Here is a 60,948-nt window from a genome sequence, read left to right as displayed (position 1 = left end):
ATGCGAAATATGGGGGGCTAGTGTTTTTAGGGAGAAGTGAATTTAGTAACGCGATGCAAGATTTTGGTGAACTCATGCTATGATCCTTCACAATGCCAAACGACGCCATCTGTCCTCCTTATCATGAATGTTGTTTTGACTAAACGATGATTTTTTTTTCTGTGGGCTGCCTAACCTTACAGCTATCGTGTTAAAGATTAGATAGCAGTATTTCTGTAGAATTATGGAGCCGTTTGCTATTTTCAGCAGCTAGCTCACTGAGTGAAGCAACGACTGGGTGACACAGCATTGTGTTCGAGCAAGGCGCCTTCCAAAGAAGCTCGCCCGGTCCTCTCTGTTTTATTTCACTTTTACTCTACTGTTCTTTTTTTAGTACACACAGTACACACACTATATATATATATACATGGCAAAACTTTCAGTACAATGTTCAAACAACTATGTACCATCACACACACACCCCCACATGCAGATCTTCTGGCTTGACCAGGAATTTGTACATCATTCACTGCTATGTACCATGTGCAGTGACCACTCTATGTCAGGCTGGAGTAGTGTCTCTGACTCTGAGTCTGAGAAGAGGGGAGCATCAGTGATCTCAGGTATGCCTTAGGCAATGCCATCAGCTTCTTCGCCTTTGGAACGTAGGCTCTCTTGGTGAAGTTGTTGTAGTCGTTCGTCTCGATCTCGTCGAGGATCTGCTGGTACAGAAGCAGAGAAGCCCACACCTGAAAGAGTAATAATTCAGTTGTCTGCTGGACATTATAGGTTGTTAATCTGAAACAATCTTGTGTAACACTGAAGAAATGGTCAGGCAAAGATTTTGGTGTCTCACCGGCCATCGGCTCTCCTGATTGAGCTCGGTTGCGGCTTCCTCGGCCTGTCTGAAGAACGATCTCGCCCTCGTGATCTGACCTCTCATGAAGCTTCTCCACTCGTCAGTGACACGGCCGTTGAAGATGTCGACTTCGGAGAGGCCGGCCATCTCCAGCTCGTCCTGTGGGAGATAGATCCTTCCCCTTCTTGCACTGTTGACACGTGAAACACACATGTAAATACGGAAACCGACATCAGAGCTGACTGCAAGATTAGACATCTGAAAATGGCACAGCCGATGAGACGTACTCCTCCCCGACGTCCCTGAGGATGTTGGTGAGCTGGTTCGCCAGGCCCAGGGCCAGCGCCCCCTTGTAGACGGTCTCGGTCGCCGCCCTGGAGTCCGGCGAGATGCCCATCACCGGCACCGTCATCAGCCCGACGGTGCCGGCGACGTAGTAGCAGTAGAGGTAGAGCTCGTCGAAGCTCCGGTACCGGGACTTCTTCAGATCCATGCGCATCCCCTCGATCATGTCCCTGAACGGCTGCAGCGCACGCAGAAATCAAGTCAGGTCCCTCGTGTAAATCAATTAATTTCAAGATGTCATTTTGACGTGTTCGTTCATGGAGATATGACGTGCCTGGATGTCGACGGGGAAGTTGGCGACGGTGTCGGAGAGGGCGGCGTCGAGCATGTCGTACGGGCGGCCGGCGAAGATGTCCTCCAGCCGCGACTCCCACCGGTCCAGCGCCAAGGCCGAGATGTGGGACGCGTTCGGGCCGTCGACGAGTTCGTCCGTTCTCCTGCACCACACTGAGCACGCAGAAATGGAGCCACGTCAGTGACCAGTGTCATCCACTGTCTAATCAAACTAAATTAGTGACCAAACATAATTTGACAGACTACTTGGTCATGAAGAGATTTACACGTCATCATGTTATATGCACAATGGATTCGAATGACAACCGCAGCGGACCGGCGTCCTTTCTACATGTCTTTAATTTGCTGCAAGGTCTCAAGAACAACGCTCGTTGCCCTGCCGTTTACCACTCTGAAAACGAGAGTGTGAGTAAACCGTTTGCATGTAACTCTGATTGTGTACTAGATATTAGGCACGATCCTGCTTGTTAGCTGAGGTTGTTAGCTCGTCGGTTACGGGGCCCTCGCCCTTTGTACATGTATATAACCTGTACTCGGTGATCAATACAACGTGGTGTCAATTCTCTCACTCTCTCCTACTCCTACATGGTATCCGCTTTCTTTAGATCCTAATCTTTCGTTGCCTGTCTTCGTGGTGTTGTTAGTTTGTCTTCCACCTCATTTGATGCTGGCTCTATGACGCCGCCCAGTCCGCGCTCCCCTTCTCCCCTTCTGCCCGCGCCTCGCGTGTCGTCACCAACCCACCACCCTCTGCTCAGATTCAACTAATCAACATCAAGACCCATGTTCCTATGGTTCTTGATCTACATGATTCCAACTAGATTCCAACTATGGACCCTGGAGCCAAAACTTTTGTGTGATCTTCAGCAAGTTTGGTCTCACCGACCATATCGACAACTCCCCTCCGGCACACGATGACTCCGACTGGCTATAGAATGACTTCTCCATCGTATCATGGATGTACTCCACTATCTCCACTGAGGTACTGCAGATTGTCCAAACTGATGAAGATACGATCTATCCATTCCCTATTCCACGACAACAAAGCCGCCCAATCCATCTATGTGGGCGCTGAGTTCCGCGGTCTCTTTCAAGGTGACATGACAGTTCTTGCGTGCTGCACCAGGATGAGGACACTGGCAGATCGCCTTCGTGATCTCGGCTCGTCGGTCGACGAGTCCGATCTCGTCCTCAACATTATGTGCTGACTCAATCCACATGTCCATTCCTTCGTTCCCTTCATCACCATGCACTACAATCTGCCGTCGTTCCTCAAGGTGCATTCCAAACTTCTCCTTGAAGAACTTCGTCTTGAGCAGTCTGCCAAGGCCGCGCATGCCGCGACTCTAGCGGCGCATGCCACTGGCGCCACCTCTTCGTCAAGCTTTCTCTGTGCCCTAGCCACCATTGGCCTTGAGCTCCCTGGGATCTACGGCTTCGCGACTCAGCCCCAATAGAACCAGGTCACTTCTTTGGAAGGCTGCAATGTAGGCTGAATATGGCGCTCTAATGGCTAACCGTACGTGGCAGCTTGTGCCTCGTCCACTGAATTCTCACATTATCACAGGAAATTAAATGGATATTTAAACACAAGATGCGAGCTGACGGAACCTTGGAGCAGTACAAGGTGAGGTGGGTCGTCGACGGGTTCACTCAGCGCCTGGGGATCGACTTCAACTAAACGTTTAGCCCTGTGGTTAGGCCGTCCATGATCCCCGTTGTACTCACCTTGGCAGCTTCTCATGATTGGCCGGTTCACCACTTGGACGTGCGCAATGCCTTTCTTCACGGTGTCCTCGACGAGCAAGTACATTGTCTCTAGCTAGCTGGATTCGTCAACGTGTTGCAACCCCACCATGTCTACCGCCTATCCAAGTCCCTTTACGGACTTAAACAGGCACCCAGGACCTAGTTTCACCGCTTCACCGCCGTCGCCACGAAAATTGGGTTCTTTGCAACACACTCTGACACCTCGCTCTTCATCCTCAAGCACGGTTCCTCTATGGCGTTGTTACTTCTCTATCTCGACAACAGTGTTGACGGCTTCCGATGGCACGGTTCTTCGCGACATCATCCAACAACTTCATGACGCGTTCACCATTAAAGACCTGGGCCAACTTCACTATTTCCTGGGCATCAAGGTTTGACACACCTCCGTTGGCTTCTTTCTGTCACAACAAAAGTATACGAAGGAAGTCCTTGAGCGCACGAGCATGACAACGTGCAAGGCGGTGTCTACTCCAGTGGACACATCCTCCAAGCTTGCTACCGATGAAGGACAACCTATCAACGACCTGCCTGAATATCGTAGACTCGTTAGCGCGTTACAAAACCTCACCATGACGTGGTCGGATCTAGCTTATGCCATGCAGAAGGCATGTCTACACATGCATGATCCACGTGACACGCATCTGGCACTCCTCAAGTGAATTCTTTGCTATGTTTGCGGGACTACATCTTTCGGTCTGCAGATACATGCCTCGCCATCGCTCGACGTCCATGCGTACTCTGACACCGACTAGGCAGGATGCCCGGACACGCGACGATCCACCTCGGGCTATTGCATTTATCTCGATGAGTCTCTTGTCTCGTGGTCATCAAAGCGGCAACCGATGGTGCCAAGATCCAGCGCCGAAGCAAAGTATAGAGCCATCGCCAACGCAATGGCAGAATGTTGTTGGCTTGGACACTTCATGCATGAACTCGACAGTGACGTCAAGCGAGCGTCCATCATCTACTGTGACAATATGTGCGCGGTGTACATGACGGAGAATCCAGTACATCACAAGCGCACCAAACATATCGAATTGGACATCCAATTCGTTCGTGAGAAGGTTGCACTAGGAGAATACCGAGTCTTGCATGTTCCCACCGACCTGCAATTTGCTGATGTTATGACAAAGGGTCTACCCACCTCGACGTTCACAACATTCAGGTCGAGCCTGTGCATCGTCGACGGCACCGACGCTAAGTCTGCACGGGGTGTTAGTAAACCGTTTGCATGTAAATGATTGCCTACTAGATATTAGGCACGATCTTGCTTGAGGTTGTTAGCTCGTCGGTTACGGGGCCCTCGCCCTTTCTAAATGTATATAACCTGTACTCGGTGATCAATACAACGTGGTGTTGATTCTCTCACTCTCTCCTACTAATACAGAAAGGAGCCTGTGCAACGACTGCGAAGTGCGAACTGCAAAGGATAGAAGAAACACGCCACATGCGGGGCTTGCTTTGCTTACCGTATATGGCCCAGATTGCCCTCCTCCTCTCCGGGGTCATCAGCTGCGTCGCTGCAACAGAAGAACAACACAGATCAGACACATACATGTGCAGAGGAATGGTTATTGATTATGGAAGCTGATCGCTGCTCGGTATGTGGTGCTCATAACTTCTGACAAAATAGCGTGGTCTACTGCTGCATGATTACATCTCAATGCATCCATGATCGAGTTCAAACTCATGTGAAGTCAGGTTAAATGGACATGCTGTCAGCTTACGGTCGTGGCCATCAAACACTGACTGGCCCTGCAAGTAAATTAGTACTCCGATCCTAGTGTGGGAAGTTGGTAAGAAAAAAAAAACAGTTGCAATGCACACTTGTTCACATGTACCTCGAGCATTGCTAAATTTTCTGACAGAAGTTATCAAAACTCTAAGCTGATGGAGTATTGAAAGCAAGAAGAGAAGGTCAACAATTTTTTTTATCTCGCTTACCCAGGTAGAATGTCTTGGCGTACTCCTTGCAGACCTCCCCGCTGCGATCGAAGGCCGCCTTCAGCTCGCCGGCCATCGGCTCCGGCTTGGCCATCCGCGCCGTCCTCGGCGCCGCAGCCGCGAGCGCCGCCTGCTTCAGCACGACCTCGTGCACCCTCTGCTCGGACGGCACGGCGAGCGCGTCCCCCGGCGCCGGCGCCGCGACCTGCGGGCACGGAAGCGCGGGCGCGACGCCACCCCACGGTTCGGCCTCCAGGCAGCCAATGGTGTTGGAACCCGCGGCGCGCACGGAGCACGGCGCTGGGCTACGTCGCCTCCCGTAACTGGCCAAGAACTTCGCCGTGCGGCTCGGCGCGTCCGGGGACCACCGGCTGTGCTGCTGCCGCCGAGCGCACGCCGGCGGCGACTTCACCGCGCGGCTGGTGGAGATCATTCTGACGTGCAGCAAGAACGTGGATGGAGAGACCGATTGGTCGATCGATCGCAATGGACAGATGGATGGAGCTGAAGCCGAAGCTGGTGAGCTATATAGAGAGTGATCGACAGAGCAGAGGCGAGAGGAGACTGGAGAGGACAGAGTGAAGCAAGCGAGAGAAGTTGCCTGCAGGTGAGGTGAGTACGAGACACTGGTTTCGGTCGCTCTCCTGTGGCAGGTGACCGGCCACTGGTTTCGGTCTGACAAAACAGGAGGCTCCAAATCGCGAGTTCCGACGCGGCGATTGAGCTAAGCTATAGTGCTATCCTAGTGTGTGTGTCTAGTGGCGGCTCCTCTGGCCGTGCATGCAAGGCGGATGCGGATGTGGATGCCGATGTAGTAAACTGTACCATGTCCATGGCAAATTCATCCTGCTAAAGTAGTAAGCTATAGATGCACCACAATCTATAGCAAGAGCAAATATTCAGAGTGAGCAGTCCCAATCCGTTCATCTGAAAAGCACTATCTCGATCCTGGGTATTAGATCACTGCAAATCCTTTTCTAACATCGGGTTTGGCCAACGATGATGCACGATGCATGCAGGTAGAACCTTTTTACCGTCCTAGGGAGGTACCAAGAATTACAATTATAGAGATACTACAAGTATCCGAAGGTATAATTTGATGGTGGCTCTCCAAGATGTATCCCCTCATACTCGGCATAAATAAACATGAAGCCGTGCATTCTCTTTGGTCAATGCAAGGATGGATTGAAGCATCCCGCCGACCACGGGTCCCTGGGGCCCCGCCTGTCACCGACCCACGTCGGGGCTGGTCACACTAGCCAGTCGACATCCGCCGCGCGCACATGGAGGGACGCGTGGTGGGCGCGGCGATCGTGGCCTGTCGGCATGTGAGAACGGGCCGAGAGACAGGACGAGCGCCCGGCGGGCCCTGCGGCCTCGCGCTTGCCTGCACCTGGTGATGATGGTGCCCGTCGTTGTTTCGTTCCAATTGCCGCGCGCTGCTGTGCGTGCTGGCGTCGAGGCACCACCGCCGGCCAGCCGGCCGCGAGGACGCGGTGCGTGAGGGGCCAGTTGTTAGGGCGCGCTCTCTTCCACGTATCGGTCTGCCCACTTGGACGGCGGGACGGGACGGCGACGCATGTCGGGCCCCGGCCGGTCGCCGTCGGTGTCTGCCTCGCTTCTCGGTCAGCAACGAGTGGGACTGCAACTTCGCCATGCACGGGCAGGCAAGGCATGGTGGCCACTGGCTTTGCGCCGTGCGAGTGTTCGGTCGTACGCGGGATGGATGGGCCACGAGACCATGCTTCAAAAAGGCAGCTCCATTTTGATTTTTCAAGCGACCACTCCAATGGCGAGGGAGCTTTCTATCCATCCATCCACACGGGAAAGCTGCACGCGTCGAGAATGTATTGGCTCTCGTCGTTGTGGTGCGCCACTCACGCGCCGCCGTTGAATTTGTTCAAGCGAGAACACGGCAGACCGGTGCGCTGTGCTGAAGCAACCACCATGGCCCTGACCTCTGAGCCTCTGACTGCTTGGAACTGCAAAGTCGAACAGAGCAAGTTCTGGTCGGGTACACAGCAGCAGAGCAGTACAACACTACCGGATACACTAGCGTCAAGAAGCAGTAGCACGCAAGAGAACGATACAACAGCTCGAGACGTGTCCAAGCATGTCTGTGGAAGTCGGCGAGGACCTGACCTTCTTTTGCTTACTCAGAGTTCGAAACAGCAAGGCAAATGAATGGAATCTGGCAGATGCTGATACCATCCAGATCAAGAGGTCCATTCCCGGAATAATTGAATATATATACTTGAATATCCTTCAAAAGTTATGTTTCTTCGTACCAAAGGGACGCGGTGTCATTTTCTGCACAGATTTCCCTCTAGCTGATCACCTGAGCTCACTCAACTACTCAACCACACAAATTTCTAAACTCCGTCAGGTATAAGCTGATTTCATTCATCGAAAGCAAGCATAAGTTAACCAGCAGAAAAAAAAAACTCAAAATCTTCTATACAAATGAAGAGATCTTCACATTTCCACAGCATTCATCTGATTCCGGTCACCCAAGCCCTGAACCAACTACAAGCCCAAACTGAAAGAAAAACAATAGCACTCTATCAACACAATGGATATACTCTCTTTGACCTTTTGTTGTACCATATCTTCGTGATAATTTCTACAAAAAACTTCAAGTCATTGGGCACCTACTGATTGATCCATGTGAAACAAGTAAACTTGACTAAGATTGCATACCATTATTGAAACATGATGGATAGGTGATACCGATGGAAACATAAAGAAAGGGAAAGGGTCAGATTTGATTCACATTTGTGGTTAGTCAATATTCAACTGAAATGAGTAAGGCCATGAGAGCTTGTTAATCCATGTACAGACCACCCTAACCAGAGAAGAAAATATCTAGTGGTTAGCAATGAAATAAATCAAACACACTTCATGAATGGGTGCAGTTGAGCGGCTGTTCCCAGCTTGGTACATCAGCGGGAAGGATGCCATCTCCCATAATTCCAGTGGTATATACAGAAATGACGACAGTCCACAGCTTTGAAAAGTTAGGCATCAACACTTCAACGGTGCTTCCAACAGGCACCTATTTACGACTTTCAAGACTGAATACAGAACCACGTCGTGTATAATGAAGAGGCTCATACCAGAGTGCCTTGCAGCATCTGAGATTTGAAAACATAGCCCTATACCATCTGAGGAGCGAAGTGTTGTCAACAACATCTGGACAATTTAGTTAGATGCAACCCTATTTCTCCATTTTAGCTCTGCCAATAAGTACACCCTCATCCCAAACTTCAATCCACCTGTACCAATAATCAATATTAAAGTTAAGTTCCTCTTTTGTTCAAAAGAATATGCAGATGTATTATTTCTGGAACACATTCAAACAAAATAAACGAGAACAACCTTGATCCATTTGCATCTACCAAAAGGCTCTCCCCATGGCGCCATCCATTTTGGAAATGGCCAAAGAAGATACTCCCATCCTTGGCATAAAATCTACCCTCGCCATTAGCCTTCCCTTTCCAAAAATTCGCAAACCAACGGTCACCACTGTGAAAATAGTACCAGCCCTAGATAAAAGTGGGAACTCAGTGAGTCACATGAAGTGTCAGGAGGGTTGCATTATTCAATCCGATATAAAAATACATGTTCAGAATTTGCAGCTTGAATAAATAAAGGTGCTTGGATATTTCACGGATGAATATTTTACAATCAAGAATTCAAGATCAATGGTATTTGCATAAAAGATGCTCCAAATAAATCCTGAAGTAATAGCTCTAAGCATATGGTAATAAATAATGATTAACAAGCATATTAATTAACTGCCAACTGTGCATGAACCACATTTTGCTAGTTCATATTTCCTTTTCACAATTGCCATGTATACGATGCATGCGAGTGAAACGTATTGCCATACCTTTCCATGAATAAGGTCATCCCTCCATGTTCCATGGTAGACATCACCATTACTGTGAAAGAGAGTCCCCAAACCAGATCTCTTACCATACCTCCAGAATCCATCATAAACGCTCCCATCACTGAAGGTTAAACGCCCCTGTAACGGTTAACAAGGTAAGATTGTTGGATCTGTCAAACCAGCTGGAAATAGCATGTAGCACCAATTTCACCTTTCCTTCAGGGGCACCTTCTTGGCATCTCCCTATATAAGTTCCCCCTCCATACCGTATTTCAACAATGGGGCTCCATGTCTTTTCTGGTTCTCTTTCTGCATTCTACAAGGAAAATAATAGATTACAGATGCTAAGGCTCTCACCTAACATCCAGCAAAATGTTAGGACATGCACAATCCTAACAAAGAGACACGTGTTCTTCAAACTGACTGAAATGACACATTGTTTCCTCTAGAAAAGTAGAAACAGAAAACAGCACCAGAGATAAGATAAATATTTAGCTAGCTGTATTTGCTTAGGCGTAACATTAGGATTTTATCACCAAAAAACATGTGTGGGCGAAAAGACAACAGGCTGTTCAACATGAGTGGATGAGATGACAACAGGCTATTCTCTTTGTGTCAAAACAAGGAATGGTGTTTATAACAAACTATGCCAGCATTCCCATGCAAGACAAGTCTCTGCAATTGAAAAATGACAGACCAATATGCAGGAAATAGAAAGATAGAGAGAGAAACTAACGAGCATCTGTGCAGCCCGGCTGGCAATTGAGCCACGCTTTCGAGACCTATCCATTCTACCACTCAGGAATGTAACTGCAGAACTACACATGTCCATTACTTTATCCAAACGAACATCAGAAAGTGATACTCCAAAGGCAGCATGTCCAGTAGCTACAGAGGTGCCAGAATTAGGAGTTTCAGGCTGAGTATTTGGAGAACGATCATTCTGAACTTCACTAGATTTTACACCAACAGGAAGAGTGACAATATGAAGCTCATCGTTTTGACTGCCTCTGTTTTCTGTGATACGCTCTTTAGCCCACAATTGTGCAATGCCAAAACCAGGGGAGTTGCTCCAGAAATTATGCTCCTGCTGTGAACCTAAATGATCTGCAATTGAAGCTTAAGTTAGAAAAGCCCACCCAAACAAAGAAGAGTTCATGGTGTGTGCATGCAATTTTACCTCTGTTCTCATCTTTGCTCATTTCTTCAGCAGCTAAAAAATCAGCTTCTAGAGATTCTGGTTGTATTCTCCCATTCCTGTTATTAATCTCTCTAAGACAGAATTGCAATCAACATGCTTGGTTCATAATAATCAAAAGTGAAACTAAAAGGGAACTAGTTTTCCTGGGACAAAAAGAAAGAGCCAACTCTGTACGTTACCTCTCAGATTTCAAAACTTCAATTTCTTCAGGAAACATTTTAGAAACAGTAGCATCAGTAAAACCATTAGAAGATTGTGAGAATTCACGTTCTGCAGAATTTGATCCGTTGTCAGGCAATTGATTAATTGAACGGTTCGACCAAGCTTGTTTCTGTTCAGAAATATCTCCTCCCATAAGAGAGGATATAAAAGGAAAATGCACGGCCAAACTTGAAAGAAAGCCCTCCTTCACTGAAGCAATATTTTCATCATGGCAGTTTCTGCAAAAAAAATGTTGCACATTATCAACCACTAATGCCAACAGCCATCACCGACTAGCGAGCAAAGCAAACCTACAGTAGTATAAGTTGTAGTGTATTCTAACTTTCTACGCATAACAGTCTAATATGACCTAGCGTAAACTGAAAATCCAATCCAATAACTACAATGCTTAAACACCGTGACTTTCTTTAGACTACATATGCTGCTATAGTGCTATTTATTAACATGACCATCATATAAACAAGTGAAATTCATACCATTATGAGACCATATAGAAGTCAAGTGTAGAAAGAAATGATAATCACACTCAAATTTCGCACATCAGTCTAAAAACAAATTTGGAAATTGAAGATTCTTCTCCAATAAAATATGGCAGGGAATCTCTTAACCACCAAAACTGGAACAGATACTACACACTTAGGACTTAACTGATGGCAATAAAGACTGGACCAAAAAAGTTATGTGAATCGCGAAAAAGTAGAGGCATTTGTCTGCTAAAAACTAAAATAATTCACCGCTCTCTGTTTACTTCAAGCTCACAGGTTCAGTTTTCTTGTTCATATTTTGATCAGATGGTTAACACATGTAGTATAATTCAAGCATTCAACAATAGTTGCATAACAAAAGTACAAAACACATTTGACTTGGAAGTACTTAAAAAATACAAGATGATATAATGTACACACTAAGTCGTGGGACTATGATTAGGTATGATGAATAAAAAGGGCACTAAAATCCAGATAAATCATTTAAATTTTCTCCATCGGGTGCCATGCAATGACTTACCGAATAGTTAGTAGAGAAACCACTATCAGTTTTGGCTCTAAATCAGGTTCAGAATTTCTAGAAAAAATAATATCTTTGGTGAACCCGGTAACACGACGAAAGATGTGCAAGGTGGAGATCATGTCACTTTCAGACAATACCCGAGCAGTTGTAAGGGAGAGAAAAACCACATTGTTCAAGTCCTACACAAAATAATATATACATAAATCGGTGCAGTAAAAACATAGCAGAGTTGCGCCTAGAGAAATTGCGAGTAAGAATGGATTTTGTACTATAAGAACCCATTAAAATTATAAGGAGCACAACAAATACAAAAAAAATGCATGGTTGTTAGTAATATAAAGTAAGAGTACTCAAGTAACAGGACTCTGCCTGCTTCAGATCAACTAAAGATTGCAAAGTAAGGTCCAGTTTGGAAGAGGAGGATTGCCCCCAGGAACTTTTGGTAGTTAAATTTTTAACTAAATCCCAAGGATTTGGATCCCAATCCTGGAGCCCCTTAAAAAGTAAAGTATAACTTGAGGTATAGCAGTAATTTTGGTCTACAAGCATTAGACATGCCAATATGAACGAGTTTCTTTTTTCCTTTTAACATTTAATTATGGAATATAGAGTAGAATCACTAATAATATAAAAAGACAACCAAGTCCACCTTTATGCAACCACGAAGAAATGGACAGTGGAAGACGGCCTGCTTAATTGCTGACTGGATGTTATAACCAGCACCAAATCCAACTCTAGCTTCACCATAGCTTCTGAGTAGCTGTTACAGATGTAGACTGTAAGAATCATTTATGAAAAACTCATGTCCAGATCATACAACTAAGTAGCACAGTAATATAGTAGGTTACTTTGGCTACTTCCTCAGGATCAACTTCCTTAATTTGTGCGTTAAGGGAACTCCAGAACATCTGATTATAGCCCTGATATTTCAAGAAGAATAGGATTAGAACAGTGAAGTGCAATATTTCATATCAAAGCAATCATAAAGGATTTAAAACTCACAGACATCATGATAGATATCATGCTAATAGTTGACAGGACAGCATTATTGGCACTTTCCAAAGCTTCAGCAAGGGTTTCCACTTCTGTCTCAAGCAGTGAATCAGCTTCAATAACTGCACCAAAAGAGATGAAATATTAATTCTTTAAACTATGTCACTGTTCTGGGCTGTGGCTAATGAAAGTAATATGTGTTGCTAAAATTGTGTCAAGAACAAACAGAACTACACCGGAGGACTCCAGAATAGATTAGTACAATTAAATAATACCAATCATCAATATCCAGACTACCAAAAGAATCAAGCATTATATTACTGAACGCACAAAAAAAATCACAATGCTTGTGATAACTAGCAAAATGATTTCATCCTCTGATTGTAAATACTTATAGATTAGCAAGTCAAGCAGTATCATTATTCTTCCTATTAATACTACATCAAGGTTCTTAGATCATGATGAAGCAACAATGTAAGACCAAACAGAACAAAATGAGAAAAGCTTCCACATCATCTTTTTTATTACTTTATTGCGCTGTAGTGCAAAAATGTTAATGTATGGTGCAAAAGGCAGGGTGGGAATGGGTTACCAATGTGAAAGTTTGAGCAAGTTTGAAGTTTGCCAATCAAATCAGATGCCTGCAGGACAGCACAAATTAATAAAAAAAAACTTTAAATTATGCATTGTTTATGCAAGCTTTACGCACAAGTTCACTGTTAGGCAGGAAGAATTACTAAAGAAGTTTTTTACCTCTACTTGCCGTCTTTGTCCCTCAAAACAGAAGGGCTTCAAAAATATTGATGCAGCCAGTTTACCAGCAGATTTGACAGCACTAAGAAGCTCCATTGCAGTGATATGATCAGCATCCTGTCCTGCACTCGAAACCTAAAAAACATAATCATTGTGAGATAGACGATGAGATCTCAGTCTCAGGCTCTCAGCTGATAAAAAAAGTCAAAAGTAAGAGAGATAGCCCAATATCTATAGAGCAACGGAACTGACGCATACTCGACTCCTACTGTCTACAATATGGATACAACAAATGATATCAACCAGAAAGATAAGAAGTGTACATACAAGAATAACAGCAGGTGGGCAGGGACGAAGAAATAAGGGAGGTTCCAAGTCTCTGAATACTGCATCTGAAAAAATACAGAGATGTCAGCTTCATGCAAAAGACAGTATAGAGATAATGAGTGAAAAATATGTACATGTGAATAACATTGAATCAACTCAAAAAGTTTAGATTATGAAAGGTTCGGTACCATTTCCATGACCCTTTTGTTTTAACTGTACTTTAGAACTATCCGTCGCATGTACTGTCCTGAAACCAGATTCCGAGGCAATCAAGATTTCTAAAGAAGAATGTATGGAGGGAAAGGCAAAAACTACTAAAAGAATAGCACATAAGTAAAAGAATAACAAGCATATATTCAACAAAACAAGTAAAGGATTTGTTTTAAGAAGCCATATCGATGTATGTAGTCCTGGAGATAGCAAATAATTTAATTAAGATATATTGCTACAGAGAAAAGGACAAATGTTCCACCTTGATGATTCGCCACAAAACAATATTTTAATTTGTACTAAAATAGATGGATCACAAATTGGAAGTTAATGTTACATACAGTTGCGAACTGAGCAGCAGCTCAGTTGGTTAGTGCCTCCAGTAGAGGGGGCAGTCACCCGGGCTCGAACCCGGGGCGCACCAACTTGTGGGTAGCTCTGTGAGAAACTAGTTTCAACGAGTTTACTGGCCAACCAGGGTTTGGTACTCCCCTACCTTAAAATTAAAAAAATGCCCAGGGGAGTCTCTCCTTGTGGTCGAGAAAAAAAAATGTTACAAACAGTTTGCTAAGAAAAGTATTTTCAAGGAAAAACTCAGATACAATTCCTTTCAGCATTCTTTATATTGGGTTAGGAATGCAAGTACATCAATCCAAAAGGTACAGAATGCAGAGCTGAAGTAGCTCAGGACCTGGATTAGGGTTAGCGTACAAATAAGCCAGGCTCCATGTATCGAATTCAGAAGTGTTTAGCAGTACATTAGCACACCGGGGATTACTGTACCTCCTACCACAGAATTTTAAAGGAAACAACAGGCCGCCAAACTAACCTAAATAGTGTTTATCAATGTTATAGCAAATGGACCTCAGGATAGTCCACTAAGATATTCTACTTATCATTACTATAAAGAGAAAAATGTAGCATATGCTGCAAAATGTTTCTTATAAATAAACGCAAAGGAAACAAATTGTAACCAATTCAATCTCACAAACGGTCTCTCCTTCCATGAACATTAATCTGGTATGCAGAAAATCTTCAATCTACAACGCCAAATAACTTACGTATTAGATTAATGCAAGGTTATGCACACTATATACATGGAAAAACTAATGAATATGACCAAAAAACTACCATTATAACACATTCATATTATGCCACGGAACCAGAGCATCAAACCGAAAGCAACTAATAAACTGGATGTTCTGCACAATTACAGCATCATGGGGGTAAGACTTGTAGTGTTGTCAACTCAACGATTCCACACTTAAAATTTCACTAGTGGCAACCAAAGTCATACACTAACTTAACTTCGGCTCTCCTTAAATTCTTCCACTCTGGATTCCGATTCGTACCAATCACGACTCCCCTGAACTACATTGCGCACACGAAGGCCCAAACCAGTTCGATGCAGCGCATACGGTGAGGATTTGGATGTCGGTGCCATACCAAAAGCGGATGGGGGTGGAGGAGAGCGTGCGGGAGCCCAAGCAGAAATCGATGACGGCGTCCTTCCGGCTCCCGACGCCGACCACCTCCACGGGCTCCGGCGCTCGCGAGGTACCTCCCACCCCCGCCGCTGCCGCGCGGACTCCAGCGACGCGGCGCTGGCTGCGGCTGCGCCCCCGCGGGACCGGGGCGAGGCAGCGCGAGGACGTGCGGGGGGAGGCGAGGGGCGGCGGGAGCGCGAGGCCCCGGACGGAAGCCGCCATGGGCGACGAGGATGTGCGGGTGGCACTGGCAACGAGTGAGACTGAAGAAGCCGCGGTTTAACGGCGTTTCGCCGTCAACTGCTGCCGGTGGAACGATATTGGGCCCATCTGACATCCCGCCATTGGCCCATTTAGCTTGCGGGGCCCACACTTGTCGAACGATATGATGAGCCAATTATTTAACGGAGTAATCGGACGTCTATGATTTTATCCAGCGCGGGCATGAGCTGGGATAATTATTTAATTGTCACTTTAAATAAGTAATAATTAGAGAATGGTATACGAACCGTATTGAGTTTATAGGAAAAAAAAAATGCCAGCCCGCTGTTGGCTTCCATCCAAACATGCGCTGGGACGGGGTCAACGTCATTTTATTTTTTTTGCAGGGCGAGGGCCTCAGACCCTAAGATGCATTTGATGCAAGCATTCTGCGTAAACTTACCAACCTACCAAAAACGTAGCCACTCTTTTCCCTATCGGAGGAAACTGATGTCGTGATCCCATCAGATCAAAGGTTCATCATGGATCACAAGCATTACACATATTTAGACATTTTTTGCCTGCAGGAGTTACTAGCAGTCTGCAGCAAAACCAAGAATTCAGAAGAAGCGGTATATCAGTACAACAAAGCCCATTCATTATCCGTTGTCTGCGGGGTCTGATTGATTTTCGACGTTGTATTATTGTCAAAGTTTAACAACTGACAGCCCCACATTATTCTGTCCAATCTTCCATCAATTCATGCTGAGCAATCAAGGGAGAGAAAAAAAAAAAGAAAAGGCAAATGGTATATGTGAAATCTAGCAACAGGTGAGGCGGGCGCACACCCTGCGCTGGATGGGGGTCCGGCACGAAGGGCACTCCTTCATCCCTTGCTTCTCATGGAGGTCGCTGCATTTGGCGCAGACGACCTGGTGGGTGCAAGGAAGGAACACCACGGACATCTCCTCACTCAAGCACATGACGCACTCCCGGTCACGCTGTATATCATCAAAATCGAAATCTTGGGGTACTGCTATATTGGACAAAATTTGAGCATTGCTGTTCTTTCTCCCTTCAGAAAGATGCAAAGCATAGGTTTTATTGTCTGCTCCCCACTTGGGAGCACCGACCTTTGAAGAGTCCAAGGACACCTTCAACTGTGCAATCTGCTGCTCAAGAGCACGGATCTCACTCTTGTATCTTCGTGTATCATTCGCCGCTTTAAGATGCAGTGAATTCTCTTCTGACCTCAATGACGTTTCAATCTGTTCTCTCTCTTTCCTCTCAGAGGTTACATGGGCAATTGCCTCAATCTTTCCAGCCTCTTCTTGTCTCCACCTTGCCTGCAAGTATTCAAAATCAGAGAAAGACCAAAAATGATATATATGCATATACAGATTCAGTGAAGACCGCAAAGTAAAGGGATAAATTATATCGTGAAACCACACGCATGCACAAGCAGAGAGGTAGAGGTAATTAAACTGAACTAGGTAGATATGATAAGTGCAATCAACTCAAAATTATAATACTTGCAGAACTTCACACAACCAGTATCCATGGGATTAATTACTATTAACTACTCCTATTTTCACAAAACATGGTAAGTGCAATCAACTCAAAATTAATTCGAGGAGGCTATAAAAACCACGAAGCTAATGAAAAGTAGCTTGCAAGCACACAAGTTCTGTTTTCCTTAAAGCCTCTAGAAGGAACTAACAATATTGGCCGGCGAAGAACCTTGTACAGGGATGGGGATATACACCACATGCCAGATTTACTAGCGGTATATCCTAAGCCACCTTCTCTACTATTAATCACTGCCATGGCTCACTTATCTAGGAAAATATAAGTTATTTTCTTGTTTTCCCCCCTAAGCAGTAACACATTTATATCCCAACATCTGAAAGATAGTGAATATAAGAAAAAAAGGTTTTCATTACATGACATAATCGACAAATTTAAGGTTGGAGAAGCTGCAGAGGTGCTATCGAATAAATGGCATTGTTTTGTCGGGTTTTTTTTTTTTTTTAGGACTTGTCGGTTTCAACTTTGGAACTTACCAAATACCATCTATAAAAATGTAATCCTGTCACGACTTTATTTGACACTATGTATTAAGTGCAAGAATAATACAATGTCATGTAAAGCTCCTAGCTTCTACCTGAAATTTTTTCATGCAAAACCTCGCAAGCTATTCATTAAATACTAAGTGTGCTTAGAGCAGTCATAGTTAGGACAGACAACTTAGCTACCATTTATTCTGTAAACTTCTTGACACCAACAATCCCTTACTATTAACGTAACCATGGCATCTATATGTTAGCATGCCCACAAAAAATCATCATCGTCATCTATTAAAGAATATACTGGAGAGATGAATACAAAGTAGAAAAACACACCATGCGACAGATCGTAAGATGTTCTCTGTATTTTGCAGTGCTAACTTACATCATATTTATGCAAAGTTTGCTATCCCTGTCTAAGAGTAAGAAGTAGACTAACTGTTCGTTTGCACCCCACTAGAGTCAAATATCTAAGAAGTAGACTAACTGTTCGTTTGCACCCCACTAGAGTCAAATATCTAGTGGCGAAGTAATTTCCAGGAAACATGAATTAAAGATTGAACATACATAGGTCATATGGTTGTCTATTGATTAGCTTCCCTTTAAAATAAGATTGCTAAAAGGTAAACAAAAAGCAGTTAGTACCTGCACTTTATCCTTCTGCTCTTTAGCATGCTGAAGTTGTTGCTGGACCCGAGATAGCCGGCTCTTTTCGGCTGCAAGATCCTCCTGCAACAGGGCTCTCTGAGATTCCCATCTCTGCAACCTTTTAAGACTGTTCTCGTCCTTCTTCAAAAGGTCCAAAATATTTGTTGCGGACTCTGCTGCATGTCGCTTTGCAGCTTCCATCTGTATCATGAGTTGTGCATTCTCGGCTTCACGTCCACGAGCAGAAGCATCTGCCTTCTCCAGCTGAGCATTCACCCTCGAAATTGCAGATTCCATCTCTAAAAGCTTCTTCCGAGTGCTCTCTTCCAGATAACGCCTCTCTTCTTGGAGGCGGTCCACCTCATCCTTCTCTTTCCTATGTGACTGAAGTTCTTCCTTCTCTTTGGCAAGTCGGTGTGCGACCTGCATCACTTTCTGCTGAGCCCAGTCTGTCCAGTCCCGCATTTGTGCTTGCAACTCTTTCTGCCTCTGGACGAGAATCAAGACAATTTCATCCTTTTTATCTTGCGGAATCCAGACCTTCTGTTCCTCATCATATGAGAAGTTAACTTTGCTGCTAGAGTCCATACCCTCAGTACTGGACTCATGATTCAAAGATGGAGCAAAACCATCACTTGAGGATGGCAATGACAATGACAGATCTGTGCTAGTAGCTGGTGCTGGGTTTGAGTTACTAGCCAGCTTGGCGTCAAATGATGGAGTGGAGGAAAGGGCACTGGTAAAAGAAAGGTCAACTGATGCTTCTGATCCTGTTATGCTCGCAGCGAACCCATTGCCAACTTTTGATGAGCCCTTCAAGCTGCTAGTAGTAGAATCTGGAATCAACCTGCACTTCCTGTCCAGTGCTGCACTGCCTGAAGAGCTATGCTTGCCGGACCTAAGAGATCCTTTAGAACCCATTGCTCGAGAACTCTTATCGAAGCTTGTCAACTTCTGCCGGTGCAAGGAATCCCTCTTAGAGGTCCCCCTCTTGCTAGGGGATGGCTTATCATTTTTCATGGATTGTGTTGCAGCAGCAACAAATGGTTGGTCCTCTGAATGATCTCGTGTAGCAACTGGGTATTCTTTTGGCGCAAGATTTGGGGTTACACTCTGCATTTTGCCCGAGACAGAGGGTTTGCTACTCTGCGGATTCAAACTCGCTGGTGTTGTGGATGAATCAGCTTTTACAGCATTGTAAGAATTGGGTGGTGCTGGGGTCAGTTTTCCACGGAAAGTAACGCCAGTCTGTGGGCTCGCAATAGAAACCGATAAATCGGAACTTGAGCCAGGTTCATAGTTTCCCACAACTGGCTGGGCAATAACTTGAGTGCCCACTGGCGGGAGGGAAGCGGTGCCGTAGTCCATGGCACATGCACTTGCCACATTCATGTCTGACATGAGCAAGCAAAACATCGCATCGCCTGTGGTGTAGAATGGCTGAGCCTCATTGACCACCGCAACCATGCTACCGAGCACAGCCTGCTCAATCTTCCTCATGTCCTCAACGGAGGCGCCCTCCCTTGGCAACATGTCCCCCTCAGTCTTGAGCACCTCAACGGCCGCCTCTCCGAACCCAGCAAGGGTCTCCCTCCAATTGAACTGCGTAGCTGCCCGCACAACGGCTGCCCGCGTGGCCACCTCTGAGTAGCCCATTGTGGTGATCAAACTCACGGCATTGTCAAAAGTGGTGTCCAGGCTCTTCAAAAGGATCTCCTCCAACTGCGCCTCATTTGGATCACTCCAATTCACATATCGCTGGCATTCCAATAACTCCTCCGCTGTCGGGTGGATGTCCTTGCAGGTGTCGCACGTGCTCGGGATGAGGTCGAGGCTGACACCCTCAGCGGCAGCCGCGGTGGCTGCGGCCGCCGCCATGGCAACCTTCTCAAACGGCATAAACTCGAATCCTACGCAGTCCGCCGTCAGTGGGTACTCCAGCCCGAAGGGGGCCAGCTCGGCGGACGGCGGCTCGGCACGGTACTTGCGCTTGTTCCGGCTGGCGGCCTTCTCCTGCGCCGCCGACCCCGACGGCGGCGGCGGGGTCGCGATAGTGGACATCAGGAAAGCTGCTCTTTTTACCCAAAAGAACAAGAAATTCTTTATAAATATGATATGGTGAAACCTTAACAGCAGACCAAAATAAAGAAAAATTCTCCATAGACGGAGTGGACTGACCTGGTTCCTGCGCACCGAATCAAGGAAAAACCCTGGAAAATTCGGAAAACGATATTGTAAGAATCGGAAAGCTTCGACGAATCAAGAACCAAGAAAAAAACTCTTATGCGCCCAGTCCTAGGGGATCAGATGGGCGCGGGCTGACGGATCGAGGCACGTACCGGATTGGATCGGAGGGGGTCGAGGCTGAGGCGACTGGTGATCAGAGTGGAGAAGGAGACTAGGAGGGGGACGGAGAAGGAGATGAGGGGGAGGGGGGGGGGGGGAGGCGTCTGTCTCCAGGGACTATGGGGTACAAGACAACGGCAACGCCTGCCTGAGTCAAACACCAGTTTACCACTCTTCTCTTCATTTCTCTCCTTTCTGCAGGAAAATGGAAGGAATATTAGACTATGCACGTGCATTTTTTCGCGAATTCGTGCAGTTCAATCCGTTTTCATTATCAATTAGCCTCATACTTTTTTTCTCACCGATCCATTCAGTGTTACACTTAACCGTTTATAGATATTGATGTGTCATTTCTCGTCTTGAGATTTGTCATATAACATTTTCTTACAAAAATTTTTAATCGTTTATATATATTGATAAGGTAATCATCTTTTCGAGATTTGTGGTATAATATTCTTCTACGAAACCTTCCAATCGTCCTCATATATTTACATGTTTTTTTCCACCATTCTATATGGATGTTATACTTAACAGTTTACAGACATTCATGTATTATTCCTCGTCTCGAGGTTTATCATATAGCATTCTGTTACAAAACCTTCCAACCACTGTTATTGAAATATTATTCCCTACCAATTCATATAGGTGTTATAGTTAACCGTTTACGGGCATTAATAAATCAATACTCTTCTTGAGGCTTGTGACCTAACATTTTCTTACGAAACTGTCTTTATACGTTGACATGTTTTTTCCCTACCTATCCACGTGGATGTTACAGTTAACCATTTATTGGCATTGATGAGTCAATATATCCTTCAAGATTTATCGTATAGCATTCTCTTATTAAGCCTTCTAGTCAGCAAAGATAGGCCTAGCGGTCATTGACCAACCTCACTAACCAAAAACAACACCTTTAGCATGCACCAACCTAGCCACGCAGCTCATACATTTACATCGTTCCGGGCATGATATTCACAAGGAATTCAACGTTTTCCTTTAAAGCGAGCAAGCAACAAATTGTGCAACAACGTATCATTTCATATCTTTACGAATGTGGCTAACACAAATTTAGAAGGAATTTAATTTTTCATTATTATAAACAAACAATAGATTGTATGACAAAGTAACATTTCATAGCTTTATAACGGTTGCGAAATATCTTTATAAGTGTTTCAAGTTTTTTCCACTTTTTTGTTCTACTTAATAGATTAAGAAATAAATCATGTTTATCTTACATCAAATGTATTTGCACGTGTATTTAATTTATTAAGATTTCCACCTACATTTATCTTTGTTGAGAAACAAGATTTAGGAAAAAAATCCAGATAACCCTTTGAATTATGCACGGACATCACACAACCTTAATCTATTTAATACCTTAATGGTTGCTGGTATCTAGAGCTGGAAATAAAGTTCGAGGCTCATGAGCCAGCTCGGCTCGACTCGGAGGCCAAATGAGCCGAGCTCAAGCCACCTTCCTAGCTTGGTGTCAAAATGAGCTAAGCTCGAGCTAGCCCCCAGCCCGTTGGCTCACTCACCGGCCCAGCCCAACACCCCAGCCACCTCAGGCCCCTAGCCCACCACGTCTCTACATGTGGCTGCCTGCTGCATCACATCTGTACATGTGGCCGCTGACGCGACGTCTCTCCGCCCATGGCTACCGCCTACCCGCCGCGTCATTTTCTCATGGCCACCGCTCCCCCCCCCCCCGGTGTCTCTGCCTGGCGCCGCACGCCTGAGCGTGTCAACACCCGTGGCCACCTACTCGCCCGTGTGCGTCTCTGCCCTTGGCCTTCGCCTACCTAGCGTCACCACCTGCCCACGGCCACCCCTTATGTCTCCGCCTGGCGAGCAGTGCCTACTCGGCACCTCTTCGCCCTTGGCCGCCGCTTGCCCGGTGCCGCCATCCGCCTGGTACCGGTGCCCACCATGCCACCTCTCTATTGTGTTGTTTTGACCTTGGCTCGCAGCTAGCTCGAGTCAGCAACGAGCACAAGTCGAGCTCATTTTTCAGCTCGATTATATAACCGATTTGAGCCGGCTCGTTTCTTTCCACCCCCACTTGCATCCATCCCCCTCCCCTCAGAAACAAAAGTCTTATAAGACCTAGTCTCATCCATTCTAAGGCTATACCCTAATCAAGATGTGGCATGTCCTAGAATGGAAGCACCAGCATGGAGGATTTGCCTTCCAAAATCCACGCATTTTGGAACCAATTCGGGAGAGGTGCATGGCAATCAAATAAGTTCGGCACCGAATCAGAAACAGAAAAGGGCCTTTCCCTTCTCTTGTTCGTGGGCAACATAGAAGACGTGCCATCTGGTTCTCAGGCCCATAACTGTCGAACAATGTGCTGATAGTAAGAAAGAGCCCAAACAAGTTGGAGATGAAACATTTTGCAACCCATTTAGTCGTATTTCGGCTCGTCTGGACGGGTCTCACAAGTAACGAGCTCACTCCAAGTCCCTACCAGCCCATCCGGATTCCTGGAGGCATGCACTCTGAATTGCACAATAGCTAGATGTGGAGAATTTTATATATATCAAAATATACATCCGTTCAAAAAAAATTGTAGGTATAGGCTACTATCGCCTGTTCAATAATTGAGAACAAGATCTCGCTCATTGAATGAGTGAGAACTTATAGGCCCCGGCGCTCAGTGCATTAAATAACTGGAGAAAATAACATCTCACCCACTCAGTAAACGAGAATTTGGTCTTGCCCGCTAAACGGGTGAGATCTTTGTAGCTGCGACATTGGACAGAGCCATCAAAATATCTCGCTCGATGAATGAGCGAGATCTTTTAGGTATTTAATCTGGATGCGCCAGTCCTGACGACGTCAGCCGCTCATTTTATACCAACACAACCTAGAGGAGAGGAGATGAGAGGAGGGGAGAGAGAAAAATTGTGCGGCGAATCCCTGCCGGAGGAAAGAGATATGCTTTTTTTTCTCTGATTTTTTTTTACAAATCTAAGTGCTAGATTTTGACATAGGTTAGATGCTAGATCTAGAATTTTTTTTACAAATTTGATAGGATAGCCACTAAACGTAGATTAGAATGTAGATATAGTTTAGCGATTAGATTATTTTTATATGTATATTTTAGCAATTAGATGTAGTATTTAGACATATATTAGCTAATAGATGTATGATTTGGATATAGTGTAGTCATAACTGGTTTGATAGATGTATAATTTAGTGGTGTTTGATGTAGCGGCTCGGGGATATTTTGTTGCAGTATAGATTACATGCTGGGTTATGTTTGTAATATTTTTTTTATTATAGATGTAGTTTTACATAATTATTTCTGTTCTGTTGCAATAATATTAGTGTTTTTATTGATAGTTGTTAGGTATATCAGATATATGTCAGTTTAGGATTTTTTATGGGGATAATAAAATATTATATAGTCTAGAAGGGGTAGTACTGTCCGTATTTCACTCAATGGACAAGGGTATCTCGATACCTATGCACACAAGCATCGTACACTTGTACGCTTAGTTGATGCGATGTTTCAAAATAGATTTCGAGATTCAAGGGATGACCATTAGTATTGTGGGCAACTGAGTGAGAGATGGTGTGTACTAGGAGGTATACCCATTCTAAGAAGATTCAGTGTGGAAGAGGTACATGTAGGATGTTATACATAGATGTTGGCCTCCTATGTTATTTGTGCAATGGAAGAATAAGAAGGTAGTGGGGGAGATGCAGGGTGGAGGGTATGCGGAGGAGGAGGGTGATGTCGATCTAGATTGTGCACATTCATCGGAGTATCCGACTGAACCGACCGGCAAGGCAGACGAGGAGGAACGAATCTCTTCTCTAATTGAACAAATGGAGTGGGATGATCTTCAAGCTAACGAATCCCTTGAGTATGACATCTCAAATGATGAGGATGATGCTCATGTTCCCACAAACTGGAACAATCTTAACTTCAACAATCTTGTGGTGAATGAGGGGAATCAGATGGCCTGAGATTATACGCGGAATGAGGTGTCCCAAGATGCTAGGTATCCTACCAGTCAGGCCATGAAGGATGCAGTGACTCAATGGATGACATAGTTTCGATGGCAGTTTTATGTTGTGAAATCAAGCAAGAAGGAATATGATGTCAAGTGTGTGAAGGCGAGTTATACGGCTTTAAGGGAAAGTGAGTTGACTATCGGGAGGTGTTGATTGTGGTCGACCATACTTGGATGATGGATGAACTCGAGCCCACCACATAAACATCACCTCAGCCTTTGTCGCCAATGTGATGTACGCCCAGATTGTGAATAACCTAAACTACGAACCAGAGTCTATAATTAGACAAATTGATGAGGAGTATAAGTATACTATCAGCTACAATAAGGTATGAAGGATGAAGAGGGAAAAAGTTGAGATAAGGTTCGGGACCTACGAAGCGTCATATGATAATTTGCTACAGGCCATTGCTCGAATGAACGTATTACGACATTGATAAGTACTCATTGTTGTCCAAACCTGTCAAGTACATCCTGAAGGGATCTTTTTTCGCATTAAGAGCATGTATCAAAACTTTCAAGCATTATTGGTCTATCCTTTGCATCGACGATATTTTTCTTACCGGCAAGTACATGGAACAAATTCTGATTGCTATTGAGGTTGACGGGAATAACCAAGTTCTATCGTTGGCCTTTCAATTGTGGAGAGTGAGAATACTAGCAATTGGTATTGGTTTCTGTACCGTGTGAGAATGATAATTGTTGGTGCTTAATTGAACATGTGCCTTATATATGATCGGTATGGTGGAATGCTCACGACAATTAAGGATCTGCAAAATGGAACAAACCTATTCGTCCAAGATTAAATCATATATTTGATACGGGTGCTTATATTTTTTAAAATCTAATCTCGATTGGAATAGTATATGTATATGTAGGTGCGTTCAGTGATCAAAACACGTACCACGTATATGAGATTATATCTCTAATCTTATTTAAATATGTGCTAGAATGTATCTATATATGCAACGTTCGACTTACATGCATGAGTACGTATGTGCGTCCTATTTGTATTTAAAAAACTAATGCCTTCCGGTGCAAGGCGCCCACGACGCCGGGCCAACGCCAAAGACAAGCAAGCTCCATCCCATGTACATTTGATCGATCGACCGATCGATGCGCGCGCGAGTACGGTGTTGCGCCACGCACCCGCGCGCCGAGCCGAGCCTGCAGCGGCCGCGCGTGCGCGCTCCGCGAGACTGCAGCCTGCAGGCATCTCCACCACGCCGGTTTGGGTACTGCAGTGTACTGCAGTGCAGATCTCTTTCCCGGGCCTTTTGCTTATGCATGCAAGGCTGCAGGATCGTGTGCAGGGTCAGAAAGAAAAGTTGGCAGAAGAGAGAAACGGATGCTTCATCGCACATCAGACCCATGCATGTAGTATCGGCCAGTGAAAGTGGAAGCAGACGAGCCTGACTCGTGATTCGTGACATGCAGAGAAGGTCAATAAATTTCACGCACTAGTAGTACAGTACGTAGTAGCAGTGGAGGCCATCTACGGGAGACACGCGCCGCAAATTCCGACGGCCGGGACCCCGTGTGTCCAGTCCATGCACGCTGGGTCCGGGGCAGAGCAGCACTTGTCGATGCCAGCGTGTCGTTTAATTCTGTGAGAATCCAGGAACAGTGGGAAAAATAACTCCACAGGAAGGCTGAATGGCTGATCCCTCGAGGCGTCTTGCGAGAGCTCGCCTTTCCACCGCTCCATCGGGGGCGGCCGCGACGGTTTGGGTTCAGGAAGGAACAGAAAAACGACGACGACAACAGCCAGTCGTGTCAAAACTTGGCAACAGGACGACGCAGGCCGTTTGCGCATGGTATCGCACGGCACACGTACGCGAGCGCCAGTGTGATTCGGCGACAAGATTTGTCGTCGACGGCAGGCCGCAGGTTGTCAACAGATGAACAAACACGACATGTCAGGGAGAAAAGTAATATCCTTTCAGTTGAAAAGGAAAATAAAACCAGTACGAGTAAAAAGAAAAATAAATCAGGGAGAAAACAATTAACCACTAATAAACTAAGGTTTATACACAAATTACTAGCTAGTCTCCAGATCATGTATACTCAAAGCAGTACTAGCCTCCGGTACAGGCTTATTAATCTGTACCCTGTCCGTCCAATGATGTACAGGAAAAGCTAAAGCCATGTGTAAAGAACCGTGACGTTATAAGAAAGGTTGAATTAGGATATTTAGAAATTTAAATTGACTCTAAAATTTTTATAAGATAAATTTATATCAATTTCTATCTAAATATATTCTAAGTTTATTTAGTGTGTCTATTCTATCGCTCAAGAGTATTGCAAACTACTGTAGCAAGGTAAATTGCAAGTATGTAAATATGGAAACATAAATAAAGTAGAGAGATAAACTCGACACAAGAGATTTTTATCTCGTAATATCGATGACATGAATGTCACCTCTAATCCACGTTGGAGCTCTACAAAGGATATCCTTCCGGTCGCTAAGTCTTTTCTGTTCACGGCTCTCGAGCTACTAAGTCACTAAGACAAGATATCAAGTACGATGAGCTACCAAGCCAACAAAGTAAGGTCTCATCACTAGCCTCTTGGAAGAATGAACATCAAGGCAAGGGTCACTTACCGTTGTGATCACTTTGGAGCTTGAGTCACCAAGGCAAGGGTCTTAGTATCCTCGTACACGTGTCTTGCCACGGCTCCACACTAAGTCGGTGGGTCAACAAGCTTGAGCCACCAAGGCCTAAGATGTTGACGAGTCACAATGACTCCAAGACGCTGATATACCACTTGGTACAAGCTAGGATTACTTCTTGATCTCTTTTTCAAGCTGCAACACCTAGCTACAACTCACTCTAGGCCTATAAGCACTAAACACTATCTGATCTTGTATTTAATTACCTTGGATGTTCACTTTAAGCACGTTAGTGGCATGGATGTCTTCTCAAGTGTATATGAGATTCCTCTAGACTCCAGCAACATGCCATGACTTCAAATGACTGAGTGAAAGAGTATTTATAGTCTCAAACCCGTCAATTAGTCATTTTCCCAATAGCTCAGAAAAGCTATTAACACCAAATGATCCGGTGAGAATAGTAGTACTAACACCAGATCAACAAACTCATAAACTAGCCGTTGGAACTCCACTCACTACCTCTGTGAACATCGGACAATCGTAAGGAGCACAAAACTTCTCCAAGATTGCAAAGCTAATGACTGAGCTGTTAAAAAAGAATGTCAAGTTTAAGTGGTATGAGGAATGTGAAGCAGCTTTCCAGACTTTGAAGTCTCGTCTCACCATGGTGCCTTCTAGTGCAACCAGATGTTCACAAGAGCTTCGATGTCTATTGCGATGCCTCTCGCTTTAGACCCGGTTGTGTTCTCATGAAGGAATGTGGTCGCCTATGCCTCACTCCAATTGAAGCCACATGAGGAAAATTATCGCACACATGATCTAGAACTTGCAGCAGTAGTGCACGCCTTGAAGATTTGACATCACTATCTCCTCAGAAATGTGTAAAATATTTATACTGACCACGAGAGCCTCAAGTATATTTTCACCCAAGCCTACCTCAATATGAGTCAAAGGAGGTGGCTCGAGTTGATCAAGGACTATGAGTTGGAAGTCCACTATCACCCGGGTAAGACGAATGTTGTCGTCGATGCCTTAAGCCGTAAGGCTCAATGTAATTGTCTTAAGGTTTCGCCAGGAACTGCCACACTTTGTGAAAATTTCAGAAGGTTTAGGCTTGAGATGTGTCCAGAGGGATTTCTTGCAAATTTGAAGATCAAATCCACCCTTCTGGATGAAATCAAGGAAGCTCAGAAGCAAGACAAAGGCATGGAGAAGATACGTGATAAGATCAAGGAGGGACAAGACAAATGCTTCACCTTGGACGATGAAGGTATCTTATGGTTAGAGAAGAGGTTAGTGGTCCCTAAAGTCCCGAAGCTGAGGAAGAAGATTCTGGATGAAGCTTATGGTTCCTTGCTATCCATTCATCCTGGGAGCACAAAAGTACCAAGGCCTTAAACCCAATTTTTGTGGACTCGCATGAATTGAGAAATCGTTCGATATGTTGCTGAGTTTGATGTCTGTCGAAGGGTGAAGGCCGAGCACCTTAAGCTGGCCGGTACACTCCAGCCTTCACCTATAACCTCTGGAAATTGGAGGAAATCAGCATGGAATTCATTACCGAATTGCCGAAGACTTCTAAAGGCTATGACTCAATTTGGGTTATTATGGACCGATTGACAAAGTCCACTCATTTTCTTCCTGTCAAGATCACATATTCGGTCAAGCAATATGCGAAGTTGTACCTCGCTAGGATTATTTGCCTCCACGGAATTCTAAAGAAAATCAACTTGATCCAGAGCCTTCATGAGGCAATGTGAACCGAGCTCTTCCACAACACCGCATACCACCCTCAGACCGATGGCCAAACCGAGAGTGTGAATCAGATCTTAGAAGATATGTTACGGGCTTGTGTTCTCACGTATGGCAAGGGAAATTTGCTTGCCATTTACGAAATTCTCCTACAACAACAATTATCAAGCAAGCATTTAAATGTCACCATTTGAAGCTCAATACGGCCGAAGATGCCGAACGCTGTTGAATTGGTCCAAATCCGACGAAAGAGTTTTTCTAGGTTTAGATTTGATCAAAGAAACAGAAAAACATGTTTTGGCTGTTCACAAGTGTCTCCACTTGAGAGATGAGCTTGGTGACTTCGGGATCCATCTCTTCATTGTTTGAGGTTCTTTGCTCATCATCTTCATCTTCATCTTCATCATCTTCGCTTGAGTTTGACTCCTGCTCTTGTCTCCTCATCTTCGTCTTCATGTGTGGGCATGGTGCTTGCTTGCTTGTGAGAGCAAGATTCTTGGTGTTGGATGAGGAAGAGGCTTCCACACTAATGTTCATGGTCATCTCATGGGCGGTGATCTTGCCGAGCATTTGTCTTAGAGTAATCTTCTTGATGTCATTATTATCATAGATAATGGAGAGTTGTACTTTGAAAAAAGAGTTTGAAATATTTTTTTCACCACTTGACATCATCAATTGGCATCAAACCTAGCCCATTTGTTTCATTGACAAGAATATTTAAACTTGAGTACATGTCATTAGTACTTTCATGGGCAAATTGTTTGATACTATTTACCTTAGGAACAAGCACATGATATTTCTCATTGTACATATTCTTTGTGCCTTCATATATTTCAATGAGACTATTTCAAATATCATGTGCATTAGTGAGAGAATAAACACGATTAAATGCATCAACATTTAAAGATGATAAAAGGATACTCTTTGCCAATGCATCTAATTGTCTTTTCTCTTTTGATGATGCGAAGTCTCATCCCTTCCTCGATGACTCTCCAAACATTTAGACCATTGGCTTGTAAAAAACAACATATTATAATTTTTCAACATGGGGAATTTATGCTATCAAAAAATGGAGCACTATGTGTATCAATCCTAACCCCGGACGTCACAACTTTAGGATGTTAAGCCTATTAAGAGCACGAGGCTCTAATACCAATTGTGAGGAATGGTGACATCTTAAGAGGGAGGGGTGAATTAGAACACTTAGAAACCTAAAATAAATTGGCTCCAAAAACTTCACAAGATAAATCAATATCAATTTCTATCTAAATGTGCTCTAGATTTATCTAGTGTGTCTACGTTACCACTCAAGAGGATTGCAACCTACTCTAGCAAGGTAAATTGCAAGTGTATAAATGTGAAAATATAAATAAGGTATAGAGACAAACTTGGCATAAGGGATTTTTATCCCGTGGTATCGATGACATGAATAGCAACCCTAATCCATGCTGGAGCTCCACAAAGGATATGCTCTAGGTTGCTAAGTCTCTTCCAGTCATGGCTCTTGAGCTACCAAGTCACTAAGACAAAATCTCAAGCACGATAAACCACCAAGCCACCAAGACAAATTCTCATCACTAGTCTATCTTCCGATCACTTGCCATCATGATCATTTCGGAGCTTGAGCCACCAAGGCAAGGGTCTCCGTGTCCCTGTATACGTATCTTGCCACCGCTCTACACCGAGTCGGAGGGTCAACGAGCATAATCCATCAAGGCCTAAGATGCCGGTGAGTCACCAAGATTCTAAGGCATCGACGTACCACTTGATACAAGCTAGAATCACTCCTTGATCACTTCTTCAAACTGCAACACCTAGCTACAACTCACTCTAGGTCTATAAGCACTAAACACTCTCTGATCTTGTGCTTAATTGCCTTGTATGATCATTCTAAGTACTTTGGTGGCTTGGATGTCTTCTCAAGTGCATATGAGCTTACTCTAGACTGCAGCAGCATGCCACGCCTTCAAATAACTGATTAAAGGGGTATTTATAGCCTTAAACCCGCCAACTAGCCGTTTTCCCAACGACTCAGAGAAGCTGTTAACACCGAATGATCCAAGAGAATAATAGTACTAACACCGAATCATCCGGTGAGTACAAACTCAGAAACTAGTCATTGGAACTCCATTCACTACCTCTGTGAGCATCGAACCATCTAGTGAGTTAAATCTTCTCTTATTTTCCCTAGAAATGCTCTGGTACAACTATCTCTGAGGACACCGTACTATTCAGTGATTTGATCTTCGTTCTTCAGCACTTGATGTCGCCTCTGCAAGAAATGTTTCGATGTCATACTTTTGTGTGCACAAACCAAGTACTGGATCTTCTGGTGGGTTGATCTTCAGTCTTCTGCACTCGCATTCTTCTCTGTAAGAAATGCTTCGGTGTTACCATGTGCACATCACTAGACTTTCTAGTGAGATCCTTAGCCTTTTCGTTCTTTATCAAAAATACTCCGGTGAGTTTAACATATAGAGCATCAGACTATTCAGTGAGGCTATCAATCTCTGTACATAATGCTCCGATGAGTACAAACTCATCTGCACTGGACCTTTTGGTGAGGTCAATTCTCCTGGCACTTCTCCAATTCAATCAGATTTTGCTCTGCTGCGGTACCTTATTGATGTATTGCATCTATAAGACCTACTAACATATATTATTGATAAACATATTAGTTCCAATAACTATGCTATCATTAATCACTAAAATCAACATTTTATCTAATAAGACTATTTTCGCTATACTATATATTTAGTTATTTGGATTCCTCGTAAACCCCACCTACATCTCCATTCAAAATTTCTTATCCTACTTTTGGCCAAACTAGTATAATTGTACGTTCATACCACAAACATTTTCCTGTGAAAGCCGCCCTGTGGGGTGACAGTACTACAGTACTACGCAGCGAACGCAGGCCTACCTAGTCTCTCTCTTCACGTGGACAATCCTTCTGACCTTCACCCTAGCTTGTTCTGTAGCATTCCCTAGCTGTCTTTCTATGTGCCCACATATGTATATGGGAATCCATCCTTTATGTATAGATGAGAGAGAGACAGAGAGGCATAACATAAGCTCAGAACAGTGCAGATCGAACTGTTGCAGGGACAGCAAAGTCAAGCAGCTAAGGAACAGTCACGGAAGCAAGCCGCCGTATTAGGCACTGGGATGTGCGCGTAATTTGGTCGATCTGCTTGTAGCTTCATGTCCTGTCGATCCTGTGCTGTCCCGATCGAGTCCTGATGACCTAGCAAAGCTCACAATTAATGCACTGCCCCCTTTGAACTTTGAAAGCAGCACGACCCAGAGAAGAAACCAACATGATATATCCTGCTTGGATTCTAGTCCGGTCCGGCCTTCGCATGATGAACTTCAGAACTTGACATCAAGGGAGACCATCTCCAGGCAAAATCAAGCACATGAAAACACTACGAAATTGTACGAATAACAAAATCAAGTCGCAGCCCTGGCTAGATCGACTACAGTGCTACCCATTAACGCATGAAGAACACATAAATTAACTAAGTTGCATGAACAAAACTAGATTAAGTTCACTTGAGTTCATAGACTTAAGTACTTAACACTCCTCGATCTCTCCCTTGATCACTACCTTACCTTGCATGCACGTGCATGCTCTTCTGTTTATTGACTTCTTGCATGTTCTTATTTTGTTTGTCGTTCATTCTCTGATCGATCACTTCATCTGGGCCGGGTCCAGTGCACCGATGTGGAGCCCGGGCGGAGCCATAGCCGAGCCCCTGCCGACGCCGAGGAAGTCCCTTGTGCTCAGCTTGCCGTCGTCCACGCCCCCGAAACCTGCGGCACCGGAGAAGCCGCCGCCGCCGCCCGCCAGAGAATTCATGATGAGGTCATGGAAGTGCGTTTCGTGCGCCGTCCTTTCTCCTGCAGCCCTGCTATCCCCCTGATGACCACCGGCACCGAAGCCGGCGGCACGGAGCAGCACGCTCGGACCGTTTTGGCTGCTCGATGTCGAGCCCATCTGAGCCGCCTTGAGTAGGAGCGCCGTCGCTGAGTTCTGCGGCAGGCCGGCCGACACAGATGTGTTGTACAGGGAAGGGAAGCTGCAGCTGAGGTGGTTCCCCAGGGACGAGATCACGCTACCCTGCCCAGCGTTGCTGCTGCCGCCGCTGCCGTTGAGCTGGTCTAGGAAGACAAGGTGCTCGTCCTGGCCGCGGGCCGCGCCGCTGCTGTTGCCAGAGAAGAACCCAAGGTTCAGGAGGTTACCGTTGCTTTCCGGTTGCTGGTGCTGCTCGGGGAGTTGCACTTGCATCAGGCCGTGGAAGGCCGGCTTGCCGTGGAGCAGAGAGCCCTGGCCGCCCTGGGAGTGGTCACCGTCCTCGGAGAAGTTCTGGGCGGGAGAAGGAGCGCCGCTGCCGCCGAGGAAGAACGACGAGGAGGCCGACGCCTGAGAGCGAAACATGGAGGAGCCCGAGGACGATGGCATGATGTGATTGAACTGCGCGGTTGCTGCTGCTGCTGCTGAAGAGGACTCTGCTTGGTCTGCAAAGGCAGGCATCTGCGGGGCCGCGCCGGAGAGCCCGAGGGCCATGCTGCAGGAGCCGACGTAGAGGCCGGCGCCCAAGGGTGGCATCTGCGCGCTCTCACGAGCCAGCGCGTCGCAGAAAGCGCGGTGGGTGATGAAGCTGTCCCTCCTGCATGCGTACGCGAAAAAAAATCAAAATCTGAACATATTTAGCTCAGTGTGGAAGAGAACAGCTTTAACTTACCAAACTTTCCAGGTATAATTCAAATTTAATTGAAAATAAATTCTGGAATATTCACATAGTTTATGAATAAATAATATGTCAATGCCATATGGATATGCAAATCCAATCCCAAGATATACACTCCCCGCAATCTAAATTACATGTTGTTGTAGGCTGTGAATCTTTACAAATAGACACTACCACATAGAGGGGTCATCACAAATGGTTCTTATTTTATTAGATTTTGGTTTTGCTGTTTGAGGCAAGTAGCAACATTGTATTTTCCACCTAATACCATGTTGATTACTTACTGGCAGTGAGACATGAATATGTATGCAATTATTTGGGACAACTATAAATATCAAAAAGCAAAATAAGAAATTAATCTTGTATTTATTATGTATGCATGGAGCTAAAATCATATATACAAAACGTTGAGTACTAGAGAGAGTAGTGGCAGTAGAAATCAGCACAACACATTTTAGTTAAATAAAACTAATATACAAAATCTTGAATATCTAAAAATTAAACTACACTACTTAATTTGGAATTTATATATCTAGTAGACCAGATTTTGTTTCGGCAGTAAGGCTACTTATTTATGGTGTAAGAATTTAACAAATGGCAGGAAGCTACTTATTTATGGAGCTAGCAGAATAATTCCACATCTGTGCTACTATATTTATTAGCGAATCCAATGGGATATATCTACTCTTTAAGTGTACTGATAAATTTCTGGAGTAGCACTGCAGGTAGAGTAAACAAACACCATGGCATGTAAATGGGGTACAACTAATCACTGATCATATCCCATGCCCAAAACATTTCACTGAATACAAACTGTGTGCAGCAGTAAGAAGGCCAGGCAAATCAAAAAAGAAAAGAAAATGCAAGAGCAAGGATGACGCAGAACTAAATCAAAATCAGCCCAAGATGAAGCCATGCATGCACTCTAATGGAGCTATGCACTACATACCAAGACAAACAGAAATGACACCAGACCAGAGCACAGAAATGCAGGCTTGTGACATGTGAAAACGAGCGAGATGGAAATGATTAACCGGAGCCGGAGGGGTCAAAGCCAGCCGGCGCCCTAGCAGTGCGCGTGCGCGCGCAGTTCTGGCGAGTTGCCATGCATCACATGAGAGAAGGCTGGCTACGATGGCTGATTGCAAGAGGGCAATGTCATCACGTGAACAGGTGGGGATGCCGAGGAGAGAGAGGGTACTGTAGGAGGAGCTGCTCCCACGTGAATTGCTCTTGTCGGGAGGGGACTGGAGATATGCGAGCAGCACACTTCCTGACATGGTCATTTGAGGGGAGTTCATCTTTTTCACCTCGGAATCCACGCCGTCCAGCCTCTCTCTCTCCCATCTCCCGCGCGTAAGAATCCTATACGAGGCCCAGCAAGAGGAAGCTACACACGCAGAGACCCTTCGCTACTGACAACCCTAACCCTAGCAAACGCACACCCATCACATCACCTCTTCCTCATCAACCAAATAATCATGACACAATCATGCAAAACAATTTATAAAGAACGAAATGTAGGAAGAAACAACAAGAATCTGCACGTACGTACGTGTATTCCAGGAAAAAAACTATATGTTTTGATGGAGGAAACGATCGAAAGGGATTGGAATGGACGGACGGACGTACGCACCTGGAGAAGAGTGTGCCACAGTCGCATCGGTACTCGCGGGTGCCGCAGGTCTTGGAGTGCGCCTTCCAGTCGGACTGCACGGCGTAGCGTTTGTTGCACTTGTCGCACTTCCACTTCTTCTCGCCGTGCTTGCGGCTGTAGTGCTTCTTGATCCCCGTGAGGTCGCCCAGCGCCCGGGACGGGTCGTGGTGCACGCACGTCGGCTCCGGGCACAGGTACACCCGCCGCCGCGCCTCCTTGGGATTCTTCTGCTTCAGCTTCCACGGCAGGTTGTGCCCGCGCCGGTGCAGCTGCAGGTTCTGCTCCCGCGGGAACCCCTTGTTGCACACCTCGCACACGAAGCGGTTCGTCGCTAGCAGCGTCCGCGGGGACAGCGCGATCACCTCCGCATCGGGGCCTGCACGCACGACGTATCAGCCGATAAATAACACGACAAAGGAAATCTTCCGATTGAACGAACACGCTCATCAAGTGCTAGGGTTTTATGCATCATTTATAGATTGGGAAGGGCTAGGGGACTTGCTTGGATTGCTTGGCTGGTTCCTCTTCTTCTTCGGCGCGGCGGCGGCGGCGGCAGGAGTGGGTGCGGAGTTTTGCTGCAGCGACGAACCTTGTGGCTGCATCTGCGTGTCGCCGAGCCCAAAGAAGGGCACGGATGAGGCGGCCGCCATCGCAAGAAAACAACACAGACCAGCAGCTTGCTTACCCCCCCCCCCCCCTAGCTTCCTTGCCTCTTTGGCTCACTCGATCAGCAGGTTGTGCTGTAGCTACCTTCCTTTGTTGGACTCAGGTGACCGACCAGTCCAGGTCACGGAGGCGACATGGAGCTGTGTATCTATCTGCCTCGCTTCCGGCGTCTTCTGTGAGATCTGATCTAAAGGACAAAGAGGAGCAAGAAACGAAAACAGAGAAGAGCTGTGTGAGAAAGAGATAAATATGACCAATATTTAGCGGTAAGCTAGCAAAGGATCCGTGCATATATGCCACAAGACAGACCAAGCCAAACGCCCCATCCTTGTGCAAAAGAACAAAGCAAGGGAGATGACAAACAAGTTGCACTCACACGCACACGCACGGAAGAAATCAAAAGAGGAGAAACTATCAGCACCGTTCCAAGCTCAGAGAAGAGGGCGGAGAGAAATGGCTCAAACGAGGAACACAGAGAGAAATTGGGGAAAGGCAGACGCTTGGAATCGGAGGAGATGACCCTCCGCAAACCAACCAACAAACGCTTGAAAACAACAAGAGGAACACACCAGACGAGAGGATCGATTAAAATAGCGCAAGATGAATCACAGAAAAGGCGAGGAATTTACGCGAGAAGCTAGCAAACAGGAAGCGAGCGAGCCCTACCGCTTGTTGCTTTCCCCTTCGCCTCTTCCGAGCTCCCCTGGCCTCCGCTGCTTTGGATTTTAGGATATCTCCCGCTGAGGGAATAGTAGTGGGAGTGGTTGCGAGCGTTGCTGCCTCTCGCCAATATATGCATCCTGGAGAGAGAGAGAGAGACAACGACTGTCAGGTGGAGGGGTCACACGGCCCACGCGGCGTGTGGGGGCAAGTGGGGCCCACAGGTCGTGCACCTCTCTTGCGAAAAGAAAGAAAAAGAGAAGCAAATATTCTGAGGTACCTATCGAGGCCGTCCACTCGATAGTTAGGGTAGTGTTTGTATACGTGGAACCAGAAGAAATTGTCATCTGCGAGAATGGCTAGTTCACACCTTCCACATCTCTATCCTGTTGGTTAGCTGGGCGGCATATGTATGTACATATATGTATTTATTTATTGCTTTGCTATTTTTCTTTGCCAGTGAGGGGAGCGAGGGTATAGTAATGGACGCAATGCAAGCAATGGCATGGCATATATAGCTACCGGATGCATCAGTAATGACAGATGATCGTCACTGACTTGGTTGGATTGTTTAGTATGCTGGTAGTGGTATGCCGCACACTTGTGCAATGGAAGAGCCAACACCATTCACATACAGAAGCAATTGGCCCAAGTTCCTAAACCGGAACCATGAAACCATCCATAGGTCCTTAGACGGTGAACTTCAAAAGAATGGAGAGAGAGACAACGATTGTTAAGTGGATGGGTCGCACGGCCCACATGGCGTGTGAGGCCAGCGGGGCCCATTATTCATGTGCCCCTCTCGTGAAGAAAATAGTAAAAATTTGGAGGTACCTATCACCGTAGCGTCTATCGTCGATCCGATAGCTAGGTGGTGTTTGCATACGTGGAACTAGAAGAAATCACCGCCTGAGAGAATGGCAGCTAGTTCACACCTTCCACCATAGTCTTTGTCGTGCTGGTTAGCTGGGCGACGTATGTTTGTACGTATATGCATTTATTTATTGCCTTGCTATTTTTCTTTGCCAGTGAGGGGAGCAGGGGTATACTAATGTACACGATGCTGGCAATACACGTGGCATGTATAGCTAATGGATGCATCAATAGTGACAGATGATGCATCACTGGCTTGGCTAGATTGTTTAGTACGCTGGTAGTGGCATGCAGCGCACTAGTGCAACGGAAGAGCCAGCACCATTCACATGAAAAGGCAATTAGCCCAAATTCCTCCAACAAAACCAGGAAACCATCCATAGGTCCCTAGATGGTGAAGTTTAAAAGAATGGAGAGAGAGAGAGAGAGAGAGAGAGAGAGAGAGAGAGAGAGAGAGAGAGAGAGAGAGAGAGAGAGAGAGAGAGAGAGAGAGAACGAATGTCAAGTGGATGGGTCACACAGCCCACACAGTGTGTGGGGCCAGTGGGCCCCACAAGTCGTGCTCCCCTCTCGTGAAAAAGGAGAACAAAATATTCTGAGGTACCTATCAAGGCGCCATCCATTGTCAATCCGATAGCTAGGGTGGTGTTCGCATATGTGGAACTAGAAGAAATTGCTTCGTGAGAGAATAGCGGGATATTTCACACCTTCCACCCCCATCTCTTCCGTGCTAGTTAGTTGGATGGCGTATGTATGTATATGCATTTATTTATCGCCTTGCTATTTTTATTTGTTAGTGAGGGGAGCGGAGGTATATTAATGGACACAATGATGGTAATCAGGGGTGGATCTAGGGGCTGGGGCGGATCCCTTCCTAGCTCCTCTGCATCCACTATTGCTAGCAATGGTGTGGCATATATAGCTATTGGATGCATCGTGCATGCATCAATAGTGACAAATGATGCATCACTAGCTTGACTGGATTGTTTAGAACGCTGGTAGTGGTATGCAGCATGCTGGTGCAATGGAAGAGACATCACCATTCACATGCAGAGGCAATTAGCCCAAGTTCCTCCGATGGAACCATGAAACCATCCATAGGTCCCTAGATGGTGAAGTTCAAAAGAAGGTGGTAGTGACAAACAACCATGGTAGCTAGGATGATAGTAGAAAATGAGGAAGACTCAGGTAACTCATTTTCCATTATGCATAGTAGCAAAGGTGGGTGGGACCATATTTTTTTAGGGGAATATTTCGGTGCATCTATCATAATACATGCGTGTAGGTTGATCCTGGCCAATCCGACGACAGTTGTGCAACATATATTTCTCCTACTTGTAATAAAAAAAATGGTGCATAAGAGTATATATGATCGCGCCCACACCTTCTGCCCTAATCTCTATGGAGTGGTTGGAAAATGCACTTCCACAAGTCGCTTACATGCAAACGGTGATTTATCTACAACATCCATATTTACATTGAGATGTGTGCACTGCACATGTAACACATGTGCACTATACACATATGCAATGCACAATGAGTGGTGGGATACGCCACTTGACCCACATGCCATTTAATTTGGGGAAAACTTTATTGTGGAGTGGTTAGCTGTGTGCGGGCAATGTCTGTGTGCATGTACATATGCATGCTTCTATTCACCGCCTTTCTTTTGGGTATGTTGGCAGCAGCATGAACTACATTGATTCCGCAGTGGCGAAGGCAACCGGATCACACGCTGAGGTTGTCAACACTAGTTTGTTGGATGCGATCAAGGTTTAGAAGAAGGTATGTGATGGCGATGAGAAACCATGCATGCTCGATGGCTAGGACACGTACGATAAGAGGAATTGAGGAAGAAGAGATAACATGCTAGCTTTTTCGTGGTGCACAATGGTGGGATGTGTGTGGGACGACATGATTTCATCGGGTTGAGAAAACGATTCGTATGTAGAGTGATTGTGCGGGCCACACAGGTTGTGGGGGCGTAGGGTACTCTCGGTGCAAATCAAAGGGGTAGTATATATTCTGGTGTATCTATATATCGTAATGCACACTTTGTAGGGTAGATCCGAGCCGACTGCTTGCACGTGCATGGCCTTCTCTCATGCTTGGAACTAGATGAAATTGGCGTGTGTGAGAGCTCGGTTCACACCTTCGACCACAAGCTATAGGTCTTTCATACCGCAGCTAGATGTATGGTGTATATATGCATGCATGCATGCATGCACATGTATATATTTCACGCCATTCGTGAGGAGAATTAATGGGCAGGGTACATATGTGTGGTGCACGGTGATGGCTTAGGCGTGGCGCATGGTAATCGATTCTTTATTTGAGGAACAAAAGATTAATTGTTGAACATACATACCAATCATGTAGTTAGAATAGGCCATAATCTCCCATGCACGATCACCAAGGTTTTTCTCCTTCTCTTTTTCGTTGTTTCCGTCAGACAACAACTAGACTCATACCACTGGATTGAAAAGAATGCATGACCATATTCATTTGGGTGTACCGTATGTAAAAGTCATTATCTTCTTTTCTCTGATCCGGAACGATAACCACTGTCTCCCATGACATGCTCATGAGAGGCCGAAAGAAGTGAACGACAACAGAACAAAGCGTACTGCAGATGGCACCCATTTTTTATTTGGAAATGTGTGCATGCATACGTACGTAGTTGTGTACATGACACTATAGAAACGGGCAAACGGCACAAATGCGTCCTTGTGTACATGACAGACGTGAACAAATACACCAGCTTTATTATTTCACAAGTGCTCTAACAATCTATACCATTATAGAAACACCCTTCATTGTCCTTTTATTATTGTCAGTTCTTATAAAAACTGGTGGTAATTTATCCGAAAAAACCGGTAGTAATAATCGATTAATTATCACTCCAGGTTAAACTGGTAGTGATACTATCACTGTTAGTTTTTCTAAAAACCGATAATGATATTTAACTTATTATTGCTGATTCTTGAGAATAATTGATAGTGACAACATCACTATCAGTTTATTACATGAACCAATAGTGAATCATGTCCCGCCTGTCTCGTGTAAGCCCCCACCCTGTTACCTCTCTCCCTCGATCTCTCCTCATTTCTCCAACGCCGCTCCTCCTTCCCCCCCCCCCTCTGGTCCAGTCTCCACCCCTCCGAAGAGCTCACCAGTGGCGAGAGGGAGTGGGGAACCACCCACTCTCTCTCTCTCTTTGTATGTCTCTTCATGTAGGGAGCCTAGCAGTTGTGGAGCTCCATGGAGGGAGCCCCAAATCCATGGACGAATCATAGCGGTGGTGGAGATCCAATCCCATGGTGACCGTGGGATCTACGACGAGCTCCTCCATGGCTGTATCCCTCGGGATCCAATCCCCCAGCACGCATGGAGATCCAATGCTATGACGGCCTTGGGATATACATCGAGATCCACTGCTGACCTTGATGTAAAAGGCGAGCCTCATCAACCAGCTCGACGACGATGCGCGGGCTGGCGTGGATGGTGGGTGCGTTGTGGTGGTGACGGTGGAGCTAGCTCAAACTAGGGCACACGCGATGATAGCAGAGGCAAGGGGCACGACAGGGCAGACAGGAGGGTGGGGGTTCGGTCGGTCGGCATGGAGGGATGTCAGGTCACTGGATCCTGCTTCTCCTAGGTCGACGTCAAGGTCTTCTGGGTATGCCTTGATAATATCTTCTTTGTGTTGTTGGTCCTTCGAAATATCCTCTATTTGTTGTGAATCTTCCATGATCTCTTCATTGCGTTGATTTCCCTTGAATTTTTGTATTTTATACAATCAAAATGGGGTTAACATTTAGACACCAAGTGACATTTATGATAAAATAATGATAATATATCCACTATATTTAATATAAAAGATGTATATAACTAGCATCATATGCAGGGTAGATGCGAGGGTGGGGTTCGGTTGGTCGGTGTGGAGGGACGTTGGGTCATCAGATCCTGCTTCGCCTGGGTGGACTCCAATCCTACTAAGATTCGAGATGGACCCACTTCAATACGTAACATGCTAGGTTTCCTAACACTCCCCCTTGGGCACTTCTCGCGGAATGCATATGTCTCATCAAAACTCCCCAAAAACCCAGTGGGAAAAATTAGGAGAAAGAGTACATAGCTCGCGACATGGTCACACGAATTGCCTCATTAAAAACCTTGCCATGAGAAACTTCAGGAAAACTCATATAAGGAAAAAAGAGTACAATTCACCCAAATGCTTCAAGTAATCTTCATGATTAACCTTGGGTACTTAATCTTCTTGACTAAGATTTAATTCTTCTTATCGGTGTTATGTGAAATATCTCCCTCTGAACTGTGCAACTCTCTAAGCCTCATCATCCCAATGCCACGAACACATCTTTCAAAACTAGATGCAAGGAGAGATTTAGTGAATAAATCTGCAAGATTTTCACATGACTTGGTATGCATTACCTTTATTTCATTCATTTTATGCAATTCATGAGCATAAAAGAACTTGGGGTTGATATGTTTCGTTAAGTTGCTTTTCACATATCCCGTTTGCACTTGTGCGACACATGCAGCATTATCTTCATAGATAATGGTAGGAGTGTTAGTAGTGTTCAAGCCACATGACTGCTGGACGTGACTGATCACTCTTCTAAGCCATGCACATTCTCGTGCGGCTTCATATAGAGCTATTATTTCTGAGTGATTCGTCGAAGTAGATACAAGACTTTGCTTCGACGATTTCCAGGATATTGCAGTTCCACCACATAAGAAAACATAGCCAGTCTGTGATTTCGCTGTATGCGGGTCTGACAGGTACCCAGCATCTGCGTATCCAACCAGACTTAGATCCTGATTCTTTCTGTAGAACATGCCTAGATCTTTGCTACCTTGCAAGTAGCGCAGAATATTCTTCAAGCCCTTCCAATGTCTTTTAGTGTGCTCTGCACTGTATCGTGCAAGTAGGTTTACTGCAAATGTTATGTCTGGCCTAGTGCAATTAGCCAGATACATCAGCGCACCTATTGCACTTAAGTATGGGAATTCCGGTCCCAATACTTCCTTCCCCTCTTCTCTAGGTCTATAGGGATATTGATCTGCTTGTAATGATCTTCCGACCATAGGGGTTTTAGCAGGAAATGATTTTTCAAAACCAAACCGCTCTAACACCTTCTGAGTGTAGTTTGATTGATGTACAAAGATTCCATCTGCCACATGCTCTAGCTGCATGCCCAAGAAAAATTTGGTTCTACCCAAATCTTTCATTTCAAATTCAGACTTCAGGTATGAACTTGCTTCTTCAATATCTTCTTCTGTACCGATGATGTTCAGATCATCTACATATACAGATATTATGCAAAATCCATTCTGGGACCTTCTTATGAATACACAGGGACAATCCGTCCATTTTGTGTAGCCTCGTTTTCCAAGAAATTCACTCAAACGATTGTACCACATTCTACCTGATTGTTTCAACCCATACAGCGACTTCTTCAATTGTACGCTATAAAGGTGTCTATTTCCTCTATCCTGATTCGGCAATGGTATTCCTTCAGGTACCTTCATATAAATGTCCGAATCTAGGCTCCTATAAAGATATGCGGTCACAACATCCATCAATTTCATTTTCAACTCCAGGTTGACTGCCATTGAGATTAAATATCTAAAGGTAATGCTACCCATTACCGGGGAATAAGTTTCTTCATAATCAACGCCTGGTCGTTGAGTGAAACCATGTGCCACTAGTCGTGCTTTGTACCTCACAATTTCATTCATTTCATTCCTCTTACGACAAAAAACCCACTTAAATCCGACTGGTTTGATGTGGAGAGGTGTGCGGCATACTGGTCCGAAAACCTTTCTTTTATTCAGGGATAACAGTTCAGCTGTTATTGTCTTCTGCCAGTCTTCCCAATCTGATCTCATTCTACATTCAGCAAGCGATGCAGGCTCAGGGTCATGATTTATGACTGTGGCAATTTTATTTGTGAAGTATGTGTCGACTATTGTGGTTGCTCTATTCCAGGATTCCCCTGAATTCACATAGTTTATTGCTATTTCATCATGGGCTGCACTTTCAGGTGCTTCTTCATCTTGCTCTTCATGATTTGGGGCAAGAGCCTTTAGTTTACCATCGTCGATTTCAGTGCGCGCATTTTCGCTGGTTTCTTCCTGCGTGGGAAGATTCAAATCTGGTATGCCTACTTTCTAAGGTTCCATACCATCGCTAGGTCTCAAATGGCTCCCCTTCTTTTTCCTTTGGGGCACTTTTGTGATCGGCTATGGTAAGCTCTCATTTCCCACTTTCGCCAGACGTCTCCGGCTATTTGGGACTTGAGTAACCGGATTTCTTGTCCTTTTATTATTTTTCGGAGCTCCTAGGACAAGATGAGGGGTATCTTCTTTTGGTACTTCCACCCTCTCCGATGCATTGCATGCAGGCACATGCGACTTAGTCACGCTCTACAAATCACAAAAATGATCAGACAGATTGTTTGCTAATTTCTGTAAGTCGATGATTTTCTGTACTTCATCATTTGCTTCACTAGTGCGAGGATCATGTGCCGCAATTCCTTCAGCCTGCCATATAATTTCCTGGCATTTCTCATCTAAGGGTTTATTTCCTCCCCATAATGACGGAAAATTATTTTCATCAAAAATGCAGTCAGCGAAGCGGGCCGTATGCAGATTTCCAGTTGCTGGTTCTAAATATTGGATTATGGATGCAATCTCATAACCGACATAGATTCCAACTTTCCGCAAATGCCCCATAGCAGTCCGCTGTGGCGGCGGTATCGACACATAAACCATACATCCAAATTTGCGTAAATGGGAAATCTTCGGGATCACCCCTTGCACTAGTTGCATAGGTGAATGGATGTTGTAGGAGGAGGGTCTGTAATTAATGAGGGCAGCTGCATACAAGACTGCATGTCCCCAACATGTAGCAGGCAAATTACAGTGTTGCAACAACGGTCTAGCAATGAACTTTATTCTCTTGATCAGTGCTTCGGCTAGTCCATTCTGGGTGGGGACATGCGGTACAGAATGTTCAACTTTAATCCCCATGCCAGTGCAATAATTATCGAACGCTTTCGAAGTAAACTCTCCAGCGTTGTCCATTCTAATGGACTTCACTCGATGATCCGGAAGATTATTCCTGATTTGTATGATCTGTGAGATCAACTTTGTAAAGGCGTGGTTACGGGTAGATAATAAACATACATGCGACCACTTCGAGGACGCGTCTATTAACACCATAAAGTACCGAAACGGGCCAGAAAGCGGCTGGATAGGACCACAGATATCCAGGGATTTCATCCTGTAACTTCAAGACAGATGGTCTCACTATTAATTTCCCGATAGCACATGCAGGGCATACAAAATCTTCATGATTCGGGAAATTCTTCACATTTATGCCATGACCTTGTGAGTTAGTAATTATGTTTATCATCATTCTAAGACCAGGGTGACCTAATCTATCATGCCATAGGGAGAATAATTCCGCACTACGGAATACAGTCTTTAAGGTAGTGAACACTTCAGGTGCCCTAATACGAGTGTAGTACAAGCCACTGCTAATGGAGGAAAGTTTTTCTAATATTCTTTCTTCACTATCACGCTTAGTGATGTATATGTACTCCATATCATCTTCTTCACCAGTTTCTACATGGAAACCGTTAGCGCGAATGTCTTTAAAACTGAAGAGATTCCTTGTAGATTCAGGATACAACAATATTTCTTCAATGTGCAAAGTAGTTCCCATAGGTAGTGTGACTGTGGCTCTTCCAGATCCAACTATGCATTTATCACTACCAGTGACAGTCATCACTTTTCCAGAGCTATTTCTGATAGAATGGAAATACTTCTTTTCTCTTAAGATTGTATTTGTGGTTCTACTATCCACAATACACACTTTCTCCATGCGGGTGCCACACATATTCTATAAATAAAGCATTCAATCATTCACATGCAAGAAGGTAGCACAAAGACTAAATACTTTATATACTATCGAAAAATTATTTGCAGCTAAGATCCGCCCTTCTAGAGCTTACATTTATTCAATCCTCCTAAATTCAGCAACTAACTAAATAAATGGCTAATTACTCTAATTCTAGATAGAGTTTGCGAAACATCTAGCCACTTCATCTTCAATGGCTTTGTTTTTCACTTCATTCATTTCGGCATCTACTATGGCAGTGGAAGAGGGTAAAGTGGAGGCCTCTGCATCCTTCATTGGGAGGGCTTTTACAGTCATTGCGGGAGCATCATCAACTTCCATGTGAGATGCATCCCTTTCAACTTCGACTGCTTTGTCCTCTTCCATCCCCACTGCAATGGTGAGGTGTGCTTCTGGCTGCTCTTTCTTCTTCTTCCGGAATGCTTCCACAACATGCTTAGGTGCTTTGCAGATGCGGGACCAATGGCCCCAAACACCGCACTTAAAGCATGTCTGGTTCTGCCCACCATAAGGCTTGACTTATTTCTTTGTCTTGCCATTATCATCACTAGGCTTGACTTTGCCTGTCACCACTTTCTTTCCTCCCTTCTCTCGCTTCTTATTTCGGATCTTACGCGCTTTGAAAGAGAGTTGATTGACTTCTAGTCCACTGCTCCTTCCTTGCGGCTGGGATAAGAAGTTCTTGTTTATGACTTCATCATGAATTTTATTAAGTTGCAACACATCAATCAATTCTGAATACTTCTTGTAATTCGATTGACGGTGATTGCGTGCGGATTCTGCTGCATTCGGGTGGAAAGTGGAGAGAGTCTTCTCAATTTTCTCCTCTTATGTGATTTCTTTCCCACAGAGACACAGTAGTGTGCATATACGGTGCAACGCGGAGTTGTACTCTCTGACATGCTTAAAGTCACAGAAATAGAGCCGGATCCATTCTTGGTCTGCTAGAGGCTTGATGGTGTACTTAAGGCGCTCAAAACGCTCCTTCAGTGCGTCCCATAGTGCCTTAGCGTTGGTCACTGTCATGTACTCATCCTTCAAAGTGGGATAAAGATGATGACGGAGAAAATGAAGTGCCTGATCATTCTCATCCTCCGTGGGAATAATTGTACTACTTATTCCCAGGTCAATTACAGCGCGGAGCCTTTTTGCTCCCAGTACAATCCGAACATCCGATGCCCAAGTGAGATAGTTGCGGCCATCAGCACTCAGCTCAGCGAACTCCTTGTTCGTGATGCCAGCCATCTACATATTTAAATGATGCAAGTATTACTACTAGTAAAGTTGCTTCATGTTGCTAAATTGGATTGCTATAATTTTTTGATATTTTCTATGCTATTATGTGAATTTTACTGAATTTAAACGCATTTCAGGCAATTTAAACAGCAAAAATAACGTAGAAATAAATACTGCATAATGACTAAAAACACATGCAAAATTCAAATTCTAGAGATATTTTCATGCAGGAAAAATATTTTCAATTTTTTTGAAACCACAGGGTCTAAAAGGCAAAAACATAGCCTCTGGTTCCGGGAGGCGGTGCTCGGGGCCGGGAACTGCTGGCCCTCCCGAGCACCCAGAATTCCCCCGAGGACCCGAGAAGGGCAAGAGCCGGGAGGCGGTGCTCGAGGCTGGGAACTGCCCCCCCCCCCCCGAGCACCCCGAGTTTCCTTAAGGACCCGAGAAGTGCAAGAGCCGAGAGGTGGTGCTCGGGGCCGGGAACTGCTGGCCCCCCGAGCACCCCGAGTTTCCCCGAGGACCCGAGAGGGGCATGAGCCGGTATATTTTTTCTTTTTCGATCTGTGGTGGTGGCCTTCGAGCCACCGCATATTGTGCTTGAGTGTGGTGGTCGGATTCGACCGGCGGTGCGGTGGTGGCTGCGGGCCCCACCAGATCAGATACTCGGAGTTCATGCAATGCTTGGTTCTTGCCGTGATGCCCTACTGTATAGATCGAATTCGCTAGCTACTGTTCATCTCGCTATGGGCTACTGTTCATTGTGCTAGATACTGTTCACGCATATGAGGTGATGCTATTGTGCATTGCATGTATGTGCTACTATTCATACATACTCGGTACTGATCATACATACGATGCACGCTATTGTTTATGTAAGATTTCATATATATATTGATGCAAAAGACAGTAGCTGCGAGGATACATACTGAATCGATCGTACCTTTCAATTCTTGCAAACGATTCATGCCGCGTAGGGCATATAGGCTAGGACAAAGACCTGCCCGCTTGACGACGATATCGATACAGTGCAGATCGGTCGTAGATAGATTCATTCCGCTAGCTTGATCTCCGTTAGAGCTTTGTGCTGATAACATGTTGAGAAACCGCTGCTACCGGGTGTAGTCCAGCGATCCCTCAAGAGAACAATTGCAAAAGAAGACACAAGCGTAGGAGAAAAGCTGTCTATTCTTTATTCATCTGTTTTTCTATGTGTTACAATGAGGGGTCTCTTCCATATATAAAAAACCAAAAACCCCTAAGTGTTGGACTTCAAACCTACTAAGATTCGAGACAGATCCACTTCAATATATAACTTGCTAGGTTTCCTAACAAAAGCATGCAACAAAGGGAGGAGCGAGAGGCGCAAGTGGAATGTGTTCGCTTTCATGAGAACGTCAAAACCGCTCTCTCTTGAGTAAATAATCAGTTTCCGGTTTGTAGGATTGGTTCACTCGCGGCAGATCATCTGCTATAGTAGTAACATATTAAAACTTTGCTTTCAGGAAGCATTTTTCTGTGGTCTAGCCAGATGAATCCGTCTTATGATAGATTACGGAAAGTATAAAACGTCGCTGTGGTTGATCTGGTAGACTCGAAACGTCAGCTGCATGCATCTCATCAACCGATCGATCTCACGGCCGGTTCGAATGTGCGCACACGATCGTTCGAACCGACTACGGGCATGCTGAGAGAATCCAAGTGCGGCACTGTCATCACAGCGCCGGCAGCGTCCAAACCCAGGGCGCGACGACGACGGTGACGCGCGCGGCACCGCCTTAAACTTCCGTCCCGTCCTGCATGGCTAGCTAGCTACCAGCTGCATACGTACACGCCGGCCGATGCCGCCTGCTTCGCCGCGCGACAGGTACACATCCAATCGACTGCACCGACCGATGCAGCTGCAGCTGCAGCCACGCTAGTTTGTTACTAATTCCTTCCCTCCAAGCGTACGTAAACCAGTAAGCTTTTCGCCCCTTTCGAGCGTCGGCCGGTCTCGACTCTCGATCGATTTTATATATCCTACGTGCACCTTTAATTTACCTACTCTCTCTTACTGTGAACGAGACCAGATCGATCAGATCATATCGGAATATCGGATGAATGGACCGATCGGTCCGTTCTGGTTCTGCCAATCTGCCGTCTCGTAAATTCGTAATGCATTATGCATGCAATCGAGATGTGCGTTTGCTTTTCCGGACCAGCTAGCAAGCGTTGCTATTCAGGCACGTACGACGTGCCCGTTTAAAGGCCGGCCTGCCCCAGCACGCCCGACTGTTTTGTCACAGTACGTGACACTCATCGTACGTGCCGATTACCCACCTCACACAAGCGTACTGTAATTAGCTCGTGTGTGCGTGCCGCCTAGGGGCCTCGGCTACTGTTCGCTCGTGTTGTTGTGTGCGCGTACGACCGATATGGCCCTGGCTTTCAAGTTCCTGTTGTCTTGTGATGCCGCTAATAACATTATTTTTCTTATGTTGAGCAAATTTTTAGAAAACTAGTATAATGGGGTTAGCTTCGCTGTAACATTTAGTTATGATAATCTTTGATAAAAATAGTCTTATTTATTATTTATTTTATTTTACTTGGACTTGTTATTTAGATATTTCGTTTCTCAAACTATATGAAAATCAAACTGCTAATTTTTCATAATTTTAATTCCGAATTTACATATTTATTGATCATATTTGATATAGACTCTTTAGTTTAATCTAGACAATTAGAGGTTCATAACAATGATTGGTGTAGAACCTTCTCTTTTTTCTGATTAACGTGATGATTTCGTAACCTTAGGAGCGAACGTGGTGGCTCCTTTTAATACTCAAATAATAACATTTTTTTAGTCATGATAACTTTTGATTAAAAATTAGTCTCTTATTATTAATAATTTTATTTAGATATTTTGTTTCTCAAACCGTATGAAAATCAAACTGCTAATTTTTCATAATTTTCATTCCAAATTTAGAGCTATTTATTAATCATATTTGATATGACTCTTTGGTTTAATCTAGATTGTAAGATGTTTATAACAATGAGTGGTGTAGATTCTTCTTTTTTTTTGAATTATTTCGTGACCTTGACAAATAATAATGTAATAGATTAATTGAACTAAAGGAGGTCAGTGGGTACTACTGCGGGATGATACCTCATAATGAATCCGGGTATACCAGACGATGAGCACATTGATATACATTTCTAGTGGATATATATCAAATTGAACCCAAGATCATGAGGATTTACCCAGGTTTAGACCTCCCATAGGATAATATCCCTACATCTTATGTATTGTCTTATGAGTTGAGTAAACTTATTAAAAAGTGTGTTCTCGTGTCCCTACAAGTGGGGTCTTCACCCCTTTATATATCAGATAAGAAGATGTTCATATAAATGTATCATGCTAAAACAGATGACAAACATATGCCTAACGAAGCCTAGCTATTTCTAGCTCATCACGACGGTGGGTAATCATGTCCACCCCGCTCTGGTCATCCTACACTCCTTGTACCATCACCGAACGTCATCACGTTCACCCGTCAGACCATCCCGCGATATTAAATACTACGGGACGGGTCACTACAACAACACGTCGTCCCACGACCATGCCTCGCCGAAAGCGAGTGCTTGGGGAAGGAAAATACTCGAGTGGGTAGCATTAAATGAGACTTGACCGATTATGTGAGTACACACTCTGCGACCAGCAAGGGCTGATCGTATGATTTTTCTTTGCGACCAGGGGTTGGTAGCATGAGCCTCGCCCTGGTCACGCGATGAGGTCGTGGTCTTGATAATACCTAATGTTGGTTGAAATTTGGTAGTGCGGGACCCGCCTCGTGGGGCACCCCCTTATCTATTACACCGACAGTAGCCCTAAGTTCCCTCGTGGATATAGTGGACTGAGTGGTTCACCGCAGGGGTCCGTGGTTGCTACATGCCACGTGGTCGTGGTCGAGTCTGGTCACACCACTTGGGCCCCAGGTGATCATAAGTTTGCCCAAAGAGTGGTCAGTGCATGCCATGTGGTTGTGATCCGGTCTGGTTGCACCACTTAGGCCCCAGGTGATCATAAGTTTGCCCAGGGGTGGTCGTCAATGCAGCCCACATTAGTGGTTGACTCAGGAAACCATATCCCGAGGGGAGGTTAAACGTCCGGAGAGAGGGGGGGGGGGACATGAGAGAGAGAAACATTAATTGTCAGAATTTCAGTTCCCCACACCAGGACTTTCGAATTTCGTGCGGATCAAACTTTGTGATGTTTGAGATATCACGTCAGTCCTTTAAATTGGAGTACCCACAGTTCCCCACAAATCCTTTAATCATATCCCTTAACCTCCAAGCCTTCGCACTTAGAGCCCTTCATCTCCGTATCCGTTCTTGTTGTCGCCGCATCTTCCATTTTGTACGATGGCACGCATCGGCAATGAGCTTGCCTTCCCCAGATCCAAGTGCGATGGGGTGAGGCTGAAGACGATGTACGACATCGGTCTACTCACCCGCCGCCTTTCCTCAGGGTACCGCTCCGGGGAGAGCGCGCCCGCTCCCCGCCAGGGGGGATCATGTTGTTCGTCTCATTCTACTTGGTGGGTCTCATGCCGCCCTTCTCCGAGTTCTTCACCACCGTCATCTCCTTCTAGGACATATATCACCTCCATCTCAATCACAACTCCATTCTCATGCCGAGCATATTTGCTCACCTGTGTGAGAACTTCGTCGGGGTCGAGAGATGAGACATGCGTCGAACTCTTTTGGTTCTTATACACTTGCTGGTCGGTGACCAGACCGCCCATTAGAAGCTACGGGTTCCACCTTCGCGATGGCGCCGTGAACTCCTACATTGAGGTGGGCCTCAAGTCATCACAGTCGACTGGAGGGAGGATTGGTTCTACCTTGCGGGCGATAGTTCCTTAGACAACCTCCGTGTGCCGAGCACGCCAGCACATGTTATAGACAACTGGAGGAATTCACCCGCAACTACCCCATAGCTACTGACCCTGGTCAATCAGGTTGGCCATCTTTGAGAGGTTGGACTAACGGGGTTAGACGTCGCTCATGATTTTATTAAGCGCCAGTTGTGCCCCCTCTGAAGATGAGCACATCTGGCATTTCTGTACTCTGGCACGAGCGATGTCACCCGAGGGAGCAGCACAGGTAACCCAGCCTGCACCGGGCTGAACGTCGGCCACGGGTGAAGGTTCTGCGAGTAGTGCTAGTCAGCAGAGAACAACCAATTTCACCCTAAGTCAGCCAGGGACGTCCAGACTGCTCGTAGTCCATTGTTGACCTCGAGCAGAGGTCTTGTGAGTGGCAACAGCCCGATGGGGAGCGACTAGTGTCACCCTAAAGAGGCAGTCGAGGGAGACCAGACTGCACACCAAGCCTCCACGCCAGGGGAGAAGAGACCGGCGGAGGATTCAGCTTCCGTAGAGGCGCCAAGCGCGCCCATGGGACACTGACCGCTCCTGGCTTGATGGCAGACATGACCTTCTCCTTGCTGGTCAACTTAGTGACTTCGTGAGGTCCAGAGTTGAGCTCACCCCCCCGGACCACGCGGTAAGCCTTCCTGCTAGGCGTAGGTACTTTGAGTTCTTTCTTGACTAAAAAATTTGTTGTTGCTGCAGGTCTTCTACCCTGGTCGTGACCCCTCCCTTGTTGCCTCCACTTGAACAGGAGAAGGCCATGCTCATTGCTCGACATTCCAAGCTGATGAAGGATGATCGGACAACATGCGGCTTTCTATGGGAAGCCTTCATGGTGATGCGGGGGCCTCTGAGGAGCATTGAGCTGGAAGCTAACGAGACGAAGGAGGAGCCCACGTGGGGCTGGGCCTACGCCATCCATGTCCTAGCAGAGAAGTTCACCCAGCTCACGGGCATCCTGGCGGCGTAGGCAGTGGAGGAAGTAGCAAAGGCGACAAAAGACACAGTGGGGTGTGTGCTCCAATTCTACCACAGCTGCGACCCAAACTTCAACCTCGAGGCCATCCGGGAGAGGGTCACGGCCGCTGGTGCCGAAGCTGAGGCGAAGCTACATGCGAAGTGCCAGGGGCGGTGGAGTACGTATGGTCTCTCTTCTGAGTAGAGACCATCGAAGAGTAATTATCATATTGCAACTTAGGCCTTTATCATACCTTGTATGAAGTTTTCTTGTTTCCCTGATGGGCTCGTGTCATTGCTGTGGTTGTAGTGTGCATGACTTGACCGTACCTCCTGCTTGCTCTAAGCCCACGACAACGGCCATCGAGGAAGCCCGCGACAATGGCCATCGAGGACACCAATAACTAGCATAGTCAGGAAGCGGTGGCCGAGTGTGAACTCGGGTTCATGGTCGAGCGAGAGAACTTGCGGAGCGATCTTCAAAGTGCGCCAGTCTTGCCACAGACTAAGCCATGTGTAGTCTTAGGCTAGCTAAGTAATACTCGACCAACTGACTCCTGTGTGCTCTGCAACATGTTTTCGACCAGCTTATCAGGAGGAACTGCGCGCGGTGCAAATGGTCTTGGAGTAGAAAACAAGGGAAAATGACCAGCGGTAGGCGAATTTCTATGATTTCCATAGCCAGGCGTTCACCCCCATTTGACTCGCTGCTCCGGGCCACTAGCATTCATGTCCACTCAACCCCTGGGGATGCCATGACCAGTCATATTGACTGGTTTCTAGCGGCCTCCGAGGAGGCAGGTGACCTCAAGCAGAGGCTTTGCGAGACTGTCAGTGACCACCTTCCTATGTCAGAGTCTCTGGCGCCTGCCTTGCCCTTTCTTGCGTCAGCGATCACTTCCCCGACCTCAACCTTGCTCTGGTATTCTCTGCTAGCTTTGACGGTGTTCGGTGGACCATGACGGAGCTTGATGACCATGCAAACTCATTTCTATATGCAGCTCACTCCGTTCTTTGGACTGTCCTATTTGACCCACTGAGGGGCATCTTTGGTTCATAGGGACATTAAATAAAATCGTAGAACCAACCTTCGGGCTTTACCCGAGCAGTCACCTTGTAACATAAAGACAGGCTTTTATATAACCTTTCCCTGTGTTTATATGGTGAGTGGCTCGTTATTTCTTAGAGGGGATCAAGGCTTTCCATACCGCTCACTAGCTAGGTTTGTGGTGTCCAGAACAACCCATAGCAAGACAAGCCCTTAGGTGGCGCCCAACACTCGACCTGAGTTAGGACTTGTGGCCTCGTGGTCTTTATCCCTCACCAGCCCATATTCTTGATATTGTGCGAGCGGCTATTTTCATTCATTCCCTTGATTTGTTACTCACCACATGAGCGGCAAGGTAAAAATGGCTCGTAGCAAGAAAAGGAATCCTAGACTGTTCTAAACCCCGACTGTATGGTCGTCAGCAAAGCTGCCAACCAGGTGCTCTAACTTCTAAATTAGAAAACTTACAAGCTGACGGGGAGACATTTCTTGTCTAGGAGATCCTGCAAAATAGAGCTTTTGGTATTTGAATCGGAAAAACATACAAGTCGAGGGCAGTTTGGTCTTGTCCGGGAGATCCTGCAAAATAGATAAACATGCTCGTGCTCGAGCAGCCTTACACATAGAACTTGCACGACTAGTCTATGTTCTTGCATAGTTCACGACCGTCCTCATTGGCTAGTTTGACTGCACCAGGTCGGGTAACCTCGACCACTATGTAGGACCCTTCCCAATTGGGGGAGATTTTGTTTCGACCTGCCTTCTTCTGGATTTTCCTTAAGACGAGATCGCCTATGACCAAGGTCCGCTCTAGCACCTTGCAGCCATGGTGACGCCTAAGGATCTTGGGCTGCTCGAATTAGAGCGAGATCGCGGAACCCTTTGATCAGGTTTATGTTATCCTCCCGTCGAGCCACCTGGATGTTGTCCAAGTAGTTGGTTACTCGAGGAGACTGGAGGGTAAACTCGGAGGGGAGCATTGCTTCAGTGTCAAAGACCAGGAAGAATGAAGTTTCGACCGTGGCCCTGGTGGGGATTATTTGCAGCGTCCAAAGTACTATGGGGAGTTTGTCCACCCAACGTCTCAAGTAGCTCTGAAGCCGATCAAAGACTCGGGTTTTGACCCCTTGCAGTTCCATCCCGTTTGCCCTTTTGACCTGCCTGTAATTCTAGGGATGTGCCACAGACGCATAGCATATTTTGGTCCCGGTCTCTTCACAGTAGTCTCTAAAAGCGCTACTAATAAACATAGTCTCGTTGTCCATGATTATGTGATTTGGACTGCTAAACCGCACTACCAGCCCTCATATGAACTTGATCACTATCGCGGCGGTAATCTTACTAATTGGCTCGGCTTCAATCCACTTAGTGAATATATCGACTGCCACAAATAGGAATTCAAACCCGTCAGGGGTCTTGGGGAAAGGTCCCACAATGTCGAGCCACTAGAAAGCGAAAGGCCAAGAGAGTGGTAAGGTTTACAATGCTTGGGTTGGTAGGTTGGTTGGTCGGCCAAGGTACTAACACGGTTCACATCGTTTCACCAACTTGCAAGCATCCTAGAGGGTCATGGGATAATATAATCCTTGCGTGAATGTTTTTTTGACCAGAGTACGGTATGAAGTGTGGCTACCACATATACCTCCGTGGATATCAAAGAGTAGCGCGCTCCCCTCTTCTTGACTGATGCACTTCAGTAAAAGGACGTTGCTCCCCCTGCGGTAAAGACATCCCTCTACTAGGGAGTATATGTGGGCTTGTCGTGTGACCTTTTCTGCTGACCCATCATTATCAGGGATCACTCGATTCTAAAGGTATGCCAAGATCTAATCCAACCAAGTCATACCTGAATCAAGCTGGGTGACCACATGATGGCCACCCAAGGACTGCACCAAAGGAGGCGTTGCACCTCGGGTATTTTGTTTCCAAGTGGAGCATTCCCTTCACCTTAGCCCGACACAGTGGTGGATGGTCATGTGAGTTTTTATTCAAAGACTTCATTCAGGGCAGATGCACAGGAAGAAACTAGATGGGCTAGCTCATCGTGAGGAAGTTATCCCTGCACAGGATATGCTTATTCTCTAAAGCATAAAGTGTCGCTCTAGCTTTCTCACTTCTCACTTTAATGAGGTATGCCATCATTATCAAGTTAGATCACTGAAACTCCTTTTGCACTTGGTTTACGACAAATAGTGAGTCAGTCCCCTTTCGCTAGCAGGCATTTTATACAAAGTGTGGAAGCTACTCTCATTCCTGATAAGAGGCCCTGATATTCTGCAACATTGCTACTGGCATGAAAATATAATTAAACTACATACCTGAGGGTGTCGTCGGTATGTGAGGTCAATACCACTCTAGCCCCCGCTCCCTTTAGCATAAATGACCCATCGAAGTGCATGGTCCACTGCTCGTCCACTTCTGGTTTTTGTTCATGTTCGGGCTCAAAGGATGACCACAAAATCAACCAATGCTTGAGACTTGATAGCCGTTCGGGGGATGAATTGAATATCTAACTCCCCGAGCTCTACTGTCCACTTTGCTATTGTTCATGTTGTATCCCTACTGTGAAAGATTTGCCAAATTAGGAGTGAGGAGATTACCTTAATTTTGTAGGTTTGTAAGTAGTGCTTGAACTTGTGAGAGACCATCAGCATGGCATACAATAGCTTCTATGCCTGTGGGTACCAAACCTTTACGTCGTGTAGGACTTCACTGACGTAGTACACTGGTTGTTGAAGATCTTCACGCTCGATGACCAGGACCATACTAGTGACCTGTGGGGTAACTGCAACATAGAGCAATAGCTCCTCGTCTAGTTGGGGAGCGATTAATACATGAGGGGAAGAGAGGTACCTGTTGAGATCTTAGAAGATCCACCAGAAGTGGTCGCTTTTCTTTAGGAGATTGAAGAGCGGCAACCCTTTCTCCCCCATCCTCGAGAAGAATCTGCTAAAAGCTACTATACACCTTGTTAGTTTTTGGATCTCCTTTAACCTGGTCAGGGATCCCATCTGGTCAATGGCTCTGATCTTGTCTGGGTTTGCTTCTATTCCTGGCCCAACACGAGGAAACCAAGCAACTTCCCTGACGGGACTCCGAATATGCATTTCTCTCGGTTCAGCTTCATGCGGTACTTTCGAATGTTGTCGAACGTTTCCTGGAGGTCTGCGACTAGGTCGCCCTTGGTCTTGCTCTTTACTACCATGTTATCAACATATGCCTTGATATTTCTACTGAGCTGTGATCGAAGGATGAGCTGAATACATCGCTAGTAAGAGGCATCGGTGCTTTTCAAGCTAAAAGGTATTTTTACATAGCAAAAGACCCTGAAGGGGTTACAAGAACGGTTTTCTCCTCATCTACCCTATTCATACTAATCTGACGGTACCCTGAACCGACATCTAAAAATCTTAGCAGATCACTACAAGCAGTTGAGTTAACAAGATGGTCGATCCGGGGTAGAGGGAAGAGAACCTTCAGGCACGTCTTATTGAGGTCGGTGAAGTTGACGCACATCCTGCACTTACCATTAGGCTTTCGGATCATGACAGGGTTAGCCTGCCATTTTGGGTACTGCACCTCTCGGATGAAGATTGCTTCTAGGAGCTTGTAAATCTCCTCATGAAGTGCTTCCTTTCTGTCAGGTGCGAACCAACGCGCCTTTTGCTTTAGAGGTCACGCATCAGGTCGCACAGATAACTTGTGTTTGATCATGTCCCTAGGGACTCTGGGCATATCTGACGAACTCCAAGAAAATACATCCGCGTTTGCCTGAAGGAAAGTGATGAGCATGAGTCCCTATTTAGGGTTCAAGACGACCCCTATTTGGACCATCCTGGATGGGTCGACGTCGTCTAGGCAAACTACCTTGAGTTGATCATAGGAATTTGAAATGACATGGACCTTCATCGGGCGACCACTAGGCTCGACGCTCTCTAGCTATGGCCCGGGAGTTAGCTCGACCATGTTGAGGCTCCTCTTATCACAGTGCAAGACTGTCTTTGGATTGCCCAAAACAGTGATGGCTCCTCCGGGACCAGGGATTTTGATCACCTAGTACGTATAGTGGGAAATGACCATGAACTAGGCCATCGCTGGTCACCCTAGGATCGCATTGTAAGCGATCCCAAAGTCCGCCACATCGAATATGACATTTTTGGTCCTGAAGTTACTTAGCCAGCCAAAGGTGATGGTGTCGTGTCCTAATTTCTTAATCGTGTCTTTAAGCATAATTATGCATCATAAGCATCATGTTAATTGTTAAGCATTTTGGATTTGCCTGTTATTTCAAATTATTGTTTGATATTTCTTTGTATTTTGAGAATAACCGACGTTAGAGTTTTTGCTTAGTTTAAGCCTCACCTAGGCCTTTGGGTGAATCATTTAAATTAGGTTCATCGTGTTTTGATATCGAGGCACATAAATTTCTAGTATTTTTGGAGTTCTAGAACACCTTGGGAGTTAATAAAGAGAGGAAGAAAATGGGAGAGAACTGATAGTTTAGCAGCAGTTTTTAGTTTGCCTCTCTTACAAGTGGAGCCCACCTTGAGCTGGCCCTCATCCCCTCCCACTCTCTCAGCTGCAGCCTCACCCCCTCCTTTCTCCCCCCATGCTTCCTCACTCTCTCTTGCTCTCTCCAATAGCCAAGAGCAAAAGAACACAACAGGAGCTCCCTTTCCCTATCTCAAACCCTCTTATTCTTCACCTAAAATCTCACTCAAGAACAAGGATTCGAGGTATGCATGTTATGCCACTGCATTCCCCTACTCTTTAGCTTCACATCCATCTAATTCTTGCTCACATGCATGAAGATTTTCCAATTCAAATTTGTCACCTCTCTTTCTCTGAAATTTCAGCAGCTGAGTCATCCTCGCCTCCAAGCTTTTCCTTCGATTTCTCGTTCACCAAAGGTCACAAACTCAGGCAAGTGACTTTGGGTAAGTACCCTAGGGTTTACTTGATAGCATTGCACGTTTTAGCCCGGTTTTGCTTGGATTTGTGAGTTGCAACACGAGGTTTAGCAAAGCAATACGTGTTCACGAGGCTATGGAGCTAATGGAGATGTTTGAATGAGTAGAACTAGTTATTCATGTTATTGGAGTGGATAAAATAAGTCTAGAACCCTTGGTTTACTGCTTATACATGTTTAAGTGGTTAGGAGTTTGACATGCAAGTTGAATCGGTCGAAAAACCATCGCAAAACTTGTATTCTGCAGGAACCCGGAGGTTTTAGGTCACACTCGGAGGGTCCGGGTGATCCTAGCCAAAAAATCCCGGAGGATCCCCATCTGGAGGATCACCCAGAGGGTCCGAAACTCGGAGGTTCCGGGTTCAACCTGCAACATCCAGATTCTACCGTTAATCTGTTTTTCTTTTTATGCTGATAGCTTGTATATTTTATAGTTAATTCATACGAACTCCAAAAATCATGAAACTATTTGTGTTAGCTTCGTATTAGTATGAAATACATGCTAAAAATGTTGGAAATCAATAATTACTTTCTGATATTTAATTGATTATTTAAATGTGTTTTAGATTAATTAAATCACAGTTAATTAATTCCATGTCCTAAAATTATGGCACCACTTAGAAAATTCATATTGTGATCAGTGCTATCTAGAAAAAAAAATACTTTTGTATGAAAGTTCTGTTTAAATTGTTGAAGCTCATTTTGTAACTCTTTCCACTGCATAACTACTCTAACAATGTTTGGTTTATGTTTTTGTTGTAAAGTTAATCTACTTAAAGACTTGTAACTTAATTTAATTACTCGCTCTTTATTATATCTTGTGATGATGTGCCTGTTGTAAAGGTGTGTGTTCCGATTTTGATCATTAAACATATGCTGGGACTATCGGGGTGATATTCTTGTTAATCATGTAGCCATGATTACACAAATGATCGACTTAATAATTAATTAGAATATTATTTGAACAGTCCTCACAAATGGGCAGCTCAATCTGCCCCAGCGGCTTGGCCAAAGAGTCGGGGGTGATTCTGAAGAAGGGAGGAGGTGGTTCCAACGCACTTCTCGGAATCTACAAGGCGTCTAGCACGTCGACAAAGAGGAGGTTGATGGAGCTCCCTCCATCAACCAGCACGCGCCCCATTCGAAGATTATGCACCGTGGGCTCGACCACGATGGGCTAACGATCGGGGCGCTTGACGTATGCAGGGTGGTCCACCTGGCTGAAGGTGAGAAGTACCTCTGACCACTTCAGGCGCGGACTCGGGCCCAGCATGATCGCACATACTTCGCGAACCACTGGCTTGTACTCCCTATTTGAGGAATATATTGTGGCACCCCCTAAAGATATGGTCGATCATGTGCTCGACCTGCTGGAAGCCGAAAGCCGACTGGTCAGGGTTGGCCCCATCCTCACCATCATCGTTGCGCATGGGCTTGCGCTCCCCAAGCTTCTGGTCGATGATGCCTCGTACAACCTTGAATTCAGTCAAGTCGTAGGTGTCGGTACGGTGGATCATCCAGTAGCCTCTGCCCTTCTTCTCGTCCTTCTTCTCGAAGCATTGACACGGTTGGTTGGTTTTCTCGACAGCCATGACATCAGGCAGTCCATCCTTGCGCTTGTTTTTCTTTTTCTCCTTCCAACCGACCCCTTGGAAAGAAGTGGGCTGGTAAGAGGTTGGTTGTGGCTTCACGCCGATTTGGCACTCTTGAGCCTCGGTGGCTTACACGCATTTGTCTGTGAGCTCGAAGAGCTCGGTGGTGCTCCAAACTTCCTTAGTAGCAGCTTTTAGACTATCTTCTAGTCTATGACCCCCCTTCAGAATGCTATGACCATGGATTCATCCATGATCTTTGGAACGGTATTTTGGCATTCGGTGAAACGTCGGATGTAGTCTCGCAAAGGCTCGCCATGTCGCTGTCTGACCTAATACAGGTCACCCTCGATCCCTGGTCGGGCGTATGTCCTTGGAAGTTGGCAATGAAATGGCCGCACAAGTATTCCCATGACCGAACCGATAAACGGGGGAGGTTCATTGGCAAGGATCATGCTGAACTGACCAGGGTGGTTAGTAAATAGTTTGACATGACCTTCACGTCGCCTCCTGTGGCCTGCAACATGGTGATGTAGATCTGCAGGAACTCCTCCGGGTTGGTTGAGCCGTTGTATTTTTCAGCTAGCACCGGTTGAAACTTGTCCAACAAGCGCACCTCTCACAGTCGGGTAGAGAAAGCATTGCACCCTGTCCACCGTTGGGCCGCTGCACACGCCAACTGTTTGGGGATGATCCCTGACAATGAATCCAGGGTATACCGAATGATGGGCTCGTT

General features: G+C 45.6%; 4 protein-coding genes across 9 annotated transcripts; all 4 read right to left on the bottom strand.

Moving 5' to 3' along the window:
* Nucleotides 1-306: 306 nt before the first annotated feature.
* Nucleotides 307-6,257, bottom strand: LOC133901368 (phytoene synthase 3, chloroplastic-like). Its single transcript, XM_062342727.1, has 6 exons — nt 5,192-6,257; nt 4,717-4,767; nt 1,458-1,630; nt 1,126-1,361; nt 836-1,028; nt 307-728 (listed from the first exon to the last, which is right to left on the bottom strand). Exons 1-6 carry the CDS (start codon nt 5,622-5,624, stop codon nt 537-539), a joined length of 1,278 nt encoding a protein of 425 aa, XP_062198711.1. The 5' UTR covers nt 5,625-6,257; the 3' UTR covers nt 307-536.
* Nucleotides 6,258-7,655: 1,398 nt separating this feature from the next.
* On the bottom strand, nt 7,656-15,553 carry LOC133901367 (protein ACCUMULATION AND REPLICATION OF CHLOROPLASTS 3, chloroplastic-like). 2 transcript variants are annotated; one of them, XM_062342724.1, is made up of 16 exons: nt 15,244-15,553; nt 13,776-13,834; nt 13,588-13,652; nt 13,261-13,395; nt 13,100-13,148; nt 12,517-12,629; nt 12,363-12,434; nt 12,164-12,274; nt 11,512-11,693; nt 10,464-10,724; nt 10,264-10,355; nt 9,820-10,190; nt 9,295-9,399; nt 9,084-9,221; nt 8,570-8,736; nt 7,656-8,466 (listed from the first exon to the last, which is right to left on the bottom strand). In XM_062342724.1, exons 1-16 carry the CDS (start codon nt 15,504-15,506, stop codon nt 8,409-8,411), a joined length of 2,241 nt encoding a protein of 746 aa, XP_062198708.1. In that variant the 5' UTR covers nt 15,507-15,553; the 3' UTR covers nt 7,656-8,408. The 2 variants fall into 2 exon arrangements, with proteins under 2 accessions (XP_062198708.1, XP_062198710.1); XM_062342726.1 differs by having other exon boundaries at nt 10,264-10,340.
* A 567-nt stretch (nt 15,554-16,120) lies between these two features.
* On the bottom strand, nt 16,121-20,636 carry LOC133901823 (putative E3 ubiquitin-protein ligase RF298). 2 transcript variants are annotated; one of them, XM_062343333.1, is made up of 4 exons: nt 20,539-20,636; nt 20,378-20,409; nt 18,197-20,268; nt 16,121-16,831 (listed from the first exon to the last, which is right to left on the bottom strand). In XM_062343333.1, exons 3-4 carry the CDS (start codon nt 20,258-20,260, stop codon nt 16,307-16,309), a joined length of 2,589 nt encoding a protein of 862 aa, XP_062199317.1. In that variant the 5' UTR covers nt 20,261-20,268; nt 20,378-20,409; nt 20,539-20,636; the 3' UTR covers nt 16,121-16,306. The 2 variants fall into 2 exon arrangements, with proteins under 2 accessions (XP_062199317.1, XP_062199318.1); XM_062343334.1 differs by having other exon boundaries at nt 18,197-20,273; nt 20,539-20,634.
* An 11,679-nt stretch (nt 20,637-32,315) lies between these two features.
* Nucleotides 32,316-36,819, bottom strand: LOC133901787 (protein indeterminate-domain 5, chloroplastic-like). 4 transcript variants are annotated; one of them, XM_062343282.1, is made up of 4 exons: nt 36,680-36,819; nt 35,850-36,200; nt 35,327-35,723; nt 32,316-33,609 (listed from the first exon to the last, which is right to left on the bottom strand). In XM_062343282.1, exons 2-4 carry the CDS (start codon nt 35,995-35,997, stop codon nt 32,631-32,633), a joined length of 1,524 nt encoding a protein of 507 aa, XP_062199266.1. In that variant the 5' UTR covers nt 35,998-36,200; nt 36,680-36,819; the 3' UTR covers nt 32,316-32,630. The 4 variants fall into 4 exon arrangements, with proteins under 4 accessions (XP_062199266.1, XP_062199265.1, XP_062199267.1 ...); XM_062343281.1 differs by having other exon boundaries at nt 35,850-36,195; nt 36,680-36,804; XM_062343283.1 differs by lacking the exon at nt 36,680-36,819 and adding an exon at nt 36,390-36,596.
* Nucleotides 36,820-60,948: the final 24,129 nt, after the last annotated feature.

This window comes from Phragmites australis, chromosome 20 (assembly GCF_958298935.1).
Source record: "Phragmites australis chromosome 20, lpPhrAust1.1, whole genome shotgun sequence".
NCBI lineage: Eukaryota > Viridiplantae > Streptophyta > Magnoliopsida > Poales > Poaceae > Phragmites > Phragmites australis.
Note: the sequence above shows the minus strand (reverse complement) of the source record. Positions and strands in the feature narration are given on the sequence as shown.

Excerpts from the sequence above, each read along its gene's own strand:
- LOC133901368 (XM_062342727.1), bottom strand. The coding sequence starts at position 5,624 with ATGATCTCCACCAGCCGCGCGGTGAAGTCGCCGCCGGCGTGCGCTCGG. Across the intron at positions 4,768-5,191 it reads CGCCAAGACATTCTACCTGG|CGACGCAGCTGATGACCCCG; the intron begins GTAAGCGAGATA and ends CTTCTGTTGCAG. Across the intron at positions 1,029-1,125 it reads CTCAGGGACGTCGGGGAGGA|TGCAAGAAGGGGAAGGATCT; the intron begins GTACGTCTCATC and ends ACGTGTCAACAG.
- LOC133901367 (XM_062342724.1), bottom strand. The coding sequence starts at position 15,506 with ATGGCGGCTTCCGTCCGGGGCCTCGCGCTCCCGCCGCCCCTCGCCTCC. Across the intron at positions 13,396-13,587 it reads GCCCACCTGCTGTTATTCTT|GTTTCGAGTGCAGGACAGGA; the intron begins GTATGTACACTT and ends TATGTTTTTTAG. Across the intron at positions 8,467-8,569 it reads GTAGATGCAAATGGATCAAG|GTGGATTGAAGTTTGGGATG; the intron begins GTTGTTCTCGTT and ends TTATTGGTACAG.
- LOC133901823 (XM_062343333.1), bottom strand. The coding sequence starts at position 20,260 with ATGTCCACTATCGCGACCCCGCCGCCGCCGTCGGGGTCGGCGGCGCAG. Across the intron at positions 16,832-18,196 it reads AGCAGAAGGATAAAGTGCAG|GCAAGGTGGAGACAAGAAGA; the intron begins GTACTAACTGCT and ends GAATACTTGCAG.
- LOC133901787 (XM_062343282.1), bottom strand. The coding sequence starts at position 35,997 with ATGGCGGCCGCCTCATCCGTGCCCTTCTTTGGGCTCGGCGACACGCAG. Across the intron at positions 35,724-35,849 it reads GAACCAGCCAAGCAATCCAA|GCCCCGATGCGGAGGTGATC; the intron begins GCAAGTCCCCTA and ends TCGTGCGTGCAG. Across the intron at positions 33,610-35,326 it reads TGTGGCACACTCTTCTCCAG|GAGGGACAGCTTCATCACCC; the intron begins GTGCGTACGTCC and ends GTACGCATGCAG.